The following is a 58,862-nucleotide window of genomic DNA, read 5'->3' as shown; positions in this document are numbered from 1 at the left end:
CAAAACAAACGAAGAAGAAAGGCAAAGAAGGAAATGGAAGCACTGGTTAATTGCTTTCATCGCTGCTCTACTGATTCTTCTTCAACTTCTACTTCTTCTTCGTCGTCGTCGTCGACTACTTATTCTTCTTCATCGCCTTCGTCTTCATCGGCCCTATTGAGGAGTAAAGTTGTAAAGTCCCATCTCTGTCGCCGCGACGGAGACGGCACACAGCCCCAGGTCCCAGGTCCCACTTCTTGGGTCTTGACCCCATTTAGGAACCTCGTCCCATGTCCGCAGAGTCGCACCAACTTCGTTTTGGGCCCTGGATAAAATTGGTAAGCCCCCCTTCACGTTTTCCAACCAAATAATGATGGGCGAATTATTTGTGATTAAATTTTTAATTCGTTTTTATGGGTGCACGTTTTTAATTTATTTTGGTTGTATTATAATACTACATGTAATATGCTTGAATATATATATATATATATATATACAAATATACATGATACTGGTTGAAGCTCTTCGGAAGTAGTTTATGAATAATTGTGATTATATTATTAATTAAGATCTTGATAACAACCATACTGTACTGCATTCTAATTTTAAATCCTTAAACTTGCGTAATGGATGCTAGCATAGAAATAAAGAGCTTTTCAAACTTTATGAATAAAATAATAAATTGTTTTAGCAATATCTCTATAATTTTGGACTTGAAATTTATAACCAATTATATCAGAATATTTAATGTATAAAATCTTTTAATCGATCAAAAAATATGCAGTAGCTATCAAATATTTATTTAAGAGATAAAACGTATTTTTATTTCCATGGTTACTTCTAAAATAAATAAAGGGTAAATTCTTGACTTTTGGTTGTTGACTTTTAGTTCAAGTAATCATATTATTCAATAATTTATCTTATGAATAAATTTATACCATATACTATCTATAATTAGATAAAGCTTAAGAATATTTGACTAGCATTTTAAAGTTAAATAAGTCACATTGATTAATATAACAAAGACATTTTAAATTTTAAATGATCTTTTATTCTAAAATAATTTCAATTTTATTCAATGTTTAAAAAATCATGAAATATTAGTATGAGGTTTTTTTTGAAGAATATACTTCTTTATCCTATATAATCACATTAACTCAATTATTTGATTAAATCTTATCATTTAATACAATAAAAATATTTTCGAAAATTCAATACCACAACTTTAACATGATTCTATAGATAAACTAAACAGACAACAAAATAAACCATGTTATTCTAAGACACATATGTCTTGAAGAAAACTTCATAAAGAATAGAAATCAAATTGAAATAGATATAAAATCAAAGTATTTATTTAATTGATATAAATTTAATATTTTATTGATTTACGAATTTCAAAATATTTAAATTTAAATTTTAGATTTTAAATAATTCAAGAAAGTTTTTAGAACAATTTTTGATTTTATTTATATTAAAATTTTATTATTTGAGCTTTAATTCTATAGATATTTCTAAGTTTTCTAACAAAATAAAATTGAATAAGTTTTTATTTTTTTAACACTTATTTATTTTTATATAAACAAAAAATAGTTATATATATATATATATATATATATTAAATACTTTAAAATAGAATAAAAATTTTTATTAATTATTTAAAATAATAATAAAGGATGTGACTATATATCATGGACATGAATATTTATTCCAATAATTACTTACATGACTAGTTATATAATTACTAATATAATTACTAATATAATTACTTATACTTCTCATATTTAATGAAGTAGATTAATTTCATAATATCTTCTAAATAAGCTTCCTAGAAGCTTTACAGATATAATTTTGACTTTACATGTATTTGTAGTTGAGTGGTAGATTAGAAATTTGGTCAACAAATTAATCATGTATCACACATATTTATAGTTTATGGAACAAGGTTTTTACGTAGGGCACATTTTGAAAACTTGTTTTGCAAGTTAACATATGTGCCTTGCAAAGTCAACGCATGTTGGAGGTCCATATGGCTTTTAGTTAGATAGTATATATGGAGGCAAGAGTGAAGCCTTCTTCACTCTTGTCAATGTCTTTCTAGTTCTTAGTCTTCTTTCAAGACTTTCTAGTCTTCTTATCTTCAGCAATAGTCATTCCAGTTCAATATTTTACCATCTTTGAGTGACTTTATAATCTTTTTGAATGATATAGGAATATATTCAGTTTTCTAACTTTAAAATTCATGTCCTTAACACTATATATTATATGGTAACTAAAATGTGTGTTTCAAATACATCTAATGTTTGCATAAATAATAAAATAGAAATCAAAACATGAAAGACATATAACATTTCATAAATAATGAGTACCAATTTAATAGTAAAATATAATTAAAAATTTTAATTTATAAATAATTATTTGTAAAATTTAAAGTATCTTTAATTTAGATTTTTTTTAAAAAAAATTGTTATTGGAAATTTTTCTACACGGATAAAAAAAGTATGTAAAAAAATGTACTAAAAAAAGTAAAGAGTTGTCAAAAAATACCATTATTAATTTTAAAAATATAAATTTTTTATTGAATTTGAACAACTATTATTTCTTTATGAATTGAGGTTTAAAAATAAAAGTTAGTCTTGAAAATATAGGATAATTATAAATATATAGGTTTTAAAATATTAATTTTTTAAATATATTTTTGTCATTATAGAATATTTATAAATAAAATTAAGCATAATAAAAATAGATAGAATTTTTTTTGTATATTAATAAATTTATTTAATATAAATATAAGGGCTTAACTTTTAGTTATATAAATACATAAATTGTATGTATTTATGAAAAAATTATGCACTTACATATTTTATTTTCGTCCAAATTCTAAAAAAAACAAATCAAATTAAATCAAATTAAATCAAATTAAGAGTATTATTGATAAATTCCAGATATTTTTTATTAAATTAATAAAAAAAGATGAACAGTAATGTTATTCAAAGTACATGCCCTGTAATTTGTATACATGTATGTGGATATTGTTTAGAAGAGTTGTGTTCAAAAATATTATTTTTGTAAAAGATATTGACTAAATCTTAAGTTTGAAAAATAAAAAAGTACATGAAATAATTTAATTTTTCAACCTAATTTAAAGGCTATAAGTATTATAAAAGTTGTTAAAAAAAATGTTTACAGCTATTAATGGCTTAGTGTTGTTATCATCATAATTCAAATTTAAACTTATTTAGAAGTCTATAAACATCATAATATCAAAAGTATTTTCAAAGTAATCATATGCCATTATAATTATTTTATTTTATAATGCTTTAATGAAAGCAAATCTAGTAATACATGTATAGAATATCACCATTCATGTTCCTCAAAAAAAATCCAAAGCCAGTTTTTACTTACTTATTTAAAAACTAATCAATTTAAGCAATAAAAAAAAAAAAAACATTTAGAATGGTACTATTTATAAGGAATAAATGTATATATAAAGCTGTTTTTGTATTTTCATAGAAAAAAACCAATACATAGTATAATAATATATTTATTTCTTACTTTAGTACATCAACATGAATATTAAGTCAAGCATATGATGTTACTAAAGTCATTCATATTTATATTTTGTAGGATAAGGTATATTTGATTAAATATTATCAGTATCCATCTAATATAGAATTACTTATGATAAGTAACCTATATAAATAATATAAAAAAATAAATTGAATTGAATAAAATTTAATTATTTGTAATAAATATTTAAAAAAAATTAAAATATTACTTTTTATCTATAATTTCTATATTTGAAAATTAAAATTAAAAGCTTATAAAATAATAATATATTATTTATATATATAAATAAGCTATATATATATAGATAAATGAATTTTATAATAAATCATATATCTTTATTAATATAATTTGTTTCAAATTTTTATGACTTATTTGGATTTAAGTTTGTGTATATATATATATATATATATATTAATTATGTTGCACTTTAGTTATCTAAAATATATAAAATATATTTTACAAGTATAAAAATATTGATTAAATTTAAAATAATAAATATTAATTTTTATTATGCATAAAGATTAGTTTTTAAATACAAATTGAAGAATTTCTTTTTTTATAATGTCTAAACTTTTGGATATAATTGTAAATATTAAAATTATTTTAAATTTTCTATAATTAAGATATTTTATTATTTTTATAATTAATTGTGAAGATAAAATTTTATGTTGAACTTGCTAAATATTTTCTATTTTTAAAATTATTTCTACAACATCTTTGTCCTTAGATTTAAATTTTTGTACTATGACTTATGAACTATGTTATCAATATTTTGTGTATGGTAACTTTGTTGATTTTTTTTACACAATTTTAATATTATATATATATATATATATATATATATATATAATTATTTTATTTATCAAGTATTGCTATTACCACCACAATTTGCTATTTATCACATTCCATTGTAATATTTGCTACTATTACCACAACTTATTCTTCTTAACTTTACATTAATTTTTTATTAAAAAAGTACTTTATTTTTTCTATGTTATTTGAAAACACAAGTACATGTTGGAAATATTATTTATAAAAAAACTAAAAAATTATGTCAAGTGGTTCACAATAGCAAAAACCATAGTTGCATAAGCAGTATTATGTATTTATACAAATATATTTAATTTTTAATTTATTTAAAATAAAATAATGTAATACTCAAAGTTCATTTATTTTCACAGAAAAATCAAAATTAATCATTTTCTATTTATTTTTAAAAAAAAAACAATTGGTAAAACAATGATTAGAGTAGATGATTTATTGTCATTTCTTTAAAGGTTTTTTTTAAACCATGATATTAAGTTAGTTTATGTAATCTTCTTTAGTAAAAATATGTACTTTTTATTTTATCCAAATTAAGTAAGATAACATAATAGTTCAATATAAAGGTTCATATGTTTGTACGAGTGTTTTATAAATTTAAACTCTTAGTAAAAATTAAATTTTAACTTTTTATTAAGTAGTTTGGTATAGCTGATAATAAAATTTACTACTAAATTCTACATGCAAAGAGGATTAGATAAATATGATCAATTAATATATATATATATATATATATATATAAAAAATCAAATAAAAATATTAATATTTAATGAAAAAATAGGCAAGAGATTTATGGTTGATGCAAATTCAAAATTTATGCAGACTTATAATAGAACAAAAACTTTGACATATAATTTTTAGTATGTATAATACATAAAAAAAAATGAATGAAAAAACAATATAATTATATGTATAAAGGAGATTATTGAATAGGCTCATGCTTTACAAAATTGATTCACCCATAGTGAAGAATATGGTAATCATGATGAATGTGGTTGATTTTTATTGGTTGCAAATCTAATAGTGGAGAATTGAATGTGGATATTATTTTTATTTTTATGATGGTTACCATGAGTGGGTCGATTTAGTGAAAACCTTGGACTATTTAACATTCATCTATCTGTCTATATATAAATACAACACTCATAATTAACATTTAAGTGATATTATTCTATTACTTTGTTTTAGTATTTGTTGTTATTTCATTTCTTCAAGCTATTAATGAATGAATTATAACTTTTCAATTTTTAATTAAGTTGTCTACACATGATATTTTTTATTAGTACTTTAAAAAAATCAAACATATATATATCAAAAAAGTGTGATCTTAATATGCATCACAACATAATGAGGTATTTAAATTTTACATACTTGAATAAAATTAGACCAGAAACCATATTTTTATAAGTATTGTCTTTATTACTTTTACATATGTGTAGTAAATACAAGAATGCTACTATTGCATTAAACCAAAAACTAAAACAAAAGATTAAAAAAAAAAAAAAAACATGCACACAAATTAACAGAGTGTAATCCACATTTGAAATTTCATACTTTTTGTAAAATCGATTCCACATATATTTTTATACTTAATTCGTATATCATAATTCTTCTAAGGATCACAAATAAATGATATTACATATTCAGTATTTTACTTTTACTTCTAGAAACTTGTGTTTTAAAGTATCAGAAATGCAAACTCTTCATATAATCGTGTCTTCTCCTGAAAAAACTTCTTGAGTTAATTTCTTGCCTTAAAAAAATCTATCCCTAATTGAAGTTATGGACAAAGAAAAGATCTAACTAATGCCAAGGCATGGTTGTGTGTGTATATATATATAGATATATTTATAGTTATAGTTATTTGGTTATTTCTTTATGTTGGACAATCTCTTATTTAGTATTCTTTTTGAAAGTTGTGTGTGTTGTGTAGATATTAAAGCTCATAGCATTCAATCCTATCCAATAACCACCATTATATAGTATTGTCACAACAAACCTCCCATAAAAGTATATAATTAAAAACATATGACTCTTATTGAGTATTTGTAGTTTTTGATTACCTTAATCTACATTAGCTACATAAATGTGTGCATCAAAGTAACCCACAAACATGTGGTACTCATCCATTTGTTTTAGTATCCACATCATTCTTTAATAGCCTTTTAATGGTTGTTAAAACTTCAAGTCCAAACCAGTTTCGAGACCTCATTTGACACCTCGATGTGACCCAAGTTCGCCATAGCTAAAATCCACGAGAGGGACTGAAATGCTCAAATGTACTTCCTAAGAACAGTACAATACACCGAATCCTCTCAGTGTGAATCCAACCCCCGGCGGTCCTACGTGGCGGGAGGTGGGACCAGTCACTCCCGTGGGCCCACTTTGTCTCGATTGGATGAAAGAACTTCAACGGCCAGTTGTTGGACGACATCCATTATCCCCACGAGTATCATCCAAATATGGAAGATGTTGGCATGGTGTATGGGATTTTTATAACTCTTCTCAAATTAAATTCGCGACCCTTCTATATTTATAAAACATAACCTTCAATTTTAGAAGGTAAATCCTACGCATTTTTAATTAGTAATTTCGTCTTGAAGGTCATGGAATTGATGTGCAGCAAATAGATAATAGCACGTGGAATACAAGTAAATGACTTTATAATATTTTTTTAATCTTTCAGTAACAAAGTGATTTGAATCACAAGCATTTTCGACAAAACACAGTGAATATACAAATATATAAATATTTACATATATGCTTCAGGGTGTTGAAAGAGAAATCACTGTGCAATGCCATACGTAATACATCCATAATTACTCATCGATTGCAACCCATTTCAGCATGATCGTATATTGACATTCTTGTAAACTTGACTTAGGAATGTACACATTTGTACAACTTTAATTTTGATGTGGATTTTCACTAATATCAAATTTTAGACAAATGTTGGTTTAATACTATTAACCTGTGTTATGTACCATATTAACATACAACATGATCTCTGATGTAAAATGAAAGTGTTACAACTGTTTTCCCAATTTGAAAGCAAATTTTCACCATGAGGAGAACCCACATCATGGAAACTTATTGTTGTTTCCGACTCATATTCCCAAAATCCAATTTCGCCAAAATAAGTGAAAATCCACATCAAAATTAACCCCTTTCCTTATTTATATCCATGTGCACGAATAACAAATACACAAATTGAAGCAAGGAATCAAATAAAGAGTTAAAGTTCGCCTTCTACTTTTTGGGCATCATGAGGCCCCCTCTTTCGTCACATGGAAGCAACACCCTGCAGGAGCCGAACGTGGACTCAGCATTATTGGGAACGCAAATGGATGAACAACGTTCGTTCCACATTAGTATCATCCAAATTATTGGATGGATAAGTGGACGAACGTCATCCACGATGGGTTCGTTGGAACTCACTGTGCCACGTCGGAGGGGGCAGGGGAAGCAGGGAAGGTTCTAGACTTGGGACCCACATACAAATATCATTTTATTGGGGGGGGGGGGTTTGATTATTCTACTCATCCATTGCTTGCTTCGGTTGGCTCTTACCATTCTATTATAAGCTATATGAACATAAATGCTCATAGATATGCTGACACTTACGCCCCCTCTTTTTCTTTCCAAATTATGTATGTATGTATGTATGTATGTATGTATATATATATATGTGAGTGTGTGTGTGTGTTACGTTGCATTAGTGTTTTATTATGGATGCTTCTATTGTAAAAGTCCATGTTAATTATTACAGAGAAATTGCGAAATTTCAATCGTATGGGTCCGAGGAATGTATTGATTTTGGGAGATTATATTATTAATGGTTTTTCTTGTGGCGTTGAAGTTAAAAATCTTCCACACCCAAATAGAATTTCAGAGTATATATATTTTTGACTCAGGTGAGAAAGAGTGTTGTTCAAAGTATTATTCCTTATGAATATAAGACACCTCTTGAGTTGGGTATTTGTAAGTGGTTCATGAATGTGTAATCTCATCAACACATTGGTAATTGTGATGCTGATGTGATGATTTTTTTTAGAAAAATGAAGTAACGATTTAACACATTGTTCAATGATGATTCAGAATCATTCATAGGATGATGGTCATTAATATGAAACATTTTTGTACTAAATGCTTTGATCGCTCCAACAAAAAAATCCTTTTGTTTTAAAATTATATGAGTTTGTTAAAACAATAACATCTGGTGTATAAATTATAGCTAACATTATATATACACTATATATACACACTTTATATATATATATACACACTTTTTTAAGGTGTATAGTAGGATGATATTTTTATTCTCTTTTTAAAGAGATAAGTGTTTTTCTTGACGTTTTTGACCAATGCATGTTCATAGTGGGGCCAACATAGAATATTTTCATATTCATTCCGTACTAAATTAGTATTCATTTAAAAAAATCAACAGATTTTTTTAAATAGCATATTTTGGTACAATTTTTGGAACCCCACTTGTAGACTTGTATTTTTGGATTCGTATGTGTAGCCCAAAAATAGACTTGTATTGACTAATTCAATATAGTTTTAGGTCAAACTCTTTGTTCGGTGTGATTTCATATCAGAATAATAACGAGGCATCAAATACTTTCTTTCCATGTTTTGTGAGTATTTGTTGCATACTAGTATTTTTTTTAAAAAAAACTTTCAGATGTTCACTTAGACATTTAATTTCGTCTTCTATAAATATCAGAGACTTGTCGTATCATCCAATGCATGCAATGCAGAAAAATGTTTAGTCAAACTTTTATTAATTTACAAAAACAATCAAACAAACAAGAAGTTAATTTATTGATTTTGTTTTGCATGTTTTTTACAAACTCACAAATGGCATATAGTAATTGGATAATAAACACACGTACACACATGTTTTTTTTTGTCTACTAAACTTAGCTAATGTTTACCCATGTAATTTATTTTCTAGATATATTTGTTGTTTTATTTATAGATAGACATGAAAATAATAAAAGAATAATAGTAACGGACATGTATTTTACTCAACAAAAAATCATGTTATTTATTTATGTAGATTGCTTTTAGTTCATGCCGTTCGAAAGTTAAGCATTGTTATGTATTGGGTCATGAGATTTCCTATTTTTGGAGGTGCCAATGATGGGTCCACGTAGGACATGATAATGTTAGAAATTGGAGCCCAAAGTGGATGAATATTTTAAGGTGGAATTCTATCTATTATCCACGTGGCATGAATTAAAAAAGGATGCCACATTTTTTAAAATAAAAAGTCACTTTGGCGTTGAGTGCCACATGGAAAATTTCTTTTCGGGAACCAAAAGAGGTGCATTTCTTTGTGCCAGGTAAGCAATTTCACTGCCTTGCTGGACCCCTTCGGCATGTGACGTGGAAGCTGCCCCCCTTGTAATTATTTTTGGCTTTCAACCTCAATATTTATGCTTTAACTGTTTTTTTACTCAATTTGTTTTTGTTTTAGTGTCATTTCAAACTTTATTCCACTAGTAAGTTTTGAATGAACAAAAAGAAAGAGAAAGGAAAAAATAAAATATTTAGTCATGGGTATATCTTGAATAATTGATGTTTCAGAATGGATATGGTTGAAGAACGGGATGCAAACCATATTTTGATTTTTAATGTCTATATATTATATTATTGGGTATGGTTGCTTGTCCTTCCAAGTGTTGCCACAAAAGTGGTATTTCTAGTAATTAATCCAATGTCATTATTAGTAGTTTTGATGTGTAGAGAAGTAGAACATAATCTTTACAAATTTTTAAAGGCTGAGAATAAATAACATAATAATATAATAGTCGATTCATACTTCAAAGGGTTGGTTTTGGGCTTTATATCCCAAAGAATGAAAATGATTTTTCACATTGAACCTCTAATGTTTCAAGAGATGTTTTTGATGATTTTGAATTACTTCATAACACATGCAGGATATTGAATTATTCGTGTGTGTAGTTGGGAATTTTAGCCGAAGCTAACAACTCGCATATCTTCAAATATATATAGTGAAGGTTGGTTGTGGTCACGTGTTTCGGGAATTCAAAATAATAAAATATTTAACGTTAACCTGATATAAATACAAATTCACACACACACATATGTATGTGTATGTATATATATATATATATTTTTTCTATCTAGACTTGTGTGTGTGTGTGTGTGTGAATGAATGAATTAGTAGCAGCAGGAGATGCAGGCTGCACAATCTGTAACCATTGAGATTTGTACAACCTTCGATCAGGACGTGAGGCACATCTGGCGTGCATCTCGATCAATTAATTAATTACAGTAAAAGAAGAAGAAAAAATAAAAATAAAAATCCAGAATATGACATCCAGTCAAAGTATGTGGTACCAATCGATGACAACTTGCTCTAAATCAGAGGGTGGGTAAAAAGTCATCAGCTTAAGAAACGGTTACGGAGTATATCTAACCAGACTTCAAGTTTGGTTTGAGCTTGAGCTATCAGTATCAGACCAGTCTAAAATTTAATGTGAGAGGAGGCAACACATGTGTGCCGGTTGAACGCTGGTGTCGAGTCTCAAGTAGAAATGGCTCCCACTTTTTCCCCATCTATCTCCATTTCACCAACCATGTCGCATAAGTTGCAAAAGTGAGACGGGGCATTAACACCTATGTTGCGAAATCACTACATAGCCAAACGCAGAACGAGTGTCACTGAACCTTGTTATGGGACTCACTGATGGTTTCGTGTTTCCTGAGTCTATGGTGAAGAGAGGATTGTAGAGGTTTCCTGTGCACATGCCAGACACCACAGCCAAAACATCAAGCTGCTGTTAGTGGGAAAGCTCATGGTGTTCAAGTGCTCATGCATCACAACAAAAAGAGTTCTGGCATTTGGTGAAGAGATGGCTGCCAATCTCTCATGATCACCCAAGATCCCGAAACTTAGCTACTTGAGCAGTGGGTCGCTGTTCTCCGGCACGTGTGCAGCAATTATGGTCACTCTCAGACCTACCACAAGCACGAGAAAAAACACACTTCATCAACTCCGAACACAAGGTGCTGTTATCCTTCATTGACACACCCATTCTGCAAAAGTTTGCGACTTCTTCGGCAATATAATCTAAGAACCAAAGCCCGAATTCATTATTACGAAAATGAAAGACACAAAAAGTTGTATACGTATGTAGAATAGCTTAAATTTTTTAGGGGGGAGGGGTTGTACCAAAGAGAGCAGTAGCTTGACAGACTTCTCAAGGGCTGTCCCAAGAAATATCCTTTTCAGTTTCGTTTCAATAAACAAGCAATATATAAGACTCTCAGTCGGGGCTCAAACGATTCTCCCAGTCCACACATAAAACAAATAGGACATAAGGCAGTGGCAGTAGCAGCTCAGGAAAAGCACGGATAGATCTCCATCATCAGTTCATCATCACGCAATTGTGAGGAGAAGCAAAACCAGTGGACATACCGCTCACCGATTGCAAGGACACCAGAATATCACTTTTAAGTGAAGTCATTATGTTACAAACTCAAAAGAGAGCTGGTGTGATCAGGATGAGTCCAAGGCAAGGGACTCGTACTGATATGAGTATTTTACCTCCAGTCGATTTTGCCAATCTCAGTTTCTCTAACCAGAATTTACTTGGTAGGGAATCTGTTTCTGCAACTTTAAAGGGACCATACTGCTTTAATATGGGTCATAGGTGATCGGTGACGAAGATACAACCACGATACCTGTTGACTTAGGGGATTTAGGGTTTCAGATTCAACCACTAAGAAAGAATGACAGCATATAAAACGAAGCAGACATTAAACTTAACTGAGAGAGAACTAATCCATGTAAAGTCCAGTGCTTCGTGAAGAGTGCCATTCGCTACAAATTATGAATTCTGAATGCACGTAGTCGATAAACAAAACACGAACAGGGGAGAGTCAGAGATTGATTGATCTGCATGAAGCTCTCTCGCATGCCTTGGGATATTTCTAATATATCTGAGGAGACATGCGGTCAGAGGTCAGTAATGATGTTGACACAAAACATCCTATCGAAGCAAAAGAAAACCTCGTGAAATGAATCTCGTCTGTTGTAAAAATTGTATCTGTTGTATCTAAAATCATGGGCACTGATTCGTGAAAAACACATGAGCATGCCTATTACGAGTGCGGAGTACACACTTGCATATATGATATCGAGCACAATGAAAAGCAAATATCGAGTAAGCAGCGTACAACTTCTGGCAACCTCGTTTTCAGCAACATGTCCAGTACAGCTTGTCGAGATAGAATCGTGATTCGACATGGAAGAATTTCCGCAATTTAGCCCACTCGTGTGCCTAAGTGGCAGTTCAGCGATAAGTCTCTGTGATCATGTAGGGTATGGCAATTTTACAGCATCAGCGGGGTAAGGTTTTGAGATAAAATTTGAAGCTGCGCAACTGAAGAACAGAATTCCAAGAGCGTAGTTGGAACCAGAAGCCAAGAGAATTCGCATTTTTAGTTTAACAAAAAGATGTCTTGAATGATATATATATATATATATATATATATAGAGAGAGAGAGAGAGAGAGAGAGAGATGTGTGTGTGTACGAGCGTGCAAGGCGGGAGCTGGAGCCAATGAGTGTTTCATGCAATTTATATATTTCTGATCTACAACTTCTGGGGAAGCCATGCCTCGTATCATCCACGATGCTTCGAAGTAAAGTGTTCTTTTCAGCAATTGTCACCAAAAGCAGAGATATCTTGGACGTTGTACAAAACATGACGATGGGAAGGGAACGCAGCAGGATTCATGAGCCTTGAACACGAAATGATGTAGAGCGTAAACTTGAGTTCGCTCGCGGTTGGCAGCTCGCTGCAGCTCTTGAAATTCGCTTAATGAGAGCTTGGTATGTGAGCAGCACAACAAAACGTCAGTGTGTCAACTGAAATCCCGAAGATCACGAGACCTGTCTGCGAAAATATATAATAAATCCAAAGCTTGTGCTTATGAATGAATTGCGATAAACCAACGATCTGCCGGATTTACCTGGCAGCGAATTACGATAACAATTTAATAATCGAGTTCTGCGACATAGAGGGCTTCGCTGATTTCTCGGTCGGAGGGCAGGAAACCTTAATTTATGAGTTTAACTTGAAAACCCCCGAATTAGGATTTCCTCCTCATTTGGTTCACAGATGAGGTTTAATGCACAGCCACATATTTTTGGCAATGGTTATAATGGCAATGTGAACATGTGTATGTTTTTTTTTTAATATTCTCTTATGATTATACATGTTTTTTTTTTGTAAGGAATTACATTTGGAAATATAGAGGTTGATGATATTTTGATTTGTATAGAAATGATGTTTCTTAGTTGACATGTTGCAATTGTTTATTTTGTGGAGAGAAACCCCCTCCTACGTCAATTTCCTAGGTAGTTAGAACAACTTGTGTAAATAATTAATGCACCAATATTAGTGGATAGAAACATCAAGAAAGACTATTTTTTCATTTTATTTTAATCTTTCAAATACAAAATGAGGAGTACATACAATTGATAACAATTTTAATTTTAATTTATTTTTCCAGTAATACACTGTTAATTTCACTTGAAAAGTAATATGATACTTTAAACTATTACTTTCATATGGAAGTATGAAAACCACTATATAGATTATACTAACAAGTCTTTTGAATAAATTTTAAAATGTTAGTAGAGCCAATAAATAAATAAATAAATAATTGTAGTAAGGCCAAATACTATTTAGTACAAGATTAAGAAATGTGTATTGCACTTCTATCTAAAGAAAGATAGGAGTATAAAGTTCTAATAACAAATTTAGTGACACAAAGATATAAATTGGTGCTAATAGACTATCTCAATTAATTGTAGAATTTGTTTAGCTATAGATTATAAGATCAAAGGCAAAAATAGAAGGACAACAACGAACAAAGCATCTTACTTCTATATGAAGAATATTTTGCCTTCATCACTTTTATTGTGGTCATACATATCAAAAAAGGGAGCAAAACACACAACCATAATATATGCTATTTATATAGACTTGTGCACATATTTTAAAAAGAACCTTCACATCAAGTAATACAAATTAAAGCATTGACTTCAAGACACACACAATATGTTCATCAACCAATCAATCACCTTGAAGATATTGAAGAAATCTTCAAAGCTTTTCAATACCACATCAAATGCCAACTAAACAATCAAATGCTAGTAGATAATGAAATATCCATCAATAGCAACAACACTTGCAAATTCGTTAAGATAAATCATGATCGCATTAATCTCAATGGAGATCTCATTGGCAAGATTGTAATACATATTTAATTTAATTTAATTTTTTTCAAATCATGATCTATTGTAGTTCTTCAATAAATAGCTGAAGGTTTTCAAAATCCAACACAACATCAAATCCTTTCTTAAGTTTGAAAAGAATATTTTGGTTGTTGTATAAAATTTTCTTGAGACTCTACCTATTATTCAAGATATTTGATAAGTTTAAATAGAAATTTATTTCTAATATAAATGAGACTAGTCTTTTTTACTACATGCACATAAGCATTTGTATTAGTTGCATTCAAACAATAATAAATACTATAGTGAAATAGATAGATTCAACAATAATGTATAGGAAGAAAATAATTCCTTTGCCAATTTATAACTTGATGGATAGAAATAAAACAAGGATTAGATCATTATTGATAGTTGTATCAACAATAATAGCAATGACAAGTAATTGATTTGATTTATTAGTAAATAAGTTAATCCTTGCTACTTCAAGCATGTTAACCTTCACAATATTGGTTGTAATTATTACAACAATTCTAAGGTTTTTATAACACAAATCATCTTTTTGAAGTAATTCAAGTAATTTAATCAATGCCTAATAAACCAAAAAGTTACTTTTATCCTTGAGAATTATAACGCCTATATTTTCTTAGCATAACTCCATATCTATATCACTTTGCAAAATACTACCATTCTTTATATTCAAAATTTGACATCCAACATATAGTCTTACAATGTTGGAATTATTAGAAATATCAAGATTTACTATATATAGAACTTTAATTATTTTTTTATAGAGCACCATGAAGACAATGTCAACAAGATTAAGCATATTTATATTTTATTAGTGATTTAGATGGAAGTCACTATATAGACTTTGATATCAAGATAGAAACAATCTACCATTATTTATGGCATTATAAGCTTTTCTTTGAGTTGGGCAACACAATTGAATTCTATGAAGATAAAGTCTTATACTATGTCATTGTTGATAATTTGCAAGAGTAGATCTAATATTTATATTAACAAAATCTAATAGATTTCAAAAACCTTTTAGACTACTATAAAAATCAAGTGATTACTTGCATTCTAAATATCACAATGTTATTGAAAACTATATTTTAAAAGACAACTCAATTCAAAGCAAAATGCTAAAATAAAAAATAGTAAAAAAAACATTTGAAATTATAATAGTAAATGTGCTTAAATCAATCCAAGTATACAAAATGTCTTGACTACATTGAGAAGATGGTTCGTAGCAATTCATTGCAATTGTTAAGAAGATAAAAGATAAAATAAGTATGGTCAAGTTTAACAAAATCATTTAGAAGGATATTTGTCAATTCTTTTTCTCACATGGGTTTTAGATTTAGTAGCATTTTATAGGATATTTATTCATTTATTAAATTTTTTTTTTATATATTTAAAATATTTAGAGATTTAATTATCATATCATAATGTTTTTATAGAGGTTTATAATTTTAAGTATAGATGCAATGTTGGAACTGATAAGTTTTATAATTGTAGAAAAATATGATTTTATATAATATAAATTTAGATATATTTTATTAAAGCAAAAATATTCTTATAAGTGAAAAGAAATAACAAAAAGAATAGAAAAACATCAATACAAAAAGAGACAGTTTTATCCCCATTATAAACCACAAAAATAGACAATTACACCAACTCATGTAAGATCTTAAAGAAAATACACTAATCTATTATTCTTGACTAAACTAACTATTGCAGCCAAACAAAGAATAAAGCATATAATATAAATCCAAGCATTTCTATCTCTTCCTTGATGTAATAGTGATAGTGATCCTTCTTCAAATTCACTTATTTTAACATGTATATTACTAAAACTTAAAATAATTAATATTTAAGATAACAATTTAGAGAGTATAGTGGTAATACTATAAAACAAGTAAATATAAATCTATCAATAATATTATAGAATAATAGAATAAATCTAATTATTAATAGATTAATATTTAAGATAGGACATAAAAACAAGCAACAATAAGTCCAAAGGTATATGAATAATATCCATTTATTTGAATAATGTGTGATTATATTTAGAAATTTCTCAACTAACAAGGTTCTAAATTATGCAAAATAAAAGGACAATAGAGACTATTGAATTTATTTAGGATGTGCATAAGAAAAAAAATGAACATATTTAATTACTCAATTAATTTAATACATGTAATAAGAAGGAATATAGCTAAAGTTCCAAATGTGCCGATGATTTAACAAATATTATTGCCCTATCTTGAAATTAATGACATTTAAGATGATATTAATCATAAAAATTTGGTATCAATATCATGAAAGAATTTATATACAAATATATGAAATCTATAATTACTGAGATAAAAAAATAAAGACAATTTAAAAGACATCAACTCAATCATATAGTAGATAGAATGGATGTCATTCCAAGCAACAAGATCTAAAAGACATACTAAAGATAGCTTGTTGTTTGTTAAAGAAGATTTAAGGAATGAATCATAGATCTTATATATTAAAGAATAATACTTAAAGAATACATATAACTCTTCAAATCTAAGTTCTATTCTCATATCTAAAGTGCTACTTCTGAATAGACAAGACATAACATCTCATGTGGCTAATGACATTATCAAACCTTGAAAAAAGAAATATTTGAAGATATTAACTCTATGCAATTAGAATAGATGCTATGCAAAGCGACAAGAAGTAAAAGATGTATTATTGAAAGTCTATTGTTGGTCAAAGAAAGATGAAACAATGAATTATTTTCTTTTTATACTAAAATACAAAACATAAAGAATATTTTCAATCTCCAAATTTAAATCCCATTATTATATCTAAAGTAACGATACCTAATAGATAAGATACAACACCTCATGTAGGTAAAGTAAGAAACTCAAAACAAAAAACCTATAAGAATCATGATGAAATAAATGACATAGTAAGAGTAGTTTTTATTCAAAGTGCAATCTTTATTCAAGTATTTAATGCATAGTATACAACATCAAATTGTAGTATTTTTAACCTTACTTGCTAATGATCTATATTTTAAATTGCTTGAAATTAGGAAATTTATTTTCAAAAAATATTTGAATTATTTAAGAAAAGAATTGAGGAAGCACCATATACAAAAATTCATGATTCACTCTTGATGGTGGCCGCAAACTAGCAACCCAACACCGTGGTACCGGTAACCGCGACGATTAAAACGGCTACTTCCGGTAAGTTCAGTGGCCCAACGAATCGGTAACCCGCTATACCAGTCCCGTTTGAGAATCCGGACGAAAGATTCAGCAGCCCAACGTTTCGCTCAAATAACGACGAGACCGTTGACGATCGCTGCCAGAGTTTGTTTGTGTCGGTGGGAAAATCGCAACTGACGCGTTGGAGCAGAGCATGAAGTCTTTCGTTTCTCGCAACGAAGTGCTGCGCCGCAACCTGCATCGTGGCACTGTCGATGATTTCCTGGCCCCAGACCTCTGAAAGCTTTGCAAGGTGTTTGAAAATCTGGGAGACAGACGGTAATGGGTATATCTTTTAGGGTTTCAAGCAGCTCTCGTCAAGTCTCTCCTATTTCGAAGCTCTTCCCATGTTTCGTAGCTTCGGTATTCCCGCGGCACTGGTAACAATCTGTTGTTGGATTTGGAATTTCGGTTTTCGGGAGGGTGTGGAGTGTTTAGGTTTTTGGGTTTTTTTCGGTTATGGTTTTGTGCAAAATCAGGTAACCTTGCTTCAGTGTCAAGATTGGGGCGGTGGGATTTGCGGGTTTCAGTCGGGCGATGGGAGTGAAGGTCGTGGAGGTTCTTGAAGGGTTCTGGAATCTGTTCTGAGTGGGAATCCCTGCTGGGCGAATGCGATTTGCTAGCTCTGCATGTGAAATTTGATCAATTGTGATTTGGAATTGGAGATTTGAGGTGGGACAGGGCTTTCGAGAAGATGCAAGTGCGGTTTAGGACTTGTAAGTTGTAGAGGGATACTCTCCACAATGGTGCATGATAGTGTATTAGATGTGGTTCATGACGAGTTCGAAGATGATTCGGATTACGAGGATGGATGTGAGGAAGAGGAGGAGGGTGAAGAGGCTGGCCAACTGCAGTCTGGGTTTAAGGCCTTAGATATTTCAAGAACTGAGGGAAATGAGGGGTTTGTTAATGAAGACGGTGAAATATTAGTAGCAAATGATACTAGTGAAAATGGTGCGGACAAGAGCTCAAGAACAGTAGAGTTTCAAGGAATCAATGGTACGCATGAGAAGAATCAGAAGAAGAAAAAGAAGAAGAAGAAGAGAGGTGAGAGACGGAGACAGTCCGCTCCACGGGAGAAAACAGTGATCATCGAGCGCTTTGTGGTGCAGACGTGCAGACGAATAGAAGAAACGAAATATCCTTTGTTTCGAGAAGCAGTGGACAGGATTGGCATTGAGGCCATGAAGGGTCTTCTGAACCAGGTGGATGCGATTCAGAAGTGCGGTGGTCAAATGACAGCTGATGGACTTCGTCGTCGATCTGCAGGAGGTGTACTGTGGAATTTACTCCGGGATCATGTTGGTCCTGTCCTGTACAAGGAGATAATGAAGGAAGGAAATCGAAAGCATATAGAACAGCAGAAAGCAAAGCAGAAAGAAAGAGGGACTGGGAAACGCCAGCACATGGATGTAGATACAGGAGGAGATGAGCGTCCAAATGTTAAACGGTGTAGAACAAGTCTGGATGCTGATCGCCTTCCCAGGGAAGAAGGCCGTCCTGGGCGAGGAGTATCTCGAGAGAGACCACGTAGAGCAAGCTTGAGGGAAGAAGTAGACAGTGCCCGTGTACCCGCCGCGCTACAGAATGCATGGATTCAAGGGCTGAAGAAGCAATCAGAGCGAGGTGTTCCACCAGAAGCTAAAGTTTTGAACCCTAAAGCTTCTGCGGGACCAAATCCGTTACAATCGAATAGACCAGTTTCTGAAAGGATCAGGATGGCTGTGAGCTACGGTGACCTTGTTGAAGAGGGACACATCGCCACTGATAGTCCAATCCATGGTGTCACTGAGGTTTACGATTCTGGTGTCCAGGAGTGGGAATGTGGCGGTCAGATCAACAGAGATCATTGCAATATTAGGGAGGGGGAGATGGAGGAAGGAGAGATTACAAATTGAGTCATGCTTTATCGTTGGCTGAGCGCATCATCATCGATGTTTTTTCCAATCGAATCATTGAGAAAGGGTTTTAACTTCAGCGAGGCGATTTTCAATTTTATTTGGTTCGCAGATTCGGAACTAGGCTCCTTTATTTAGTGAATATCTTGTCTACGTTTCACTGTAGATGTTATGGCTCAACAGCCTTGAGGAAGATTTTGTACGCCCTATTGTCCCAGTCTTCGGAAACTGATAAAACCCTTTCCGAGGATACGCTGTCACACGCTCCTTCCTGGTTATACATCCTGAAAGACTACTCATAATCCTGGTTGGTTGAAGTTAGCGATCTTCTCATTCTAGAACGAAGAAAATGATGTCACGCTTCATAAGGGGTTTACGGTTTTTCAAAGAATAAAGAGGGACAGGTACAGATTCATCACTGTTTTGCTCTGTTGGCCACCATGCTTTGAGATCCTTTTGAAATCTGTTGGCTGTGTTTTAATCCAAAGACTGTCTGAATTTAGACTTCTCCCTTTGTAATTACTTGTGACATTTACGAGGGATGATGTGATTGGATCTGGAAAATCTTAGCAGCAGCAAAATCTGTAGTACTTTGCATAGTAGTGGTGTGGTAGGAGGGACCTGATAACTGGAGTAAAAGAATCGCAGTGGACAATCGTTTTTATTTCAAATAGGCCAACACGCTGTTGTCTGATTAGACGATAACCTGCATGGATTAGCACTTAGAAAACTAACAGATTCTTATCGTGTTTGGTTATATCTATACTGCCTCTTAAGTAGACTTTATGCCCTGGCACTTATAGTTCTCTTATTTCTTCAAATTCGTCCAGTTCCATGTGTTTTTGACAGCTTTGTGAATTGTTGGACTTGCTTCGTGGTTTAGACGGGTGACGAGTACGATGAAGAAAGTAAGGTTCGTTATGTCTTCAAAATACTTGATGTCTTGGAAGTATCGTTTAATCAAACGTACGAAATTCAATGATCCTCCATCAGCGCCACAACCGTTTTCTTTAACTTTTTGGATGCCATCTTGAGTTGAACAAAATCATGAGTTTTTACTTCCCTTTTAAGTCGTTTAAATGTTTGTCAACATGGCATCGATATCTTTCGTAGCATGAAGGACAACGTGAACATGTACCGGATTGAAGCCTCCATCATGAACCTAACACTTATACAGGACTAAAGCGTCTGCACAGTTAGTGCCGAACTTCCAATTCCGTGTTCCGAATCGGTAGCTTTTGAATATATACTTGAACAGGAATGACGAACTCTTTGAAAGCGTTCGACCTTTAGCGACGAAGTCCACTACCTTTCTGTAGGAGACATTTTTTTTCCTCACTTGAGCAGTTGCGGCTTCTGTGTGAAATGTCCAGCACGAAACTTCACTACCACGTCAGGACTCTGAAACTGCGCTCCTCTGATCAAGAAACCAACTGCTGGAGAAATCGGAGCATTCATTGGCAGTGAGATAAGATTCTAGACTCTCAACTTCTTTTCACAAGTTCCATAAGTCCATGTTTGCTATCATTAATGTTATCAATCACTGATATGTCTAGGCCGGCCCTGTTGCTTACAACTGACGTGGAGATTCTCTGTATCTGCTGCAGAAATCTATTTGAAATTCTGTAAGCAAGCTCCTGCGTTCCCATACTCAAACTCTAATTGATGCAACCAATTCATTCACATCACATGAATCTTGTGTGCACCCAGAGCAGCAACTCTGTTTGCAAAACTTAATTTGCAAGCATTCTGTGTGGGTCTTGTTCTTTGTCAGAGGCGTTAATATAGGCTGCTCACCATGTAAGTTGGCCAACATTGCAACAGGTGACCAAAATCTCAGAGCATATTCATGATACCTGCTGTATTATGGAATTCAGCAACAAAAAATAAAATAATAAAAACTACACAAAAAACGAATCAATTATCGTTAAATTTGAGACGATGGGCTGCGTTTTTGATAGGAAGAGATTTTTCAGTGCAGATTTAGTTGAAGGAGTAGTAATTTACGACAGCATTTGGATGACTGTTTTAACACTATGAGGATAATGGTTTACAAGAGAGGATTTGGGTTCTATTATTTATTTATTTTAAAATATACTAAATGCAAAAGTATTGAGTTCTTTGATAGTGAACAACAAAAATGAAAAAAATAATAATCCAGTGTGTTGGAAATCGTTTTGCATACCCTATCAAAATAAAAATGTAGAAAAATAATCATAAATGATTGGGAGAGTTTTAAGAGTTTCATTACATTCCTTAAGGCAGGGTTGTTATTAGTGGAGGCCACTCAACAAACTTGAGTTGACCAGGTTGTCTTTTACAAGTCCAAACCACGTAAGACTAAATCAAATACTCATTTACATCTCACACTCCCAAGGATTCAATACAAAAAAACAAGACAAAATCTGTGGAAGAAAAATTTCCCACCAGGATTTTGGACAGTTTATATTTTCAAATTTAGCTGTGTTTTGTTTTGTTATTTAAACTCTGCATTCAAACATTTAAAAAATTGGTAACACAATCGTACAAGACACACGTTACCTTGGGAAGTGCATGTACTTCATTGTTTACGTGAATTTTGAGATTCAGATTTATGCATTCTTTGATCTATTTACCAACACAGACCAGGTTCTTGCAAAGGCTTTTTGGTTGGGTCCTGGTCAAAAGCTACTTTTTGGTTCAACTTTTTGACTGGATGGGTGAGCTGGGATTCCAACAATCAACTTTGCATTTGGACACACCATTATTGACTTGGATTTTGTGAGAGTTTTGATTTCAAAGGTCAATTGATTTAAAAAAGTGTTTGTTTGTATGTATTATGGATGGCTTCTCACAAACAATTGGGTTATCTCATATTGATTTGTGTTTATCTATATTTATATTTATATATATATATATATATATATGCGCACAAATACATGCTTGTATATTCAATTTATTAGTTGTTAGAAATAATGATGTTGTATATGTTAGAATTTACACACAATGTCATAAATGACTCATACAATAACAGTAATGTGTGCTACATTTTTTTATTGCAGTGTTGTTGCTGTTTTACTGACCAACAGTAAATGCATTATTGCTCCTTTGAAGCAAGGATTTGAATACGATGAAATAAAAGCTAATATCTAGATTTTGGATCTTGAACTAGTTATTAATGTGATTACATGAAATAGATAAATAAATAAATAAATAATAACATTTAAGAACTCGTGCCAAAAATAAATTCAAAATAAGATTTACTTCAACCTAAATATGTATGTATGTATATTTTCAAGGATTGTGTAGTTTTTAATATTTATTGCACAACTATCATTTAATTATTTCTGTTGTTTAAAAATTTTATTTTAATTTCAAAATATAATTTTAAACTCTGTGATGCATTTGTTTGGTTATTTTTTCTGCTTTTGTATCCTATTTTTGCTATTAAAAGAATACGGAAGAATGAATTCATTTAAATGAAATTAATTTATTATTAAAATAGACGAGTTTATGTAACTGTGAATGGAATCAAATGACTTTAAAAACAATCAAATATCCACACTCTGATAAATGGAATTTATGTGGTGCCAATTGGTATCATAGTCATGTGTTACTGTTCTTTTTGTGGGCATATTGTATTGAATATAGCTTGAAAGGTATTAAAATTGTTATACTTTCATTTTCTCAATATATGTACAAAAACAATTCGTGTTATTCCAAAATAATAATAATGTTACTGCTGACAATAACCATCAATTCATTCATGCACACACACACACACACACACATATATATATATATATATATATATGAATACACACTACTTTAGTTATTAATAAATCCACTTGGCATGTGTCTTATTTACAATCAGACATATTTCAAACTCAGGTACAAACTAATTTATGTAGAAAAAATTCTCCAACAAGATATGTTTGTTATTTTTGGCATGTTTTGTTTTGTTTTGTTATTATTTTAATTCAACTTCTAAATTATAGCCATATGAGTTTACACATGGAGTAAACACGGAGTAAATCAAAAGACTTATACAAAACATGACTACCCACATGACACCTCTAGAAGGAAAGACATTGTAAGAGGTGCACATGTTGACAATTGCAATAAGTTCACAATATTATTCCACATTCAAGTTTTTGCATTGTCTAGAATACATATATCAAGTTAGTTGATAGCTAATAAAAACCATTCACATGCAAGTAAGTGGAATCAATATTTATATTCATATTCATTTTTTCTTTTCTTTTCAAATACAAATAAGTATAAGGGCATAAAATAGCAAGTATACATGATTTCACAAGATTGCAAATCTAAATAGATAACAATGAATTTGTTAGTCTTGTGGGCACGACTAACTACATACCAAGTTTGCAATATACTTTTTAAGGAAGAATATATATATATATATATAACTAAGATACTAAAAGTTTCTTTCATGTCTCTTTATTTGTTACCTCTTGGTTTATTCAAATGGTCACATCCATTGAAGAGTATGATAAGTTCATTCCAACCTCCCTTTAGAATCTGGATTACTAAGTTTTGAATACTGAAACACAAGAAATTAAATAAGAAAGTGAGTTTGTGTGAAATGAAAATGAAAGGTTTTTATTAAATCAACTCATCCATCATGAAAAATAAATAAAATGACCTCTAGATTCATTTTTCCTCTATTAGATCTGCAATCAATAAAAACCAACCACATTCATCATGATTACCATATTCTTCATCAAGGGTGGGTCTATTTAGTGACAATATGGATATATTTAACATTCCCCTTAGTTTATTGCAAGTTAATGTGTAGCTATTAATCTACTCTCTTGTTTGAAAACATCTTTTGATTTTAGGCTTCATTCAGCAAATAAATTTATTATCATTATTATTATTGTTCTTATTTTTTGCTCCAGCATTGATGTTAACACACACATGTTAATAAAAAAAAATAAAACATCCAATGAATATTTATACAGTTATTTAACGCGAAAATGGAGTGATTGCATGTGGAGTAGGTACGATCGCCGCCATTCAAATACAAATAAGAAAATAAAATTGTAAAAAATAAGGAAACAATTCTGCTAAATAATGAGACAGAGGAGAAGCTGAATGAACGCTAACGTAGTCCATGAAAAGGACCAGATCAGCTCAACACAAGGGGGGGCACGGGCGCGGGCGCGGGCGGGGGCTGGGCCACCCGCGCCCGCGCCCGTGCCCGTGGGGGTTGGATATTGGGGGGGGGGGGGGGGGGGGGGGAGAGCGAGTGAGAGAGAGTGAGGCCAAGCCTGCGAAGCAAAAGAGAGCGAGACGCGAGGGCCTGCCCAACAACACAGTCTCTTCTTCATGCGCCATCGCTATTGCCATCTCGAATCTCGCGGCCCCTTTTGGCAATGCGATTGCACGGTGCTACGATGTGCACAGCTCCAGCACAAACCCAACAATCGCTCCCTCCCCCCTCGCAGAATGTAGTCGGGTTCGGGTTTTGATTGTGGTCGTGATTTGTATGCCCCTCCCTGCTCCGTTGCCTCTCGCACGCGGGCCGATGCGCGCTGCTGCTCTCACAATCGAGTCTCTGATGATGCTCTGTGTGTGTCTGTAGAAGCTCTGCGTACAACCCATCTCGTGGATTCTCACGCCCTCGTGTCGAGTTTTCGAGATGTTCGTGTAGTGGTAGTCTGCTTTTTGTAGTCCCGCGGAGTGTGTGCCGTTGTTGTGGTAGAGTGCTCTCAAGCGTCCGCGTCGAGATTGGATGTGTGTGGGTGTGTTAGCCCGGTTTTTTTTGTTAAGTTCATGGGTGGGAATTTCCGTAGATTTTGTTGGCTCGAGGGTCGTGCTTGATCTTGAGAGCGGTAAGTGTGTGTGTGTGGTGAGGACGATTTTAGGGAATCGGGTGTCATTCTAGAGCTGAATGGTCATAGTGGGCCGGTGCATTGGAACGTAGAGTGTGTAAGGAGGTGGTCAGAGCTTTTGGTGGTATGTGTAACTTTAAAGCATAAGGATTGGGGAAAACTGCGGCAGTGGTAGTGGAGAGGTGTTCAAAGGGATGGAAGATGCCAAAGCCTCGAGCAGCAGGGGTGTCCGGAGGCAGGTCCTTGCGTTGTCTGCTGGAGCCAGTCACTCAGTAGCTCTACTATGTAAGAATACTCCCTCCCTTGTATTTCCTCGGGAACTAATCTTTCTCTGACTTTTTGGAGGTGTGAATCTCACGCATTGCTACCGACCGGATTGACCAGGAAGCCTGGAATGAGTATTTGTTTCACGTAGAGTCTTGGTCTGAATTGAAGGGCTCGCGAACTTCGTTTGTTGTTGGTCACTGTATAATCTGTTTTCAGAAAGTTCGGCTACTCTACCGGCAAGCTATGTCTCTTTTCTCTTCTCTACTCCTCTTCTCATCCGACAGACAAGAGGTTCTCTCAACCGATCAGCTGAATAACCGCTTGTGAATTTATCTCATCTCCTAACCCACCACTATTCTGAAGTGGCAAACTCCCAGTTTTTGTTCTTTTTTGCTTTTTCCATGTTGCATCGTTTTCGTTTTCGTTCGTAAAAATTTGTGGGTTTCTCTCCCCCCCCCCAAGTTTAACTCCGACTATGGATGTGACTGAGTGAATTGTACACTTGTTAGATTTCTGAACATTAGACGGGTAGTTTCTCTTCCTTACTGATGACGCCTGCCGCACCGGTGTATATGACCTGTAATTCGAGATCTGTTTGGTGGTATGCTAACCGTGTTCTCAAGGAGTCTTGCCTGCACGGCGCATTTATTTAATTAATTTTGGAGATTTCTGAGGACTTTGGCGACACTTAAATTGCCCTTAATATACCATGAAAGGCATCAATGTAGGCTAGTGCAGGGATTTTTCCTACAACATTTAGATATTATTACTGATTCCCTCTGTAGCTTTTGTAATTGGAGAAGTGCCACTTGAGAGCTGAACATGTTAGTTTTACTTAGCTGATGGCTTGGTGGTAATAACTTAGTATTGTTATCCGCAGCACTGGCTTTTGTCTCATTGAAGCGGGGAGGGGATTGTGTTTTGTGCAGCTGGTGACTTGGTATGTTCATGGGGTCGTGGTGAAGATGGGCAACTTGGACATGGCGATGCCGAAGAACGTCACTTCCCCACAATTGTTAGCGCCCTGGATGACTGTGAAATATCGTCTGTTACATGCGGAGCAGACCATACTACCGCCCTATCGAACTCGACCAAAACTGTATACAGCTGGGGCTGGTAATGGATGCTTTCTGCGTATCACAAGGAATGGTGTTACTTAGGATTTGATTGAGGATCTAAGTGGCCACCGTATTTCGTGGAAGGAAACAGCGTGGTGCAGAAATTTTAACTTGTTTCTGTCTGATATGCCATTTGGCCTCACAGGGGAGATTTTGGAAGACTAGGGCACGGCAATTCAAGCGACTTGTTTATACCACAGCCTATCAAGGCTCTAAAGGGCCTGGAGGTAAAGCAGATTGCTTGTGGTGACAGTCATTGTCTCGCTATTACTACAGATGGTGAAGTTCTCGGGTACTCTTTCATACCTAGTTGCCTCTGGAAAATTTACGTTTTTTCAATTTCTGAACGTCAATCTTCCATCTTTGTGTTTGTCAAGACGGTGTCATTGAAGTCATCTACTTTTCGAGTGTACATTCTGTCTAGTATGCGGAGTCCTTTCGCTAAGCACATTTGACTTCGTTTTGTCTGTACAGCTGGGGTCGCAACCAAAATGGTCAACTTGGTCTTGGCCACACAGAGGATGTGCTGACCCCTCATAAATTGACGGCCTTTGAGGTGGGTTCACTGCGTTTTGTTTCTTTATCATATTTTCTCACATGAATACATCGCCGTTTCGGGGTTGGGGTTATGAAATTTTCGTTCCCTCCTTAACCTTATTACGGAATACAGGGCGTAGCAGTGAAGATGTTAGCTGCTGGTGCTGAGCACACCACCGCCGTGACCGAGAACGGAAAGCTTTACGGCTGGGGATGGGGGCGGTATGGGAATCTTGGGTTGGGTGACCGGGAGGACCGCTTAGTGCCTGACCAAGTAGCAGCTGTAGCTGTACGCAAAAGCCTCATTCTCTTCATGTCTTCGTCTTCGATTGCGTCCTGTTTCCTTTGCACGCACACTAGATACCAATCTCAAGAAAGCTGTGAGTTGAAGGGAGCAGACGGGTACGTGGGTCTTTGTCGTCCTTTACACTGTCTATGTTGCATGAACAGGGGGAGCTAATGAAAATGGTGGCATGCGGGTGGCGCCACACAATTTGTGTTGCGGAGTCTGGGAATATGTACACTTTCGGGTGGAGCAAGTATGGACAATTAGGTCATGGTGACTTCGCCGATCATCTTATTCCGCATCAAGTCCAAGCACTGAAGAGCAAGAAGATCCAAGCGGTACTTTTGCTTTCTGCTTCTGACTAACTGACAATTCTAGCCCTATAAAATCACCTCTATGGATTTTCCTTGTCACGCAGATCTTTCGCATATTGGTCATTTTGTGGTTTGGGCTTTCAGATCACAGGAGGTTGGCGGCATACTTTTGCGTTGGACTCTGATGGGCGCCTTTATGGATGGGGTTGGAACAAGGTCAGTGCTGGAGTTTCTTAGTTACTTGTTCGATGGTTTCATTTTATTGAGAATTAACTTAACTTGATGTTCGTATTGCCTCGTTGGTTTCTTATATGTGTTACTTTGTTGTTTCATCAGTTTGGTCAAGTAGGATGTGGAAACACTGAAGACCAGAGTTCTCCTCAACTTGTGAAGGGCCTTCAAGACCAGGTATTTTAATTATTCGAAGGGAAAGCTGATTCGAGTAGCTTCATGCAGTTAGCAACGGAAGCCTTGAGGATCTTGCTAAGGCTGGTTAATTTGGGTGCTGCAGGTTGTGACTGTTGTACAATGTGGGTGGAGACATACACTGGCAATGACTGATAGAGGCAACGTGTACAGCTGGGGCCGAGGCACAAGTGGTCAGCTAGGTCATGGCGATACCGTAGACAGGTTCGAATCTCTTCGCAGACTGGAAAGAGTCATGGATGTGCTCCAGGATCATGTGAAAAGCAGTGATGGATTTAAACCAGAGTATTGATATAACAGGCAAGTATGACACTGGCTCTGTGTTTGTTTGTAGATCTACTCCCAAGAGGATTGAGATACTAAGCTCTGATGGCTTTGCCTGCGAGCAAATCGAGAGCTCTGGATCTTCAAATTGCACCAGTAAGAGTACGAGTCGTTTCTAACTAAATTTCAGAATGTACCGCAATTTTAGCTATGAACTCTCGTAATATGAATTTCTGAATGACCAGGAGACTATTGACGGAGACGCTAGGTACATTTTTTTTGCTTATTCTTTTCTTGCATTATTTGGGGTTTGCAAGCAGCTTCAAATTGGATATCACCGGCTGAGAGATATGCCGTAGTGCCAGATGAGACGTTGGGACCACTTGCTAGACGCCTGCATCAAACTACTAACGTAAGTCTTCAAAATTGAGCGTTAATTACAACTAACTGTTTTTCTTCTACGGTTTAGAGACCTTGCAATTGCAAAGAGTAGCTGAAGACGCACATGAGTTGTATTACCAGATTACAACGGTGCGTGTAAATGTGATGGAATGCAGTTTGAAGGAGAGGAGCTTGAAGTACCAACCGCGAGTGATGATTCTTCTGGAGACGCTAATGTGCCCGACACAGACACGAAGCGCATGCGCACCACGCTTTGATTGTACAGCGACCAGAGACAGATATTTTCGGCACACATTCACCATCTAGCGCTCATCAGGGCTCAACTTTCGCAAGAGAGATGGGCGAATCATCCGTTGATATGAATACGGCGACGGGAAGCTTTGTCTAGAGCCTCTCATTCCAATTCCAATTAGGCCGCGAGTTCGTAGTAAAGTTCCCGGCTTGTACAAATGTAGGTAGAGCTCTACAAAGTGCTGTTGCTGATGCAAGACGAGACATCATTCTGGACCTCGTAATGTGTAAACCCACATGTGATCAGTGGTCTCAATCCATCATTCTATAACACCATTTTTGGGAAGAATACTGCACAAATCAGCTACTATTTCTCCTCCTTTCCTCCACTTAACACAGCAGCTCTTGCTCTTCAAGTGTCTCGCGGAACAGAAGCTGCAGAGATCTCTTCCTCAGAACGCACAATTATCTCGCACATGGAACTTTTACCAATGTAAATAGTACCATTAATCTCACTCCACGAAAGTCTTCTGACATGGAACTCGGAAAAGTTGTGTGAAATTTACACCTTGAGCAGCGAAGGCCTCCCAACGTAGTTGCTGGAAGATAAAGAATTCCTTTTGAACATGAATTGGGTTCGAAGTCTTGCTGAATCCCACCTTCCAAGCAAAAAGAGTTTCATATTCCACCAAACTTTCAGATCTGACTAAACATGCTTTTGTGAAGGAGGAGAGAACGTTTTCAAACATAATCATTCATCTACGAAAGTGGGAGAATGGTTCCAATGAGGAGAGAAAGGTACAAACCATGTGAAAGAACTAATTGGAGCATGATATCTGTTTGCAGTTGAAGAAAAAGTTGTTACTCTTCTGAAAATATTCGGGGTCTTTTATGATAGAAGTGGGTGTTGTTAGAACCACGCACTGACTGATTTTGGATCCCTCATTTTAAAAAAACATCATCCATAGGGAGTATAAATAACAATTCTATTGAAAATGAATTAAACTATCGCAGGCATTATACCAAAAGTTGTCATCAAGAAAATCATCAGAAAAAAAACAATGTGGATTATTATGAAAATAACAATTGAATAAGCGTCACCTATAGCAAAAAAAAACTTGGTTTTACTAAAGAGTTGATTCTATTGGTCACTAACTCCAAAGCCAAGCTAAGATACGAGGCAACTTTAGGCAATTTCCATGTCACTTGAGGCCACAATCCCAGCCTCCAATTAATATTTCCTGTAGATTTTGTTCTTACTACCACCTTTTCCTTTAGCATGATATATGCTCTAGTACATTCTATGTTGGCACTTTATCATTGGTCTTCTGTTTCTTTCAAGAAATTTCTACGTGCCCCTTAAGCATGTTTTTTTGGGGAACTTTTCATTGACCCTTTCTCTTTCTTTTGATATACTTCATAGTGGAAAAGGTATGAGGTTTATGAAATTCATTACAATTTTTTCAAAAATAAAAATGGATATTTTAAACATAAAGCAATTTGTGAGATAAAGAAATGCATTACTACATTATATTTGAAGATGATTAAAAGGGAAAAGATGAATGATAACATTCACACTCAAGTCAATGTGGTTTGTAATTGCAATTGCATACAAATCAACAATACAATTTCACTGAATTATCCTGTTAACACAATCAAACAGTCTAATAGAAAAAGGTTCAGAGAACTGTTGCATTCTCGCCTTGGGTGTGGGTATCAATGCAACACTGCTACCACAAGTTAGCCAAGGTACTGTGCAATGAATATTGCAGGGTGAAACTGTAGAAAGAAAAGTCGTTAACGGACGATGTGCTGATAAGAAATAATACACCAGGGCACAAAGCAAGAATGCTTTCTAAGTGCAAATTATTCTTCACATCAACGAATCGAAATTGAACATCCTCACGGTTTGAACACTAAACACAAATGTCTTGCTAATCAAATCTAGAGCAGTAGCACTTCTGCACTAACTAGCTTTCCTCGTGATTTTATTTTATTTTATTTGTTTAGAGAATCATTCTTAAGTCAAGTCAAGCTTCTATGAAACCATGTCAATGGAAACCAACGGTATTTGAGAATACATTGCTCATGAGAATTGCTGTTTGCTCTAAGAAAAAAATCTCCGTTAGAAACAGGAATGGCTAGTTAGCATGGAATCGGAAAGCATGAGAATGGTCTGAGGCATTGAAGCATGGCTGCAGGCCAGTGCACAAAATTGAAAAATGGAATAATAATAATAATAACAATAGGTCATTTTGGTTCATCTTTGACGGCGAGTGAGCCTGTTATTGAAGTCGTCACCGCGGACAAGAACACGGCAAATTTGAGGAAAAGCTCAGACGCACCCCCTACTGTAGCCCATTGCAACTTTGTACCATTCTCAACTGTCACAAAGTCTCCGTCCCGCACATTGTTGAAACCACCCCCTACCCAAGCCAGTTCAGTGTACCCAGCCTTTCGGAGCTCCTTAATTGCCATCATGGACCTGATCCAACGAAAACGAAGTGAAAAAGATTGGGTCATGCTTCGAGACAATTGTTGGGGTGGGCGAAGTTACGACAATCAAATAGGGTTTTGGATTGGTTGGGATTGAAAGATAGCTCGAGGCTCAAGAAGCAGATCCATGAAAGGTTTTAGGGGAGATGAATTTGGGAACTAACCTCATTCCTTCGCCACATGCTACCATAATTTTATCATTCTTGTTTGGGATCGCCTGCCGAACTTGCTCTACGAAATCCATGTTCTGCTTTGTGAACTTCTGCCCAAGCCATGCGCCCCCGAATCCGAACTGAATCTGCTTTTTCAGCAGCGTCACGGCATCTGTGGCCTCATCTTCGACAAAGAGAGGTACATGGATGGATTCCACCACGTAAGCCTTCTCTCGCTCCCATTGTGGTCGCACGTCCAACAACTTATATGGGGATTTGTCGTCTGTTAGCAGTGACTTCGCGTTCTGGGGAGGTATGGTTGGTATGTCACCAGATCGAAGCATTCTTTCAACATCCTACAGATTGCGACACAGCACGGAAACTAAGGGGAAAGCATTTTATTATTTTATTATTTTTTGTTTTGTTGCTCTAGCTCAGAAAATTAATCTCACGTCCTGTTCCTTCCACATATTCACCGACTGCAGAAATCACCCAGACGTTTCTAGACCTAGAAACTGATTCCAAACCATACCCAATTATACACTTATGAACACAAATTCCCCGAATGATGCTCACCGGAAACAAGGTATCCGACACTTCAGTCACGTTATCGAAACATTCTACGTCAAGCACAAGTATACATGATAAACCCAAATCCGCAAGAACGGATCGAATAATGTACCCTAATGGAGGCTCTCGGAGACCAATGCCGCATTTGGAGCTTCTTAAACACTTTCCCTGAGCTCAAGCCCCCCCGCTGCAGCTGCACCGTATCACGCTGTACAGCGGGAACTAAAGGGAGGTGGACACAATCATGTGTAACTTGGCCACTGGATTGCGCAGCCGCTACGGGCCTCGCCCACAAGCCCTCCATACCGTAGCTCGAATCCACAAAAGCGCTTTCCACCCAACAGAAGTTGTTTGCCGCTAAGTGGAGATTGTAACGTTCATTACCAATCCAATCAAAATCAAATACGAGAAACAGACGTCGATTACATAGTCTGTAGCCCCGAGATGCGAGGTGAAATGAGACCCCACAAACGCAGAATCCGTCCCGCAGTGCTGGACTGCTTCCAGCTCGCGTCTGTTGCGAAATAAGGTCAAACTCATCTGCGTTGCATTGAGCAGCTGGGTACAAGATAACGGACGAGGCCGAAGATATTTCGCAAGAACGATTCGGCTTTTCAGATTGCGATGATCGATGATCGAGTGCGCGCGCACACACTGTGGGCTCAGTCGAGGGAGCTGCCGAAGGGAGAATGGATAAGACGGACGCTCCGTCGCCAAAACCGACGAAACGTCAATTTTTGACGAAATTTATTCCGTCGTCCCGTTATCGTTCGTTGGGGATCCACTGCATGACGATATCGTCGACCGAAGTAGTTAGTGGTCTTGTCTTCCTTCGCAGGATACGGATACGGATATGATTCTATGTATATATTCATTGTGCATACATATACCTCGATCCCAAACTCAAAACTCAAAACAGTATTGGGCCAAACTAAGCTCAGTTTTGCATGTTGGAGTAAATGAATTTTTAAAATAATTTGGAGCTCCTAGTTCTAGGCTGACAGTTTCAACATTGCCCCAACAAATAGTTTGCAAAAACTGACCTCAATTTCAATTTTTTTTCATTTTATTTCAATGAAAGTCAATTATTAAGAATCTAAGGAAGCAAAATAATAATGTATTTTGGAACACATGGGCCGCTATCAATTTAAGTAGCTTATTTCTACGATTAATTTTATTTACTTTATTTTCTTATGTATAGAATGTAAAAAAAATGTAAAGGTTAATATGAATGACTTATAATGGTTACATAAATAATTCTGTTTATTTGTACATAATTTATTAAAAAAAAAATTATATGTTTGATTATAGTTACTAATATTATATTAAAATAATATATATAATTAAAGTTGCTTCCTTTTCATCGTCTATATATAGAGTTTTATTTTGGAATAATTAACTTATTGAAGTTGTAATGGTTATGTAGTTGTAGGATAATTTTGATTTGTATATATTTAGGTTAGAAACTACAATTTTAATATAATTTTAGTAACTATAATCAAACATATAAACTACAATTTCAAACATATAATTATTTTTAAGATTGTCATTTCATAATTTTTAAGATAGAAGTTTTCTTTAAAAATATCAGTGTTTTTGGGTTTTAATGATTTATTAATAATCCTATTTTATTTTGAAATTTCAGAAATTATGAAAAACACATATTTGTCTTGATTTGTGATAACTTTCTCCATGAAAGTTTTAAAGGGCTTTGGCAACATTTCATTTTAAAAAGAAAAAGAAAAAGAAATCACAACCAATGTTGTCTACGTAAACATGTGTACTTTATATCCTTTGTGTTTATTGCATGAATACTTTATGAAACAATGTTGGGATGCTTAGAACCAATATAGAACTACAATTGTATGAAGCATCTATGGAGCTGGAAAAATTTAAGATAAAAAGAATATAGGACTAAAACTTAAAGATTTTGCAAGTGTAGTCATAATTCATACAAAATAGTCATTGATCTAATCCTAATGAATCTTAGAAGTTATTAGACTTTTGAAGACAATTAAATCTTATACGCCATTTAATCTTCTATTATATAGTTATTTAACTTAAACAAAGTATTTTTATATTATAAATATATATAAGTATTATTTTACGCTGCTACTATATATATATATATATATATATATATATGTATACTTAAATTAACACTATATATTAAAGAAATCATCATCATAAATTATTAAATATATGTGATGTATTACAATATTAGTAAAATATCATTATAAAATTACTATGACATTTTAATTCATTTATTACATGATATACCATTATTATAATAATATACTTTTAGGAGAATGATAAAGCAATCAATTTTTTATTAAAATGAACTACTCTATCTTAACCATTATTACACCCTTGTAGCCCCTATCTGTATTCTCAGCCATTCCCTATTTCCAACCATTGCTATAGACAGGGGCAGGGGATTAGGAATGTTGGAAATAGGGGCGACAATTGGAAATAGAGGAGTAGTTGGGAATGGAGATGGGGTTGAAAGGGTACAATGATGGTTTACAGATGTGGATCAATTTAGAAAAAAATTGGGTTGCTTTATCATTTATCTATTTTTATATTTATTTAATATTAATATACTTTTAAAATTGAAAAATAGTACAATTCTCTATAGAAATTTGTGATTGACTAATGGCTTTATAATTTAAATATAGAAATTTGTGATTGACTAATGACTTTGTAATTTAAATAAAAGGAACAAAACATCGAACCCTTGTAGCCATAATAGTTTAAAAGTGCAATGCTATTTCATTTATTTAAAAAATATTTAAATAAAAAGAATCTATGATGTTGGTTTTTTTTAGATAATAATATAATTATCAAATACAATTAGTTGATGTATTTTTAGCCTCTATTATTTATTCTTAACTCATTGTATACAAGTCTATTTTTATGCACAAACTGAAAGTGAATTAAATTTATTTATCTAAGCAATCATAAAATAAAACTATTATTATCAATACAAATTTTCCGTAATTCAACTCAAATAACAAACACATAATCGCAGCTTCAGAAGATATAAGTAAAATCTTATATAAAATTTCAAACTTCTCTTATATAACCATATACATACATACAATTATATAATTTAAATTCATTATTTTTACACACATGATTAATTAGGATTTATCATATATATATATATATATATATAAAAATTTCTATTGGTGTAACAAAAAAAAATCCCACTTTTTTTTTTCTCTCTCTCTCTCTCTCTCTCTCTCTCTCTCTCTGTATATATATATATATATATATATATATATATGCTTTTTTTGTTTATTTATTTATTGTGTGGAACGGGGGTGTTGGCAAGAGGGGGCATTGAGCGGAGCTTCGGAGCAAGCAAACACGCAAGCCTAAGGAAACAACGGCCGAGGACTCAGCGCGCTGCGAATCCCGGGGCCGGCACATCCGCAGGGGCAACCCCACCACCACCCCTGGATCCCGCCCGGTATGGATCCCTCCCTCATTCCCTCCCACACCTGGAGGAGCGCTGAATCCGGGAAGAGCAGCGCCACACTAAGCCTCGTTTGATCCGCTCCCCTTTTCGAAGTTGGGTTGTGCCGATCACGCACTATTTGCATGCCCAGGATGAGTCTCCGAGCTCTCGTAGTCTCTCTCGCAGTTGTCGGTGTGTTGCTGCGTCGCACTGCTCCTCAAACCCACCCCTCTGATCGTAATGCTGAGCTTCCGGTTGATGTAGCCCAAGTCAGATGCGGGGAGGAAATCGCGCGAGCGCTGGCAAGTGAGAGAATGTGAGGACGAAGCAGCGAGCGAATCTCAGCACAGTTTCGAAGAATTGGGCGGCAGAATTCGGGGCAAGGTCATCCTCGTGCTGCTGGAGCAGGCCTTGGAACAGCGCATCAGCTGGGCGTTCGCGTCATGGCAAGGGTACCCGGTCAACAGCTGCAGCTTCCCCGCAATTATTTAGCCCGCCGCTCTGCACGGTCCGTGGCGACTGTCGGCTTCGATGGGATGTGTCGTAGAAGTTTCCACAGTCCTGTGATTACAGCTCACCGCAGGAAGCTGTCGCTTCAAGTCACAGGGTCTCGGCACTGCTTCATCCAGACCTAAATTTCAGCTGGGTATGTGGATCAATGGTTAAATCGGGACCTTGGGGAGCGCCCAGATTGTGCATTGTTTAGGTTTTGTTTGCTTCTCTGCCAAGGAGTTGTGATCCGAGGGAACTCGCTTCTGCTACGCGACTTGGGTCATTACGAGTTGTTGTATGGGGACCGGATTTCTTCGGTCGTTGTGAATTTCCTCGTCGCATCTGTAGATTGGCTTTGGCAACTTCTTTCCTTGGAGTGCTACACTGTGTAGCGAGGATCTCTTTTCGGGCTGAGCTCATTCTTTGATGGAGCGCCGGTTTTTAGTCTCTTTCGGCTCGAGGTGGTCAACTTGAGAATCTAGAGAATGAATGAGTGGGCTGTCGCTTGTACGTCTGTGCAACTGAAAGCTGGAGTTCGACAATCTGAAGAGGTTCCAACAATGCTGAGGCTCAAGCAACGCAATATCCTGCAATCTCTTGAAGAAGTAACTCTCAGTCCAAGCCCAGGAGCGTTCAATTCCGGGAGCTACAGCATCCTCCAACGTTAACCCACAACAAGCACCAGGTCCTTTTACCGTTCGGACTCCACCGTTTTCTCTACTTTCTCGTCCAGTTTGCAAATCCAACTAAAACAAATTCAATTCTGTGCGCTGCTCCGTGACGTTTCCTGAGAAAAATACTCGAGATCTGAAAAAGCTTTGGAGGTCGATCTTACGAGAGAAGTCTCGGTCGAATATTGCTTGGTGATACTGTCGACTGACAAAATTTTGCCCGGGATGGCCAGTAAAGAGGTCAATTCCCGACGTTCAATTGATTTTTCCCCAACAGAGATTGTCGAGGCAGAATGTTCAAGGAGAATGTGACGCCACTACGAGGGCTCACAGAGCTAGAACATCGTGTTCGAGGGAGCTAGGTTTGCCTCAGCCCCCCAACCTGCTCCCCGTTTGGGTTCTTGGCTTGTGCCTCGATCCTCGTCGCTGGGGTTATTGGTTAGAATATTTACGGAGGCCTCCGCGAAAAGAATGTCCCTTGTTTTGGGGAATTTCCAGCTCCGCCATGTATTTAATCGCTAGATTCTCGCTTGCGACGTTTGATAGAGAGGACTCAAGGGGGAGGTGTCTCAAGTCTTTCCTTGGAAAAAAATTTCTGTTAACCGAGGACGATTGTCGTTTAGCTGAGGTAGCATGTCTTCGATGTTGAATGTCTTTCTCCTTTCCCTTCGGTAGTAGAGGAATGCGATGTTTAGTTGGGATAAGTGGATCATTGAGTTCAGTTAGAATGAGCGGAAGTTTTGGGTATCTCTAGAGAAGTGAGGTGACAAGGAGAGAGGGAAAAAAGTGATTTAGCGTTCGCACGATCTGTGAGAGAGAGAGAGAGAGAGAGAGAGAGAGAGATTCTTTGTTTTTCTGTCAACAATGGTACCAATTGTTGTGCACTAATTATGATGTAATGTCTCAGGTCTCCAACCGCCACAGAAGTGCTCTGGTATTTTGGATTATCGACGTACATCTGAAAGTTTCAAAGACATTTCTGGCTAGGAAATTAACACTTTGTTGGTATGCAGGTTACATTGCTACGACCCGCGTCAATACAGCGCAAAAGAATCTGAGCTGCAAGGAGAGACTTTTTGGACGCATTCATGTTGCTCCGACTACCCTGACAATCTTAGTAGCCATGTCCGTCATCGGTGATTCTCAGCCCATTGCTCTTCATCTCCATACATCTTCAAATATGTTACACGATTCCACATTGAGGACCCCACAACCCAGCAGGTCTGAAATGACAACTACTTCAAGGATTACTCAAGGATTACATCACAGTTCTGATGCAGCTTCACCTAGTAATTCCCTCTCTTCTGCCTCACAGCTGAGAACTATCCCAGATAATTTTGAATCAAACCAATCCACTCTTCAATATCTCCCTGCCGGTACTCCTAGTGCCTCGACCAGTGAAAATGATTTCGTGACTTGTACAACGGACATCCCGCTTTTGACAACATTCCCAGCTGCAGTTCCACCGAGTTTATTGGCTGATTTAGCTTCTAGTTCTCAGCAGTGTACGGATAAGGATGGTGAAAGCTCCGGCCTGGATGTTGTGTCTGTTCTTCTGTCGGAGGACAGCGGGATTGAAAGCCAAAGTCTTGAATCCATGAAGGCTTTGGTAACGGATTCCGCGCTGTCCACCAGTGTTCTGCAAAATGCAACGGAATTCAGAACCAGCTCTCTTGGAGAAGGGCGTGCGAATGTCGTGGTGTGTAGGTTGGTTCGGCTTGACCCTGCCACAGCTTCTCATGACAGCCATTGATGTAGTTATTATCTTGATTATGTTACCCGCCTTCACTCATATTGTTGTGTGATTCATCACGGATATGGTTCAAACGCATAAAAGTCTTCCTATTAGTGTGTTGAGGAATCTGTATGAGTGCGTCGAAAAGCTTTTGTGAACTGCTTCGTCAAATTTTGACAGGGTGGATGGAAAGGCAAACACATCTCTGGTCGGATCAAATCCTCACACCGCTGACTTGAAGGTGCTGGCACTCATCCTCTATGAAATGAGTTTCTATGATCCTCGATCCCACCTCTAATTTTGAAACTGAAGAGTCGAGGTTCGGTATGAAGGAATAGCATTACCGGCTTTGGTGTAGTTTGGCAAAGTTTCTGGCTTATGAGTTCTTCCTCATCTTGCGTTTTCTTGCTCTGAAGTCTTCACGAATGGTTATATTCTTCATGAGGTTACAACCTCCGATATATTTTTTTTGGTCCAGCATTTGAAAATCAGATGTAATATTAGTTTGTCTGAATATTCTTTACAACTGCTGGGAGGGTGCGCATTGTACATGCTCACGATCACTGCTTTTGTTTTTGAAGGGCGAAAATGGGCTAGGTCAGGAGGACGGCCAGCCGTTGCATGACAATCTCTCGGTGCCTGCCTCGATGCCATCTTCTGACAGTACCCTGATTTCAGGGAACGGTTCTGGAGATTTATCACCTGTGGGAGATATGAGTACTTCTGAGCATGAAATGAAAGTACTCAAAGACAGCAGCGTCCATCTCTTGCAGAACATTTTTGAAAACGCTGAGGATGTAGCATCTGGTAGATTTTACATGCTTTACTTGCCAAAGTCGAAGCTACTCCCTCTTCCTCTCACCTCTTTCTTCTCTGTTTTCTTGCTAGAATTCTCTTAGGTCTTATCATGTACATTCGTTATGCAGGATGTTTGGAAAGATTTTCATGCTATCAAATTTCATTTCCTATGACTACTCTTCATACCTCGTTGCTGTGGAAAACATTTAGTGTATGAAGACCTTTCGTTCATGCTTTAACTTTGTCACATGCGTTTGAAGTTTTATAGGTGCTTCGATTTCTTTTATTTACTTTTATTTTTTCGGGTGTTTTCTTTCAATCTCTTTTACGTGTTCATCTTGGGGAGTGTAAGGGCTCTCCACATTTTATAAACTGTATTTCAATGGATCTGGGCCAGCAGCTCTGAGGTAGAACTTACTCGTCATTGATGTTGCGCAAATTTCTTAGTTTTCTCCTGAACTCGAGTATTTTGTTGCAGATGAAGCAGTTGGGAGGACAAAATCTATGCCGGCACCAAAATCTGAAAGTGTTCATTCTGCTAGGTTTTTGAGACGGTCTAGCACTGAAAAGAGAAGAAGGGGGATGAACACCGACAACGTTAACGTCCGTGTTACTCCAGAGTTCAACAAATTGTCGGACCGCAGAAAGGTATTTCTCTTCCTCTTCTACATCCTCGTTCTTAATGGGCATATGTCTTCTACTTTTCGCATGTTATTCATTGTATTTCATCCAGGCCATATAAAATTATTGCTTCCATCGCAGAAAAAGCTGTTAAGAAAACTGGCCACAATCAAAAAAGACGGAGTGGTGGAGTTTGATGTGGGCGATAGTTCACAAGCAGCTAAGGACTTGTTTGGGTATGGCTTCTCGCCAGTAGGAGATGCTAAATACGAAAATGATGACGATGGGCAAGATGAGAAGACGACTCAAGAAGAATATTTAAACAACTTTAAGTCAGTCCCTCCCTTGAGAATTGTTATGCTCATAGTTGGCACTCGGGGTGATGTACAACCATTCATCGCTATTGGGAGAAAACTGCAGGTTAACACATGGCCCACCCCTTTTTCCTGTTTGTGTTTGGATGTATGACTTGCACAACTTTTTCGTTTTGGGTTCTATTTTGCCTTACGTGAAATGTACTACTGTCAAGCGTGTGATAATTTGGGCTTGGAGATAAGATTTTCAATACCCTGTTAATTCTAAATCTACATTTGTTTGTTCTCTTGAAGAGGTGTGTTCAAACATACTGATATATTCAAGCTAGTGCAGGAACATGGACACCGAGTAAGATTGGCGTCACATAAAAACTTCGAAGGCTTTGTGAAAAGTGGAGGATTAGAGTTTTATCCATTAGGAGGCGATCCCGTGGTTCTTGCTGGATGTAAGTTTTCATAAAATATGTATCTCTAAAACATGAAAGCTGTATTCTTGCCATTACACTTTCTTTTGGAGACGGAATATAGATCGAGAAGCTTCGTTCGTGAAAGCATAGATTGAACTGTGTATACCACTGTTGAGTGGAGCACTTTCAATAGGCATAGATGAGAGTACGGTACGGCAGACCATTCTAAAAGTGATTTGTTTCAAAGATTGGTGTCATCTTCACTCATTTTGCAAGTCCAAGTTTTTGTTCATCTCATTTATATTTCACCAAGTTTGGTTTATTTGATATGCTAACAGATATGGTGAAGAATAAGGGCTTTTTGCCCTCCAACCCTGCGGAGATCCCAGTGCAGCGTCAGCAAATCAAGTCAATTGTGCATTCTTTACTCCCAGCTTGCACTCAACCTGACTTAGCTTCTGGCATCCCTTTTCAAGCACAAGCTATCATTGCCAACCCTCCAGCATATGGTACACACATCACAGAACTTCTTGTATTAGTCTAAATTTTAGTTGTTTGGGTAATGGTTCTCTCTACAAGAGCAAGCCATAAACGTATGAATCCCCTCACTCAAATTTCGAAACCAGATTTAATATTATTACTGTTGAACACCATATTCCGTCAAGAAAATATATATGCAGTTATTCTTATTTTTTGTTTTTCCAGCACTCTAGAAATGTTGAGGGACCCATTATGGATCATTTTGGGTAATGAAGAAAAATTGAATCCAGATCCGTATCAGGCACCTATACTTAATTGCAAATATCTTATCATTGTTTTTCATATCTTGTACACAACACACCTTTCTAGCTCATGTATGTATTGTAGAAAATTTTGTAATTTGAATTTTTGATTATCTCGGTTTCACTAGTAACATATTTTCCTATTACTATTTTTTCTTGTTTCATATCTAATGCACTATTGAAGATTTTCGTGAAGAAAGGCAAGAAGTTTGACCTATGGTCTAATTAAAGGAACCGGGTCTTTTCCACAGGACACGTTCATGTAGCTGAGTTCCTCAAAATCCCGTTGCACATCTTTTTCACGATGCCTTGGACGTAAGATTTTGGCCCTGCCATGTTATTTTGTAGTCATCCATGAGATAGATGAAGCATCAAAGTTGTTTCAATATTTGTTGCCAAGGATTCGTTTTGGGTTGTGATTCTTTGTTGGATTGTAAAGGCCTACTTCCGCGTTTCCACATCCTCTGTCCCGAGTAAAGCAACCAGCTGGGTATCGAGTAAGTATCATCTTCTGTTGGTGCCTATGACTTTGTCGGATAAATCCGAAGCTTGTCAGGTGGTTCCATGGATTGCAAAAAATACTTCTGTCGATGCAGATCTATATTTCCTGCTCAGTTTAGATTTGTTGATTTCACGAACTTCGGTTTTGTGTTTATGGAGTGATTTATTTTTTCTGTTTTTTTCCTATTATTTTTTGTCAGATGTCATATCAAATCGTGGACACTATGATTTGGTTGGGGATTCGTGGGATAATTAATAGTTATCGAAAGAAGAAGCTGAAGCTACGACCTATTACTTACTTCAGCGGTTCTCATGGTTCTATCGCTGAAATGCCAACAGGGTATATTTGGAGCCCCCACCTGGTTCCGAAGCCCAGAGGTTCAATTTTTTCCAAATTTTCTGACTCACGAGCTTCTTAGCACTGCTGGTGATCCATTTGCATGTTGATACCTATACATGTTTGTCAGACAGTAGTAAAACCTAAAACGCAGATTGCTGTGCTGTGATTTCCTCATGGTTTGCTATCTGTTCATGGAAAATTGCACATTGACTTGGAACAACGAACCAACTTACAAATTATTCTTTCTCGCTGTGCAGACTGGGGATCATCAGTTGACGTGGTTGGCTTTTGCTTCTTAAACCTTGCCACGGATTACAAACCTCCAGAAGACCTGGTGAACTGGTTGAAAGCTGGTTCACCTCCAATTTACATCGGGTTTGGGAGTCTTGTAAGCTTCTTTTAACAAATACCTACAGGCTACAATTAGGACTGAAAGCATAGACACGTAAAGTTCGCTGAATTGTAACAGTTTATAACTTGAGTCCTGTGGAGTGTAGTCTGTGGATGCTACGGAATGCTGTCCACTGAAAATACAGTGCTGAATTAAGCATGTGGTTAGTGAGGCAGTAACAATTAATTGAAGGGTCAGAGACTTCTCTTCTGTCTTTTCGATATACAAGTATGGATTTTGTGTTGCTTTGTTGTGTACAGCACATGACATTGAACGAGACCAACCAATTCCATATAGTTTAACAGTTCAGGATAGAGTTAGGAGACTAACATAAAGCTGAATTGTATCGGTCACTTGTTTCTCTGTAGCCTGTTGAAGACCCGGAAGGCATGACCAAAATTATTGTTGAGGCGCTCAACAAGACCGGACAAAGAGGGATAATTGGCAAGGGTTGGGGTGGCATCGGAAACTGTAAGTATCATGTTAAGTAATAAGTGTGCTTCCGCTTAATACCGTCTATCCTGAACTATGTGCATGTACACTAGGTTTTCTAACAGATCATTGTGTGGTACTTTTTCAGTCAATTGTTTTTAGCATGCTGATTCATGTTAATATCTTCTGATACCATAGTTTTTTGCAGATTAACATGTTATTGACACCTAGTCGCATCTCATTGTACTGACCCATCAGATAATTTCTCAATAATTGCAGTGCCGGAAACTCCAGAAAATATCTTTCTTCTTTCTGACTGTCCCCACGATTGGCTGTTTCCGCAATGTGCTGGAGTGGTATGTGATCAGGCCATTTTGTTTTGTTTTGTTTTGTTTTTTTTTGTTTTTTTTGGTCGTTCATCCGTTGATGGCAGAAATTCTATTCTCAAAATTCGTTTAGAATTGCAGATTATGAAAACTCTCAGCAATGTGTATTCAGTAATTCTATTGTGGTATTGTTCTTACTTTGTTTCTTTCTTACATTTTCTTTATCTTCTTTATTTCTATTTTCTGTTTTTTGGGAGAGCCATTGACTGTAACATGACGAGAAGCTCTTCACTTTGTGTTCAGATTCATCACGGTGGTGCAGGAACCACATCTGCAGGTCTCAAGGCTGCGGTACTTTTTTATCTGCTACCTTGTGTTAGAGCTCATCTGCTTCAGTTTCATCTAGGTCTACGTTACCATTTGGCTTGCTTAGTAATTGAAAAACTTATGAAAACTTAAACATTACATATTAGATGCAGCAGAATTTGGATCTCAATCCTGCACGTCATCAAAGAATCTGAATTACTGGGGCTGGCTCGTTTAGGAGGCAGAAACGATATTCTTAAAGATCGCTCTCCGCCTCGTGATCATTTGATGTCTATTCATATATCGTGGTCCCCCATCAAGCCCTTCTCATCTCAATGTGATCGTGTTTTCATTGTTGTGTTGACAGTGTCCGACAACAATCATCCCCTTTTTTGGGGACCAGCCTTTTTGGGGTGATCGTGTGCATGAAAAGGGAGTGGGACCAGCACCTATTCCAGTCAACCACCTCACTCTAGAGAGGCTTGTCAATGCTATTGAGAAAATGCTCGACCCTGTGGTACATTTCTGAAACCCTTTGCTAAAGTTAATTCGAATATGGAGATTTGCCACAAACAATATACTCACATATCTTTTGTTATTCGTATACAGTTACATTTACAGAAATCTGCTCCCCTCGAGCTCATACATACACATGCTTTTGCGCGTAGATTTGTATTCATTTTGTGAAACACAACCAAGGTGTCAGGATTCTAATGAGAATACATTCTAGATGACCTCCACTGCAAATCGTTTGTTGCTGTCACGAATCATGAAGTCTTAAAACGCGTGTATTGTCAGGTGAAGCAAGCAGCACTGGATTTATCGAAAGCCATGGAAAATGAGGATGGTGTAGAAGGGGCTGTTAATGCTTTTCATAAGCATATTCGTCACCGCATCCCACAGACTGTGTCTTCCAGAGAATTTCATCGCCCTTCTCGCCGCTACAGCTACAGAAGGGCCCTCTTTAAATGGACAACATCCTGTCTCCAGGTTTACTGAGTAATCAGGACTCTAAATCAAACCAGCTCCGCTTAGCTTTAGGTTTGAGCATCTCTCTATCTACCTAACATTGAAGTATCGCCTGTACACTAGACCAATTCTTCAGAGATGCGCTATGGACTCTGCACAGTTAGGTTATGATCCTATCATTGCATGTAATGTGGACCCCACGTTGTGCGCACCTTGTATGTAATTTAGCTCCTGTAAGATTCAGAGCCGTCCAAGGAATCCAACAGTTTTCAGATTTCATCACAGGATGCTCATGCTCTGGTTAATGTTTAGTAACTACGGAGCATAGTGTAGACGGATGCAATGCTACGGACCAGGCGCATCTCGCAAAAAGAATGTTGACCAAAGGCGACGTAGTGGGCTATTAACTCTGCGATTTCACACAGAATCTCACCTCCAGCTCAACCTCTCATTGTATTCCAGCACCGTTTAAGCACGACTATCTTTACCACCCGCCTTCGATTAACGTCGATTACAAAAATTTCTTCACTGCGTATGCACTGCGGCAAACCCTTCAAGCCCATTGTATTCCCATCATCAACAGAAGATTCGAAGACGCAGAACTTGGGCTGAATCACTGCTTAGACAACAGTCGAGTTCGGTGATCGAGTGCAATCTCTGAATCTAGTTCGCGAGGAGCATCCTCACCGACAGAGTGTGATACTTGCCGTCGAGACCCCACGGTCCGGAGCAGCTTGAGTGTCGGTGCGAATAGGATGAATGTGGATGATGGTTGGATTCATTCATCCTCATTATATTAGTATATGGGTAATTGGTTTGACATTCACCTCTTGCCTCACTATCTACTTGTACCCATTCTTAAGTTCTATTGTAATTTTATCTTTATCTCATTGTTGCTTTTTAATTCCTATCGTACCCATGATATATTTTTATTTCTACTTGATATTAATGATGTTTATTTTGCATTTTTGCTTTAATCTTTAATATTTCAATATTCATGTTTTATCAATATATTTTTTTCAATTCTTGTTTCAATGGTGTTATTCTCCTCCTAATTTTTGAGGTCTTATTGTTCTTTAATTTTTGTTTTTTTGTTATTACTTTCTAATTATCTATTTTATTTCGTCAATTCTATATGGTTTGTAAGTTTCTATTATTTTCCAATTATTTATTTTAATAGATTTTTCTTGAATATAGATTGTAAATTCTCAATGCTTTTTACTTTAAGTTTTATTTCTTTGGAAATTTAATGTTAATGTTAAATTCTGTAAATATTTTATAATTTTATAATTTTCCTATATTTCTATTCTTTTAATAAATTGCATGTTAAATTGCAATATTTGGTGAGACATTTATTACAAAAATTAAAGTTAAAAATTTAACTTTATTTTAAGATATCCTAATATTATATAGTATCACATTTATATAAACCATTTTAATAAATATAAGTATATAAAAATATGAAAAATTAAATTGAGTAGATAAAATCACTTTCAAAAAATAATAAAAATATCTCTTTAATATAGATTAAATCTTTAGGTATTTTTTGTTGTCCAATGTAGTTGTTTTAGAAATTTTATTATAATTTCTATACATCTACAAAGCTAATGTGAAAGTATCTTTTAACTAAGATATTTAATTTATAAGCTTAAAATATTTATAGATTTTTTACACATTCTTTTTATTAACTAGAATATATGTTAAGGATATGAATTACAAAGAACCAAAGGATCAATGCATTCTTTTGTTACAAAAAAAGAGTATATAATTACTCAAAGATGGTATAATATTAAGACAAATGATTGTTGACAAAGATAAAAATACTAAAGGTCCTTAAAATAAAACTAAGGACAAAAAAGACATTGATAAGAATAAAAAAGACCTCACTTTTATCTCTATATATACTATCTAACTAGCAACTATGTAGTGACATTCTATAAGACTTGTAACACAAGTCTAACTTACAAGACAAGTATCCTATACATATGCCACATGGCTAACTTGCACCATAAGTCACCAATATGTATGACACATGGCCAACTTGTTGGCCAAGTTTTAACCTATTTAAAATCCACAAACATGTATAAAGTTAAATTTATATCTATGAAGCTTCTAAAAAGCTGTATCAATACTAAATATTTGATAGTATCTTTTAATACATATCAATATTTTTTGTTAAAGGCTTTATCATTTAAATCCACATTACAAATAAGGTTTTGGAATTTAGCAACATATATGGTAGTTAACTACCATCCTTGTTATAAAGATATGAATTATGTCTCTATTATTTTTTTTTGTTTACTTTCTCCAAATATGGCTATAAACACTTTCAAAAATAAATTTAGTTCATATAAAATATGTAAATTTTTTTTCTATCAAAGATACAAATTGAAAGAAAATACTTACAGTTATAAGTGCGCCAATGAATCTAATTTGAGTAAATCTATGTAGATATTAGAAAAGATGTAACATTAGATAGAGCATGATTGGTTGTAGGAATCCTTGAGATTTGGATCTTGTTTTATCAAACTTTTTGACATATTAATCCTTGCTTCTCTTGTACTTGTAATAGTAAGACTTTTTAAATTCAATTGTAAGATTGATCTATTTGCTTCTTTCAATTCCACAACTTCTTAGAATAGATAATAGATCTTTTTTAATCCTAAAATTATATTTATATTTCTAAAAATACTTAATATAAATTTAAAATGAAGTGATAAAATTTATATTTTTTTAAAAAAATATTTAGAAAAAACTTTAGAAAAAAATTAACAAAAAAATGATTCTATAGAAAAAGGTGTTAAAAATAAAAAAAGATGATAAAAGAGAGAAAAAAATTGTGATATGAAAAAAGTAAAAAAAATAATTTAGTATTAATTTTTTTAAAAAAAATCTAGTATAAATAAGATTAAAAAAAGAGAAGTTAGTATGGAAAAGCTATCTATATGTTAAAGAAACAAGGTGGTTACAACCACCTTAGTTAATTTAAGTAATTAGTAATAAAATAGATTTATTAAGTTTAAATAATAATAAAAAACTTACTATTTAAAAACTATAAATAGTGAAAAATTTATGTTGAAGATATCATATTAAGAATCCTAATAAAAAGATTACAATTGACATTCTATTATGACTTATCTTTTTAATTTATCAATACATAAAATGAATCTTAAGTCATAAAAAGAATTAAAAAAAGATTCACAAATACCTTTAAGTTTAATTGTGGATAAAAAAAGCTTTTGAATTAAGGTCATGGAGTTACAAGGAAAATAATTAGTTACAAGATAAAATTCATTAAGTGCAATCTAAAGTTCTATCTAAAGATTAATGTATTTATAATCTACAAAAATATTAATAAAAATTCACTTGGTGATAAGTAGAATATTACAAGCCATATGTGGATATAAGAAATAAAGATTTGAAGTATCAAGTTGTTAAAGATAGATATAGTGTTTAATTAGAATTATTGAATTAGATGACTCCAACTTTATTAGAATTATTAATGATGAAATCAACAACTAATTGGGATATTTATAATTACTAAAGAACAAAGGATATTCTTCAAGAGCTATTGTATATTCAACAAGAGTCCTTATGTAGAAGCATAGAAGGAATATCTCACAATTCTTAAGATATAAGAATCTAGATGTTCAACCTCATTATTGGCTTCTTCCATAGGCATAGAAATAATACTTCTATAGTTGACATTGATAATATGTGAAATTTCCATTCTAAGAATATTAAAAAACTTGTGAAGATTTAAAAAATTATAAATGTATTATCATTTTAATCTAGTATAATTTCCATAATTTTTTCTTTTATCTTTATAAGAAACAACTTTAGTAACTCCTGAAGTCAAATTAAAAGAGGGTAATCTACAACTTCTAACATTAAATAATGATTTCTACAAAAAAAACATAATTGACTCATTGTAAGAAAAAAAATAAATATTAAAAATAAAAATGTATATATATATATATATATATATATATATATTAGTATAAAGATGGATAGTTTGCTATCTTTAAAATATAATAAAAAAATTAAAGTATTCTTTTCACTTCTAAAACAAAAGAAGAATAGTGAATTAACATTCTTATTAAATTATAAAAGACCTAAATCACAAAGAATCAAAAGATGAATATATTCTTGTGTTGCAAGGAAATACTAGATATTCACTGAAAGATGGCATAATATTAAGACTAGAATAGCTATTGATAAAAAAAAGAAGACAAAAGACTGTTTAAATAAGACCAAGAACAAGAAAAGTGTTTGCATGAATATAAAAGACTTTACTCTTACCTCCATATATAATATCTAAGTAAGAGCTATGTGAGAATTTTCTATATGATGTCTAATACATGTCTAACTTGCAAGATAAGTTTTATGTGTAGCATGTGGCTAATTTAACTACAAGTCACCAACATGTGTAATATGTGGCCAACTTGTTGGCCAAATTTATAACCTACTAATTACCAATAAAAATATAAAAAAATCAAATTTTTTTCTATAAAGTTTTTAAGAAGCTTTTTCATAAAATATTATCATATTTATTTAATCATATTTTTTTCTATCTAATTATATTAATCTATAAAATTATTTGAATATATAAAAATAATAAGAATTTTTAACATATATATCATATTAAGTAATATCTATTAATATTTAATATTATAAAAATAAAATAAAAATTACTAAGCACTTAAAGATTTATTTTACTAATTTTTTTAAAGCACTAAAATAATTTTAGAGATTCATTATTCAATTGAAATGTTATCAAATTTATTTATTTATAGTCAAATTTATTAGAATTCTACTTAATTAATTAATTTTCTTTTTTTTATTCTAAAAGAAAAAATATTTAATATTAAATGACTTTAATATACTTTTAGTAAAATTTTAATTTATTAATATATAATATAAAAATTATAGAATTATTAATAATATTTGAATCTTATAAAAATAGAAATAAATTATATTTTCATATACTTTATATTTTTAACAACAACCAATTGATATTAAGTTGGATGATGCTATAATAATTTATAAATTCTTTTTATAAGTTATTATATAATTTAATGAATTTTTTTATTAAATTTATATAAATTAAATTTTTTATTATTTAGATCTATAATATTATAATAAATCTATAATAAATAAAAATAATTATGTTTATATTTTATACATTTGAAATTCCATTGAGAGTCATTGCTACCTCTACTAAATCACCAAACATTGGGAGTTTCTTCCAAAGTTGGCATATAAAACATGTTGTATCTTACCATTTATTCAAAAAAAGACATATTATTCTTAAAGTTCTTTATCTTAATTACATCGTCTTGAAGGTTGTGACAATTGTAATGTCTCATTTGATAAGTCAACAAATGATAGCTCTTAAGTTGAATCTATTGGTTGTTAGTTTTCCATTTTCATAGGACTACAAATACAAAGAAGCTAGAAACAAAAGTAGAAGGTAGAATGATATTTTTATTAGATCTTTTTTATTTTATAGCAAAGATTTGCTATTCTTCATCTCGATTTTAATGGATGTTATTAATGAAAAGTTTCAACCTTCTTTGTTGTATTTGCAAGATTCTTTTGCTGGTTTCCATGTGCATTCATTAACATCATTTTGATGCCAATGAACAAGATATTTTAATCCATTTGGCACTGCTATTTCAAATTCTTGATTAATATCTACTTCTATAAGAGGGAGTGTCATTTTTCTTCTTTTCAAGGTATTCATTGTCTTATATGGCTCAAGAAGAGATATGTAGAATATTTAATGAATCTTTATAGACTTTGATAGATATAATCAATAAGCAATAAGACTCACTTCTTTACAAATAGAAAAGGATATAAGGCTGTAGTAGTGCAATTTGTCACAAAGACAAGTAATCTTGACATTATAATAAAATAACTATATCTTATCACCCACATTGAATTGTGGTTTTTTTTTTTTTTTTTTTTTTTTTTTTTTTTTATAATAAGCATCTATATTAATCTTTTATTTTTCTTGAGCTTTTTTTACTTGCACCTTCATTGTTCCATGTAGTTCTAATGAAAAAATTTCCAAATCTTTTGCTATAAGATTATTAATTTTAAAAAAATAAAAAATATCAAGTTTTGTATAATAATCATAATTAGAAAAAAAGTTATTTAATTAATAGAAAAATATACCAAATTATTATATACAAACTTTTCCAATAACAAAAGAATAGTTCAATCATCTTAATGATAGTTAATGGTATACCTCAAATATTCTTCTAAAACTTAATTCATCTATTTTATTTATTTATCAATTTGAGAATGAAAAGCTAAAGTGAGTTTTATATTTGCTTTTATAATCTTAAAATCTTGATACAAATTGAGTCTCCTATCTAATATAATATCTTTGGACAATCCATAATAGCAATAAATAATGCCAAAAAAAAACTTAGCTGTTTTTTTACTTATGATAGATTTTGTATATAATACAAAATGTGCTATTTTGATAAATGATCTAGTGCTACAAATATAAAATCATACAAGTCTAAAAGTGAGAGATCCATGATAAAATCCATAGAAATAAAAGACCATAGTTATTTCAAAATAGGTAATAGCTGAAAAAGTCTATAAGATCAATGATGAGGAGTTTTGGATCTTGAATAAATATTACATGATTGTATAAAGTCTTTGACTGCTTTTCACATATGAGGTCATCAAAAATATCTAAATATTAGCTCAAAAGTCTTATTGTATCCAAAATGTCTGACTATTAAAAAATTATGTCGAGCTTGAAAAATACATAATTGTCCTTTATCTTTTAGAATATATAATTTTTTTAAAAAATAGAATAAAATATTTTTAAATTTAAATTTAGAAAAAAGATGATATTTAAAAGAATTATTCTTAATATCATAAACAAGAAGATTAGAAGACATATTCAATTGAACTTGCTTGAAAAATTTTGAATCAACAATCAATGTTGATTTTATTGGTCAAAAGTAAAAATAATTTGGCTTCAAAAAAATCATTCTTTGTTGATCAAAAGTTGCATTTCTTTCATTTCTTGCAAGATAAGAATTTTTAGAAAATGCATCTAACAAACCATATTATTTTTTAAATTGATAAGTAATCTTGAAAGCAAATGTTGATAAAGACATCTTCCAACAGGCTTGGCAACAATTCAAAAAATATTTTATTATGAAGTATTTGAGGTTCTTATAATCTGTATATATAGTGACTAGACTTGAAGTACGTTCTAAATAATAATGTCAATATTGAAATGAATCTACAATTGCAAGAAGCTCTTTGTTGTAGATTTCATAGTTAATCTTGATTGTTAAAATTTTCTTAGAATAGAAAGCTAGTAGATGGAATTTATTATCTGCTTTCATTTGTGACAAAATAGCATTCATAGCAAACTTTGATGTATTTGTTTCCATAAAAAATACCTTAGAAAAATTGAATAGATATAAAATTAATATAAAAATAAATGCTATCTTTAAGACTTTAAAAGATGCTTCAACTTCATTATTCCACTCAAGTTTGTCTGTATATGTTAGACAAATAAGAAAGGCTACAACTTGAAAAAAGTTCTTGATGAAGATCTTGTAATAATTGACAAATTTCAAAAAACATTGCATATTTCTCATTATTTTTGATATTTTTCAATTCATGATAGTCAAGACTTTCTTTGGATTCATTATAAGACCATTGTTTGAATTGATGTATCTTAAGAAGCCAACTTGAGTAATAAGAAGTATATGCTTTTCGATCTTAGCATATAATCTTGCATCTCTTGGTTTTTTTAATATACAAAAAATATGAACTTCATATTCTTTTATATTTTTAGAATAGATTAAGATATTATCTAAATAACAAATAAAAAAATCATCAAGAAACTCACAAAAGATATCATTTATTAGATGTTGAAAAGTAATTGGTTTATTTAGATAAAATATTATACTTAAAATATTCATATTTAATTAAAAATATAATTTTTTATTTATTTATTTCTTTAATATATATTAGATTGTATATTTTTTTATAAATCTATTTTTATATAGATTTTTGCTTTATTCAATTAATCAAGAAGTCTTGAAATAAAAAATAGAAGGTATCTATTATTAATGGTGATCATATTGAATCCTCAATAGTCTACTCACATCCATAGAGATCCATCTTTTTTCTTTAAAATATAAGTACAAATCTTCTTAATAATAATAATGAGTCTTTTTTTACTCAATAAGAAGTTTATATCATATTAAGTTAATTTGTATAAACTTTAGCTTGGACAAATAAGCTTCTAAAAAATTAGAATATATTATTATGATTTGATTTGTATTTCTCCAACCAAAACTTTATTCTTGGTATCTTTCAAAGAGCCAATTATCACATACAATGGCTTGAGCAATAAATTCCTTGAATGAATCTGTTCTCAGTATTGTCAACAATAAATCTTTGAAGTATTAAAATAAATTCATTCTTAGAAGTATTAAAATTGATTGATAAGGGCTTTGTCATTTCAATTCATGTTGTATGCAAGATTTTGGAATTTAGGAGTATAAGTAGTGGTTGAATGTAATGATGGTTGTAGCAATACAAGCTTAGTTTCTACTACCTTTTTTTGATCTTTTTCATTGAGTGTTGTGATTACTCGTTTTACTTATTCCAGAAGAAACCTCTCAGAATAAACCCGTATAGGGAGATTCGAACATGAGGAATGACCATGTATATGAGCTCCAATTGTTAGGGTCACGCAATTAACCGCTACTGCTGAATGCTTACCATACCGAAGAACACTTAACTTTTCTTCTTATTGTCCACTCTCTCATATCAATACAATAACATCCATGACAATGATTTCAGTACCCTGTATAATTCATGAATACACAAGCATATCTCAAACCCTGGAACGAACAACTTCCAATCTACAGAATCTAATCAAGATAATTCCTTCAATTACAATTCCTCTCCACTAAACTTACAACCTTGCGATAAACAATGACTGGAAACTTCCATACGTCCTCAATCTTTCACAACAATTGATAAACAGTGATCCATAAACAACTTCGTAAATCAAACATTAATTCATTAAATCGATTCTCTTCACTAGAAACAACACTAACACAAAAGAAACAAAAAAATTAAGAAGAAGAAATAGCACCAAGCTTATCCCCGGCTCAGTACTATCGCAGTCTGGCATTTTCTTCCCCTCTCATCCTTCTTATACTACTCCGAGATACCAACTCCTATACTACAGATGATAATTACTTTTCCTGACTATTCATCCATTCTACCTGCTAAACCACCTTTTCAGTAGTTATCTATCCCTGTTTACACTATAAACTAGGTATCTATATTCTGAAAATATCTACTTATTCTACATAGCCCCACTCCTAACTGTGCAGCGTCTTCACAAACACTCAATCGATGCCTATCTAAAAATTATCTAATAAAATTCTACAAAAATTGTAATCCCTCTGGCCTATCTAATTAATCAATTGCCGCAGTATCTATTATTGGTTCCACCGATTTTGGTTCCAACTTCAAATCTTCATCCTCCTCCAATCCTTCCATCAACTCCTGCCTCAACTCAGCTAAAAGGTCTTCATTGTACTCGCCCAGTTCATGGACTTGAGCTTCCAATTTCAGGATCTGGGCATCTCTCAATTCCAATTGGCGCTGAAAGTAACTCCTCTCTTTTGGAACTTCGGGAACTGGCAACGTCAATACTTATGCTTGACCAATATTGACTAAATTCTCTGCCAATCTTATCACCTCGACATTCAAGGCCTCAATTTCAGCCCTTAACTGCTCCGTTTCACATGTATATTGGTCACTCAATACAAATTTCTCTTGCGCCAATAACTCGGTCTTTTCTCGTTCCATTACCAACTGACCCTTTGCTTTTTCTAATTCCAAAATTGAATGACTACGAGCCCGGAATAGTTCTTGCCTGTGGGTCTACACCATGCGCTCTCTTTCTTTGTCCCAAGCTTTCTGTTGTTCCCTAATTTGTCGCTCCAATAGCAGCTTGGATTTCGCATTCGCTTAGATGATCCGTTCTTGCTCTTCAATTCTTCGTGTCTGCTCCAATATCACCTTTTTGCTTGTCTCTAATTCCAGTTTACCACTGCCCTCTACATCCAATGCTCATATCGTGCAATGTATTTATAAAATGCACTTCAATAAAGAATTTTTAAGATGTACGCCTTCCGACAGTCGGCCCTGTGGAAACGCTAATTGATTGATATCTAATAACGTCGGGACTTCATTCTCCTCCTCCACCACCGAACAAATCAGATCCGCTTTCGGTGCCACTAGACGACTGGATTCCCCAATTTCATGTATTACCCTCGTTGTATTGACATACTGTGCCAACGAATTCCGTTCTTGCTGTGGAGGCACTGACACTAGTTCAGAACTTCCCTCTACTGGTAATGTTTGTCGCAATGTGTATGCGATCACAACATACACATAATTGGAATATAGCAACGTTGTAAACTTTCCTATTTTGTACTTGGCTCCCATTTCCGCATGAATACGGGTTGCTACATAAGTTGCCAAATTGAACACCATCCCTTCAAACATCTCTATCGCTGCAAACGTTAACCGTGTTGACATATATGTGTTGTGTCGATACAATCCTAGATGCCTCAGCACGAAGCGCAACTATTCCATGAGCTTTGATATAATTACCTCAACCGTCTGCCAACCTTGGTTCTTCTCAAACGATGACATGCCACTTTTGAAATAACTTCTCGGTCGGAAGTCACTAGACTCCTCAATATCCACTGCAATCTCTCCAACTGGAAGAAACAGTACTTTTTCGAGGATCTTCTCATCAATACCGATAATGCGCCCTTGTACTACGCTTGATCCATCCTGTGGGTCATAGTTTGCGATGTATTCTTCCACTAATGCCACATTAATTGAAGGCAAACTATCTGACCTTTGCAAAAACTGAAACATTTGTACGTTTTAAAAATTTCGTATTCTCTTTGGCATCCAACAAATCTTTAGCTTCATAGGCTCCATATTGGTAATGATTACTACGGATGGTGGTCCTAAATTGCATTTAGCTTTCACATTTTGACTACTTTTCTCTCTGTCCATAGCTCTCTTTGCACTCTCCATTGCCATGACGCACACTCTTTCAAGCTCTAACTGTCAATACTACGCTCCAATACTCCGAAACACCCGGAATTGTAACATCGAAAAGAAACAATAACAAAATGCGACAATTGAGAATGACCGTAAATGGGTGCCCCACTCCTATTCTTTTACCTAGTGGTGATAACGACAACATGTTACCCCTACACTCTATTTCTCACCCCCGTCCCATCTGACACATTAGTAATTACTAACTATCCTTTCAACCGCTGTCGTGTTGTAACACAAGTATACCTTGAAAATATAAAGAAAGGGGACTTTTATTAATGTTCAGTTACCTCGAATATTGAGAGCGACGACCAATTTCAGTGCAAATATTGAGTGGCCAGGTTCAGTCACCCTGTTACAGTCAGCCAGGGCATACTGAAATGCTCCGTTCGATTCCAATAACGGGAGTCAGTAGGAAGGAAAAGGACCAATTCACACGACGGGTGAGCTTGGTTCGAAGAGCCAATTGGATCCAATTTTGAGAATCCAATCTGGGTCCTCTTACCTAATATGACACCTGAATTGGCCGGGCAACCCAATGCAGTCTAATTACGGGAAAATCCAGGTCTTACTACGGGCCTCAACCAATCTGATGTGAAGGACCAATTTGATCCAATTACGGGAACATCCGGGTCTTACTACTGGACTCTTATCCAATATGAGACCTGAATTGGTCGGGCGACTCAATGTGGACTCGAGTATGGGGTTTTGATTCTGTTTCACGATGACCTATTCTCTGTGTCGTTTCAAGGAACGTTGTTTTTGGTAAATGGATTATTAAAGGTAAAAACGGAGGATAAAGCTCTGACGGCGAGAGCCAATTTGGGATCCAAGCTTGACGGTGGGAGCCAATTCCGGATCTAAGACGGAAGATTGAAGAAATTCAGAGGATAAGGTTAGGGGAGAGATATAGTTTTGGGGGGAAGTTTTTGAGAGGAATTAGAGAGAGCTAGCTTTATGCTTTGGGTCGGGGAAGGAAAAATAGAGAATTGGGTTTTTCTTCTTCATAGGGTTTTGGGAAGACTGAGGCAATCATTGCTGAAGTCAATGTTATAATAGTGAATCGGGATTTTTAATGAAGAAGGTTTGATTACTCTTGACTGTTTTATGAAATCGAGTTACGTCTGTGATGAAGAGTTAAAAGGGTGTCTATAGGATTGAGTATGTGGAGTAAATGAAATTTATTGGGTTAATCTAACAAGACAGTCAGTGGATACAAGATCGTAAGTACAAAGCGGTATTGAAGATTAACAGTTTGGATTGTTTGGGGTTCTCTGTAACGTCTAGAGACCTACCGGCTGGGACAAAAAGGACTTCGACAAGCAGTCGAAGAGCATCCGTATAGATTTACGGTGTATTCTTGCAGTCGTGTATATTCCAGCAGTCAAAAACTGATAGACTGCTTGACTATTGATGAATCTCCATACTATCTTCTACAGCCAGACGCCCGGCGCGTTCTTGAGCAGGAAAGCACGTAATACAACAAAAGCGGTGAACCCAACGTGAAAGCTTGAGGTAGAAGGTATTGGATTTTGGTTGATTTTATCTTTATTTTATGGAAAACGAAAATAAAAATTTTGAAGGATTTTTGAGAGGAGTTTCTGGTGGGGAGTCTTCTAAAGGACAAGGTATGCACATGGATCCATCTATTGCTAGTATGTTTCAAGCCTTCTCATTATCAATGCAGCAATAGCAAAGCAATGATCGAAAGGAAGCTTTTGCAACCAAAGCATTGCAAGCAGTGGTCAATAAAATTGATCAATTTGATGGAAGGAATATTTCAAGGTATTTAAGATGTTATGTCCGTGAAATGGAATTAAATCGGGTTTCTGAGAAGAAAATGATTGCACTATTTAGACTTGCCACGATATCGGAGATAAGAGACCACATTACATCGATTACAGATCGTTATGGGAATTCATGGGAGATTATTTCACATGCATTGAAAGATGAATATTTCTTAGAAGATGCTGATTGCGTTACTAAGAAGCTGTTTCTGGAATGGATTGAACGGCCCAATAAGAATTTGCAAGCAACAGAGCTACTAAGGGAATTTAAGAGGCAGTACTCTCAATTATCGAAGGTAGAAAAATTGACATTGGAGCCGAACAAAGTTAATCTATTTCTTCAAGCTGGTGATGGAGAATTGCAAGAGAAATTAGAACTCCTTCTTGAAGACAAAGAAGAAGATGAAGGATTGACAACGAAGTAGAAGAACGTTGAAGATGCGGTGGGGTTGCTTACAAAAAAAGAAAGGAAGAAGGATAGGAGCAATATTCCGAAAACAGTACAAGCATCCAAAGCTCCAATACGTACAACACCACCAACAATGCCTACAGTTCAACCTTCGACATCCTTATCAAAGAAAGCAGATATGGGGATGGAAGAAATTATACGAGGAATGCGAGATCTTCAAATCAAATTGGCAAGACTTGAAGAGAATACTTCTATAAACAATTCGAAGA

At 34.4% G+C, this 58,862-nt stretch overlaps 4 protein-coding genes and 1 long non-coding RNA gene across 11 annotated transcripts; 3 read left to right on the top strand and 2 right to left on the bottom strand.

Moving 5' to 3' along the window:
• Positions 1-10,645: 10,645 nt before the first annotated feature.
• On the bottom strand, positions 10,646-13,489 carry LOC112287482 (uncharacterized). The gene is made up of 5 exons (XR_002971304.2): positions 13,383-13,489; positions 12,944-13,238; positions 12,586-12,715; positions 11,579-12,348; positions 10,646-11,364 (listed from the first exon to the last, which is right to left on the bottom strand). It is a non-coding gene; the product is annotated as an uncharacterized LOC112287482 (long non-coding RNA).
• A 4,551-nt stretch (positions 13,490-18,040) lies between these two features.
• LOC112288056 (uncharacterized) lies at positions 18,041-21,743 on the top strand. Of its 5 annotated transcripts, XM_024531842.3 has the most exons (4): positions 18,041-20,205; positions 20,632-20,714; positions 21,175-21,426; positions 21,626-21,743. In XM_024531842.3, exon 1 carries the CDS (start codon positions 18,647-18,649, stop codon positions 19,799-19,801), a length of 1,155 nt encoding a protein of 384 aa, XP_024387610.1. In that variant the 5' UTR covers positions 18,041-18,646; the 3' UTR covers positions 19,802-20,205; positions 20,632-20,714; positions 21,175-21,426; positions 21,626-21,743. The 5 variants fall into 5 exon arrangements, with proteins under 5 accessions (XP_024387610.1, XP_024387612.1, XP_024387611.1 ...); XM_024531844.3 differs by having other exon boundaries at positions 20,685-20,714; positions 21,175-21,743; XM_024531843.3 differs by having other exon boundaries at positions 20,632-20,709; positions 21,175-21,743.
• Positions 21,744-25,061: 3,318 nt separating this feature from the next.
• LOC112287668 (ultraviolet-B receptor UVR8) lies at positions 25,062-29,832 on the top strand. 2 transcript variants are annotated; one of them, XM_024530926.3, is made up of 12 exons: positions 25,062-25,923; positions 26,835-27,021; positions 27,169-27,315; positions 27,498-27,579; positions 27,694-27,849; positions 28,011-28,184; positions 28,305-28,376; positions 28,497-28,568; positions 28,672-28,790; positions 28,921-29,006; positions 29,171-29,262; positions 29,408-29,832. In XM_024530926.3, the coding sequence occupies exons 1-12, from the start codon at positions 25,833-25,835 to the stop codon at positions 29,507-29,509; spliced, it is 1,380 nt and encodes a 459-aa protein (XP_024386694.1). In that variant the 5' UTR covers positions 25,062-25,832; the 3' UTR covers positions 29,510-29,832. The 2 variants fall into 2 exon arrangements, with proteins under 2 accessions (XP_024386694.1, XP_024386693.1); XM_024530925.3 differs by having other exon boundaries at positions 25,063-25,923; positions 28,921-29,012.
• Positions 29,833-31,660: 1,828 nt separating this feature from the next.
• LOC112287797 (uncharacterized) lies at positions 31,661-35,100 on the bottom strand. The gene is made up of 4 exons (XM_024531213.1): positions 35,070-35,100; positions 32,814-33,376; positions 32,144-32,487; positions 31,661-31,968 (listed from the first exon to the last, which is right to left on the bottom strand). Exons 1-4 carry the CDS (start codon positions 35,098-35,100, stop codon positions 31,734-31,736), a joined length of 1,173 nt encoding a protein of 390 aa, XP_024386981.1. The 3' UTR covers positions 31,661-31,733.
• A 1,210-nt stretch (positions 35,101-36,310) lies between these two features.
• LOC112287597 (sterol 3-beta-glucosyltransferase UGT80A2) lies at positions 36,311-45,676 on the top strand. Of its 2 annotated transcripts, none has more exons than XM_024530746.3 (17): positions 36,311-37,341; positions 38,341-39,034; positions 39,243-39,303; positions 39,644-39,869; positions 40,339-40,508; positions 40,623-40,901; positions 41,130-41,241; positions 41,541-41,711; positions 42,236-42,299; positions 42,424-42,481; positions 42,686-42,863; positions 43,083-43,213; positions 43,585-43,687; positions 43,928-44,004; positions 44,278-44,325; positions 44,648-44,797; positions 45,079-45,676. In XM_024530746.3, exons 2-17 carry the CDS (start codon positions 38,451-38,453, stop codon positions 45,277-45,279), a joined length of 2,613 nt encoding a protein of 870 aa, XP_024386514.1. In that variant the 5' UTR covers positions 36,311-37,341; positions 38,341-38,450; the 3' UTR covers positions 45,280-45,676. The 2 variants fall into 2 exon arrangements, with proteins under 2 accessions (XP_024386514.1, XP_024386516.1); XM_024530748.3 differs by having other exon boundaries at positions 36,962-37,689.
• The last annotated feature ends 13,186 nt before the right edge of the window (positions 45,677-58,862 follow it).

This window comes from Physcomitrium patens, chromosome 10, assembly GCF_059467195.1.
Source record: "Physcomitrium patens ecotype Gransden chromosome 10, ASM5946719v1, whole genome shotgun sequence".
NCBI lineage: Eukaryota > Viridiplantae > Streptophyta > Bryopsida > Funariales > Funariaceae > Physcomitrium > Physcomitrium patens.
This window is presented reverse-complemented; position numbering and strand designations above follow the sequence as displayed.

Coding starts and splice junctions, on each gene's coding strand:
- LOC112288056 (XM_024531845.3), top strand. CDS start 18,647: ATGGTGCATGATAGTGTATTAGATGTGGTTCATGACGAGTTCGAAGAT.
- LOC112287668 (XM_024530925.3), top strand. CDS start 25,833: ATGGAAGATGCCAAAGCCTCGAGCAGCAGGGGTGTCCGGAGGCAGGTC. Junction 27,850..28,010: donor ACCAAGTAGCAGCTGTAGCT/GTACGCAAAAGC, acceptor TTGCATGAACAG/GGGGAGCTAATGAAAATGGT. Junction 28,791..28,920: donor CATGGCGATACCGTAGACAG/GTTCGAATCTCT, acceptor GTTTGTTTGTAG/ATCTACTCCCAAGAGGATTG.
- LOC112287797 (XM_024531213.1), bottom strand. CDS start 35,100: ATGGCTGAGAATACAGATAGGGGCTACAAGG. Junction 33,377..35,069: donor TACAGATAGGGGCTACAAGG/GTGTAATAATGG, acceptor TCCCTTCGGCAG/CTCCCTCGACTGAGCCCACA. Junction 32,488..32,813: donor CTCCGAGAGCCTCCATTAGG/GTACATTATTCG, acceptor CGCAATCTGTAG/GATGTTGAAAGAATGCTTCG.
- LOC112287597 (XM_024530746.3), top strand. CDS start 38,451: ATGTCCGTCATCGGTGATTCTCAGCCCATTGCTCTTCATCTCCATACA. Junction 40,902..41,129: donor CTATTGGGAGAAAACTGCAG/GTTAACACATGG, acceptor AAGCTAGTGCAG/GAACATGGACACCGAGTAAG. Junction 42,482..42,685: donor AGCAACCAGCTGGGTATCGA/GTAAGTATCATC, acceptor ATTTTTTGTCAG/ATGTCATATCAAATCGTGGA.